General features: G+C 39.8%; 7 protein-coding genes across 7 annotated transcripts in view; 4 read left to right on the plus strand and 3 right to left on the minus strand.

The window, feature by feature from the left end:
* prickle3 (prickle homolog 3) overlaps positions 1–2502 on the plus strand; it is a 22234-nt gene extending 19732 nt beyond the window's left edge. Inside the window, exons 9-11 of the mRNA XM_079239422.1 lie at positions 81–386; positions 473–868; positions 942–2502. Of these exons, the coding sequence (XP_079095548.1) occupies positions 81–386; positions 473–868; positions 942–1402 (1163 nt within the window). The 3' untranslated portion in view covers positions 1403–2502. The remainder of the gene's footprint in view (positions 1–80; positions 387–472; positions 869–941) is intronic.
* A 3751-nt stretch (positions 2503–6253) lies between these two features.
* fam110a (family with sequence similarity 110 member A) lies at positions 6254–7510 on the plus strand (the record flags this gene model as incomplete). The annotated part of the gene is made up of 1 exon (XM_079239584.1): positions 6254–7510. One exon carries the CDS (start codon positions 6254–6256, stop codon positions 7508–7510), a length of 1257 nt encoding a protein of 418 aa, XP_079095710.1.
* Positions 7511–7607: 97 nt separating this feature from the next.
* Positions 7608–16755, plus strand: mfsd2al2 (major facilitator superfamily domain containing 2a-like 2; the record flags this gene model as incomplete). Its single annotated transcript, XM_079238568.1, has 14 exons — positions 7608–7616; positions 10509–10628; positions 10730–10854; positions 10935–11064; positions 12840–12918; positions 13015–13160; positions 13870–13960; positions 14925–15046; positions 15368–15451; positions 15579–15662; positions 15766–15878; positions 16044–16187; positions 16278–16448; positions 16719–16755. 14 exons carry the CDS (start codon positions 7608–7610, stop codon positions 16753–16755), a joined length of 1455 nt encoding a protein of 484 aa, XP_079094694.1.
* Positions 16756–19891: 3136 nt separating this feature from the next.
* On the plus strand, positions 19892–26441 carry fkbp1aa (FKBP prolyl isomerase 1Aa). Its single transcript, XM_079239413.1, has 5 exons — positions 19892–19968; positions 20073–20120; positions 21512–21624; positions 24398–24569; positions 24877–26441. Exons 1-4 carry the CDS (start codon positions 19932–19934, stop codon positions 24527–24529), a joined length of 330 nt encoding a protein of 109 aa, XP_079095539.1. The 5' UTR covers positions 19892–19931; the 3' UTR covers positions 24530–24569; positions 24877–26441.
* A 686-nt stretch (positions 26442–27127) lies between these two features.
* On the minus strand, positions 27128–32885 carry snpha (syntaphilin a; the record flags this gene model as incomplete). The annotated part of the gene is made up of 4 exons (XM_079239880.1): positions 27128–28382; positions 28484–28633; positions 29105–29236; positions 32773–32885. The coding sequence occupies 4 exons, from the start codon at positions 32883–32885 to the stop codon at positions 27128–27130; spliced, it is 1650 nt and encodes a 549-aa protein (XP_079096006.1).
* Positions 32886–36652: 3767 nt separating this feature from the next.
* rad21l1 (RAD21 cohesin complex component like 1) lies at positions 36653–42219 on the minus strand (the record flags this gene model as incomplete). Its single annotated transcript, XM_079238569.1, has 13 exons — positions 36653–36835; positions 37107–37181; positions 37377–37487; positions 37576–37715; positions 37808–37886; positions 37981–38210; positions 39163–39270; positions 39368–39466; positions 40615–40719; positions 40887–40990; positions 41277–41376; positions 41866–41995; positions 42073–42219. The coding sequence occupies 13 exons, from the start codon at positions 42217–42219 to the stop codon at positions 36653–36655; spliced, it is 1611 nt and encodes a 536-aa protein (XP_079094695.1).
* Positions 42220–48495: 6276 nt separating this feature from the next.
* opn7d (opsin 7, group member d) lies at positions 48496–50352 on the minus strand (the record flags this gene model as incomplete). The annotated part of the gene is made up of 5 exons (XM_079238570.1): positions 48496–48969; positions 49202–49536; positions 49663–49790; positions 50008–50170; positions 50262–50352. The coding sequence occupies 5 exons, from the start codon at positions 50350–50352 to the stop codon at positions 48496–48498; spliced, it is 1191 nt and encodes a 396-aa protein (XP_079094696.1).
* Between the last annotated feature and the right edge of the window lie 21409 nt (positions 50353–71761).

The following is a 71761-nucleotide window of genomic DNA, read 5'->3' on the forward strand; positions in this document are numbered from 1 at the left end:
TGTGTTGCCTGGGTCCCAGTGAGTTTGTATTCATAGTATTTAATTCACTCCATTGCATTTTGTTAACTTGCTTCTCTTAGGTGTCCACTGCACTGCTCCAGTTCAGAATGGAGTCCCTTTTCCCAGTGGGCTTCCTCACCCAAGAGGCTCCTATTCACCTCTGCCCCACATTCATCTAGGAAATGGCTTCGGTCCGTCTTGGCCCAATGACGTTCCACATTACAGTTTACTGCCAAGGGACTGTGGTGTCAAACCTCCAGGCAGTGGTTTTCAGTTACAAGGAGTGCTAAATGGAAATACTGGACTAACTGGTTGGAACTCAAGAGGAACGTCGACTGATAAAGACTGTAGGAACTGGGTTGAAAAGACAAATCAGGCCATGCAAGGTAGAAGAACTAAACTGCATTAATGTCACTGTAAAGGTTAAATATTGTCTTCTAACTACAGTTTTATCTAATTGTTCTCTACTTAGTGTTTGCCCCTCAAAAAAACTGCCATGGCAACCAGTTCACTTCATCTGACTCGCCTCCCCGCTCATCAAGCCACTCCCCCGTCCTGCCTCCTCCTCTGCCAGTCAAGTCTCGTGACTTGATGCCCCGAGATTCTCCCCCTCCGTCCGTTCCCGAAGCGGAAGACCGGCCGTGTGATTCTCCATCGCCGCTGACTCGCAGTGGCACAGCGAGAGTCAGCTTCAGAGAACCAATTAGTTGCAGCTACTCCGTTGAGGAGGATGAGGATGAGAATGAGGACGGGCCGCCCCAAGAGAGTGAGGAAAACCAGCGGGAGGAAGACGAGGAGGATGACGAGGGAGGTTTTGGAAGCAGGTTGCGTCTGCAGAAAGGCATCCCACCACAGATGGATCTGCTGGGTAAGACACGGATGTTGAACGTTAATCTGACTCATTGGTTCTGGATTTCTCACAGCTTCTTCTATCCAATCAGATGGCTCCTCTTACCAGCAGCGCAACCTGAGGCGAGGATGGGGTCGCTGCCGCATCCCATCGGACGCCGTTCTTCACTCAAGTTCAGAGCGGCGCTCCCGGAGCTCACGACCTGACCGGCCCCAGCTGGATACTCTGGACTGGAGAAGCGAGAAAGAACGAGACGGCCGCGGCTCCTCCAACAGTTCCTCGTTGACTCTGCAGCCAGGAAAGTACAAACACGAAGACCCCTGCTCTACCTGCTCGTCGTCCTCAGACTCGGAGGAGGAAGGCTTCTTCCTGGGGGAACGCATTCCTCTTCCACCGCAGCTCCGAAAGCAGCAAGGCGAGAAAAGCCAAGCCAGAGAGGCAGAGGAGGGGAAGGAAATGGAGAGAGACTTTGGACTGAGAGGCAGCATAAGGCGGAGACGAGCTCTCAGTCAGAGTGCAAGAGACAAAGATAAAAACTGCTCTGTATCTTAACAACAAAAACATGTTTCTTCTCAGTTGTGTTGCAAAAGAACAAATAATAACCATTATTATACTGGTGTTTATCAGGCTTATAATGGCTTCGATCCAACGTGTGCAGACTTTTCCAAAGGTGAACCACAGCTGTAGTTCCCAAAACACAAAGGGAAGCAGAGTAGCCTCCGAGAAGTCATTACCTCATGTTGATGGTATTGGCTGTTTGACTTTGAGATATTACAGAGTAGAAAATGATGAGTCATGCAGTTCGGCGTGAATGAGGGGTGATTATCTGTTATGAAATCCTGTGTGGATTCAAACTGGTTTTAATGCTGCAGTGAAAAATGAATGCTCTTAAGTCTGCAGCCACACATTCTAGATGGGACCATCACGAAGACGTGTTTTCACTATAATATATGACTTTAGTTGTTTCAGTTTGGCAGACTGCAGTCCAAGAGGCTGCAAAGCTGTTGAATGTGTTGTTGATTTTATATTTTGATCAACTAAAGAAACTTTAGAAAGAATCAGACCAAACACTCATCTAAAAACTTTTCGCCTTTCTTTAGAAAGTTTTGACTGGAAAAACAATTATTTCACTGGAAAACTACAAGCATGGTTGTACAGAAAATGTCCTCAAAGTGAAACCAGTCTACCTGCTGTTATAAACACCAGTATGTTCATGCACTTTAGAACAAAACATCCCCTGCTTCTTGTTACTTTCTGTGAAGAACCAAAAGTGTCCAAGTTGCCATTTTAAAGATTTGATTCGGCAACACTACTGCGTGGCTTAACGGCGCAGGTTACTGAACTGCTGTTTAAATGGCTGGTTCTCACTGACAAACATAATCTCTAAAAGCTCTAAATTATCATTAAAATGTTGTGACACTTTCAAGATGAAGAGACCACAACAGGAAATGTTCATTTTTAGATGATCAAGAACAAATTTACATCCTGCAGTGTTCCATTTTTCTGTGCTCTTAAGTGCAATCTTCAAGTGATTGTTATATTTGACTTTTATGGATATTGAATGTGCAGAAAATATGGATTTTATATCTTAACACACAATGATTTGTGTTTATTTCTGATGTTGATAGACAAACAAAATACTGTAGTTTGGAGCCTGTGATCACATGACTTTAAGGTTACCTGTTATGTACATTGTGTGGGTTACTGTACTTTGTTTTTTATTTGGGGTGAGCGAAAGAAGTTATGTGTCTTTGATTGCATGTTATATATATTATATATATATATATATATATGAGTAAATTTATCTAACATTCATCTAATTATGTGCATTTTTCACACATTTTTCGATTCATTTTTAATTGCAAAAACAGGCATCATGGTGTGTAATTTCAGCGGTAGTGGGATGTACCACCAGGCCTTGGCTTTGCAGGAAAACTAATGGAAAGAAGTGAATAAAATCGTTATTACAAGAGTAATAATCGTAATTGCATAGACTGCATAATTATGCTCAGGCTGAATAGAAAACAAACAAAACATTTAGATCTGAATCAACATCAGCAGTCCATCCTTTACAAGTTGGGCACATACATTAACATTTAAATAAACAACCTGAACAAATAAACTGAACCATCCACATGACCTCGTTGTCAGTAATGAAAAGCCATGTAAGTCAGAGTCCATTATAGGTAATAATCAGTTCTTTGTCCAAATAAAACTCCAAATTATCCTCCTGAAATGTTTTCAGAGCCACGTTTTTAGTATAACATTCATAAATGTGTTACTTTCGCTTTGGTGAAAGTTAGAAATACTTTCTCCACTTATCGTTCTGTAGGCGTCATAACATCTCAGGGTCACGTGATCAAAGCTCCTGCTTCCTGCTTCGGACTGACTGGTCCAATCAGGAGGAGGGGGCGGGGCCAGGAGCCTCACACATGAGTTGTCAAACAGGTTTGTCTTGTGCTGCTAAGAGGTTTCAAACACGTTCATGTGGAAGAGAGCCGTCGTGTTGTCGCTTTTTCTTCAACAAGAACTCCAGCAGGGAGTCAGGAGTTAATTTTAATCAAATCCAGGTGAGTTTCCTAAAGGAAAAGAAAAACCAAGAAAGAAAGCTGTTTAAACTGAATGAACTCCTAATTAAAGGCTTGTCAAGGCAAGACTTACTGCGTAGGCCTCAGCTGAACCTCTGAGCACAGTTGTTTACCTGGCCTTTGTCTTCGTGTTTTCACTTCCTGCTTGACTCCATGATTGTAATTTACTCCCAGCATGCCAGCACTTGACTTGGAAACAATATATTAGTGGCTCTATTTCTGTTTGTCTGATCCACCTCCTGACATTCCTCTTTGACGTGCAAGCCGTCAGCTTGCTTGTCTTTTATACGCTTCTTATGCTTCTGGATGGTCTTGCAGGCAGGTGAGTTTCATATCCCTGTCAGCAGGAGTTTGGCCCAGCTCAGACTGGAATGGCAAATATTTAGAGAATTTGACTGGCAGATGCAGACTGTTCAAGCGGCACACATTACTGGATTTTTATCAGACGCAGGAGCTTAGAAAAAGTGCTTAATCTTCACTACTTAGAGGTTTGTAAATGACAAAGAATAGTGCTTTTTGTTTTGCTTTAATTTGTCCCACAGAGACTTTAGATTCTTCTAAACCTTGGTAAGTTGCTGCTGTATTTAAAGATGAAGAGTCATTGTTCACATAGCAGCTGTTGGTGTGTGTGATCTGCTCTGTATTACCTCCAGACAATGGGTTGATGACAGCTGTCCTGATTGCAGCTCCCCATCACCCCTCTCTTTCTCTCACACACACACACACACACACGCACGCACACACACATTTCCACCACTCTTTTCTCAGGCCTCCCACCAACTGAAAATGAAGTGTCAGTTTTATTGTGTGTTTGTCTGCAGAAAGATTGATGACTGCTGGTAATTATTTAAATCCGACTTGTGCCGGCAGCCAATGAACTTGGTAGTCTGATTAGGCTGCTGGAAAGTGATTGGTTGGAGTTGTTAGGAAGTGGGTTTGTGGGTGAGGAGGCTTTATGGGGTTTGGAAAGGGCTGAGTGTCTGGAGAAGAGATTTGTCTGTCTTTTGGGGTGGATGTTTTTTTTGTCTCCCCCTTTAAAGACGGACGCCCCCTAACAACAGCTAATCCAGCATCCATTTTGCATCCTTTATCTTCTCTGAGTTCTCTTCAGTCAGTAAAAGTCAGTCTATTATTGCTCTGCCTTTCTCTTTTTTTTCCCTGACATCTTCCAATAATAATATCCTCCTGCATTTCATTAACAAGTCAGCTATGCTGCAAGTTCAAAATGGCCAGCGTACTGGGATCCAGTTGCTAGCATGTTAGCTTTAAAACAGGTATGTTACAAAAGCAAAGGTTTTGAATTGCGGCTTCTCTGCTTCAGGACCCTGCAGAACAACGTCGGCAGCTCCAAAAATGTAAATAATATATGGTATTTTACCATCAGAGTAAGTCGGTGATGAAATGGCGCTACTTTAAATGTACAGTTTGTAAAAAAAAATACACTGGCATCTTGTGGTAAATATTTGCATAAAAATACACACAATTGTGAAATTCTTACAGACATAAACATTTTTTCATCTGCATGTGGACTGGTGTGGTTTGGTTCCTGATCTTTGTTGCATTCCCACTACCAACCGTATCGACTGGATAGCAATAGATGCTTCAGCTATGTAATGGCGTGAAGTAATAACTTGAGGTCATAGTGGGGAAATGCGACACAGAAACAAAGAACATTAACAGTAAACATCCAGCAGACTGTTCTTTCTTCCTGCATGTGGCTTTAAAACAGGTATATTTAGACTTGTTGCCAAAGGAAGTGATGATTCCAGTGATCAGTCATGGGATTGAATTGTGTAAAGCTACTTCATTTAATAAGATTGAGACCCCAACAGAAGGATCCCAAGAAAGTGGGGCTGTTCAAATCAAATATTCTGGTAGTCTTTCCCAGGTTTTGCCTGTAAAAATGCTAAAAAAAAAAAAAAAAACTAAAAAGAAAATTGCCTTGATCTGTACGGTACCAAAGTAGAAACGGGAATATAGAGTTGTTTGCTCTTTCAGAGATGCTGTAATTAAAGAAAGGTTGAACAAATATAGCAGCTGCCATGCATGTAGACTTATGGTAAGTTGATTTAAATGGCTCATTCCAAGTGAATTAAAAAATGTATTATTCAGTCGGGCTGTGACAACATGCTTTTGTCCCGTTTTGATTCAGATTTTTTTGGGTGCCTATTTGATTTAAATTGTGATTCTCACAATTCTTTGATATTGCTAATTTTTGTAGATTAAAAACAAAAATAAATGATCAAACCTTTTTTTTAACGTCATTTTTCTTGATTTCAATTAGAAATAAACAACACAAAAAGCCAGACCATCATTCTGCTGCTATCATTCCCAAGAAGACAAGTAAAAAGATCAATAAAAACAACAAAAATGACAAATTTATAATGGACTATATTCATTTATTTGAAAAAAACTGATTAAAAAAAAAAAAAAAAAAATTCATTTTAAAAGTGTGAAGCAAAAAAATCCAGATTTTTGATTTTCCCACCCCTGTTATTCAGGAAAGTGATTAAATACCAAATAGAAACACAGTTTTTAATAACATACAGAATACGTCTGTGACCATCTTTTGGTTTTGTGAAATGCTGCACTTCAAGTGCGTTTAGTGATCCATCGTCTTCTGCTCTGCTGACTGATGTGTCTGTTGTCCACAGGGAGTCAAAAGGCCTGATTTCAATTGAGATGCCGTGGTTACATCTGTTGAAAATGTCCTGAAGACGATCACAAGGCAGCCCCACAAAGGCACAAATAAACTGTGGAGAAAAACACGGTGAAGAAGACGTGGGCGACTACGGGAGTTACATTAAGTGACACCATGCCGGTGGGGATGCTCCAACACCCAGTGAAGCAACCGACCAGGGCTGCTGCAATAGTTTCACCTCCACGCTTGCGGCCGAAGGGCCCGGTGGGTCCAGATTTTTACCAGAGAAGACCAACAGAAGCAGCCCGGCCAAAGCAGAGTGCCGTGGAGAGACTGGAGGCAGACAAAGCTAAATATGTCAAGAGTCAGGTGGCTCTTACCAAACAGCAGCCAGTCAGGCCCCCCGAGGTGCGCAGGCCTCTACTCAACCCCAGCACGCCTCTGCGTCCCACCAGAAAAGCCCCCACTCAAACAAAGGTGAAGCAGGAGGAGTTCCAGCTCGACTTGGAGCATTTGAGCAACCTCATTAGTGACGTCCCGGATGGACCGCAGTCCAGCACGTCTGCAGAGTCACAGGACAGTAAAGTGCACACCTCCCCCGACAAAACTCCTGCAGCTGCACAGCAGGTAAAGGAGAAACCACGTCCACCTCCACGTCCTGACAGGTCCATCTTAGCCAAAGTGAGATTAAAAGCATCTGGACCTGCTAAGGCGGAGAGTCCCGGTACTCCAGGAGCTCCAGCTGCAGGGACCGTACGCCGAGTTGACGTCATGCCCCAGGCTGGTCCTGTGAGGACCGCCTGCAGACCACCTCAGTACATACGGCAACCCCTGCAGCCGGTGCCTTTACACGCCCAGTTTCTGGTCCCCTCAGGTGCTTCAAATCTGCGTCTTTTCCACCCCAGAACCACGCCACGTTCCTCTCCTCTGAAACCAGTTGTAGTTCCATCAAAACCTGACAGCGCGCCCTCCCCTCATGCCCAGACCCCGGCTCCTGCTCCACCTGCTCCCCCCAATCTCCCTCTTAACCCTCCTCCTTCACCAGCAATCACGCGTTTGTCCTCCTCCAGCTCGAGGAAGCGTCCCTCTTTGACCCGCTCCAAATCTGACATGAGCGACCGGTACTCCCGAGCCGGGACTGAGCTGGAGCGGTTCTTTAACCTGTGCGGCTTGGACCCTTCAGACCTGCAGGAGCTGACCGCGTCCAGCTCCGACATCGTGTCACTCGCTCGGTTTCGCAGCGTCAGCGCTCCGGGGTCCGAGTGTGGAGGCTCCGGCAGAGTGGATGGAGACGATGAGGAGGATGAAGACGCTGGCAAAGTTTCAGATCGTGTTCCTTACGGTATTTCAGTCATAGAGAGAAATGCGAGAGTGATTAAATGGCTTTATGGTCTGCGGCAGGACAACCAAACTAAGAGCACCAACTTGTAGAAACTACTTCAAAAGTGAAACTTTTTGATTTCTTTTCATTTTCAGCGTGAACTTGAATAATGTCTGAATTTATGGGATCCGTTTATTAAACCGAGCTATGGAGCAGGTATATATTTTCCAAGTAATTTACTCTGTTTTTCTCATTTTTTCTGGTTTCACAAAGTTACTGGAAATCACATACTTACATTCTTTTTGCCAGTCTGAGGGTTTGTTGCAGCTTTCTGACATAGAAGTGACTTCAGTGGACGACACATTCTGATGTAAACGAGTGGCATTAAAAGTAAACGCAGAGCAAGCATCTTGTTCGGTCCTTTGTGTGATCTAACTCGACAATCTCACCAAATGTTATTTTGTACATACAGATAACCTCACAAAGAAACTGCTTTTTTTTTTTTTTTTTTTTTTTTTAAAAATAAACCAGTGCATTTAAAGTAATGAGAAAAAATCATATTGCTCTGTGGAGATGACACACTCTTGTCTTTTAGAAGAAACGACTTATTTTTGGTCCTTTTGACACGCAGACACCAACTTAAACCACTTGTTAAACTTTCACTCTCGCACATTTTAATGCTTATATTCACACTTTGTTTTGGTCTCTTTATGAAGTTCCTTTTGGTCTTTCTGAGTCAATACTTTGTGGATGTTGTAGCGTTAAGAATCACAATCCAGTTCAGGTTTTATTTAAACGTTTAGGCAAAGTTCACATTCAGATCAGTGACTGCAAGCTGTCCACAGCCTGAAACGACAAAACTATTCTGCACAGTAAAATTTACACCACATCAAATCTTAGTGGGGAGAGAATTCAGTCTTTTAATTCATCAGTTCAGAGCATATAAAACTAAAAGCCTGCTCTTTGCCCTCCCGGCGCTGCTGAGCTGCAAGTTTCCTCGTGCTCTTTTTGGAAAGCTGTTTTTACTGAATCCCCTCCTTTGCAGATCAAGTATGTGGTTGTTGGAGAATTTTTGTTTGTTTTTACTCAGTTTCTCTGAAAACTTCATGATTGGGTAAATTTATCTTGGTGTAGATGATTTTCCTGACAGTAAAATTATTTTTAGCAGCTGCTTTCTAAAGGTCCTATGCAACCACCGAAGAGCTTTTTCAGGCTCTGCAAGGTGTTGTAGGAACAGGAAACAGTTTCTAATCTTTGGTTTCTAACCTGGACCTGATAATTCAAATATTATGCATGTGGAAAAAGTGATAAATATAAAGGTGTGCTTCTGCATTTACAGCTTTCATGTCAGCAATGAGGTTTTTATCTATTTAGATGATGAAAATGATAAATGATGAAAATGACTAAATTTGTACAAAACCTTTTTAAAAGCTCGTTTTTTGTCCTGCTTAACTATGAAAAAGAAAAACAATGGAGGATAGTTTCACATGTTTTCCACAAGAGGTCAGAGCAGGCTGTAACTGATGCACTTTCTCCTGCAGCATGTGCACATCTGCAGCTTCCTCTTAATAAAAGCTCTGCTTTATTCAAGGCTTTATAAAGAACGCCTGCTGCAGAGAAACAACTCAGCCAGAAGTCTGGGGGAAAATTAACTCCTTTAAATTTACACTTCAAACATTTATTAGTTCTATTTTACATCTTAAGAAATGGGTTCTTTATAAATGAGCAGAGTGATTCTAATACTCTGCATCCTGTTACGTTCATATCTGATCATTTTGTTTTCTAAAACAAACAACCAGTCACACAAAGTGTGTAAAGTGAGCAGGTGGATTGCATCACGATACTTCACTCTCAAATACAAAAGAGTTGTTCAACCACACTCAGACAAGGTTTAAGCAACACTCGGAGCTGCTGGTGTCCACATGGTGATTCGCTTCAGATGTTAGTTTTTCTGCCCTGAAACGATGAGTTGTTTTCAGAACTTTGCAAATCAACTTCAAACATTAAGAAATCGTCTCTCAAATCAGACTGATGAGTCCTGCACCGCTGATCAGCTGACGGTAAGAAATGAGCTGATTTTGTGTTCTTGATTAAGAGATTTTAGCATTATTAGTAAAACTAATATTATACTAATATATAATCTTTAATTCTACTCCACAGCTATTTTATTGTGAGTTTCTTTGATGCAGTGATAGAAACAAAAATAGTTTATACATATACTAGCGTGTAAAACTACAGTATTTATCAATTTACGCTTCAAAATGAGAAGCAACACTACAAGTGTTCGCTTTTTACAGTCATTTAGGCAAACTGCAAAATTAATCAAAACATTTTCTGCTCTTTTTATAAAGTTTCTACAGATAATGAACTACATTTCTGAACAATATTTAGACAATGGAAGGTAGTAGATGTTTTTGCTCCAGCTTTTCTGTTTCAAGAAAACAAAGAAGGAAAAAAAAACAAAAAAAAAAACACCTTTTGTATTTTTATTTTCTTTGCAAACATTTTTCCTTACACAGGAATTTATATTGGACATGCAATCCACAGTTTCATGCCCCACTGTGTGAAAGAACTAAAATAAGAGATTTTTCCTGTGTAGGAAATGGAGCTGATAGAAATCCTAAAATTCACACTGGTGTTTAATCACATCCAATCAAATCATATTTTATTCATAAAGCACTTTTCATACCAAACAGCAACACAAAGTGCTTTATAAATATATATATACACACACACACACACACAGACATATATATATATATATATATATATATATATATATATATATATATATATATATATATACACACACATACCCCACATTCCACACATTTATCCCTCTCTTTCTATTCTACCTATGAAAGAACTTCAACTCATTTTTTCTGTCTCTGATTCCAATTCTAAAATGACTAATAATGAAATTAGACATAATAAACAACTGAGTTGTCCTGCTTATATCCACACTTGGCTTGGTCTCCTACTTCTTCCAGTTTCTATTTTAGTCGTAAATCCAAAATAATTAGAAGTTACATCTCAGCTGTTGGAGTGAGAACTAATCCATGGAGAAAAAAAAACCAAACTGAATCAGCTGTTGTCTTGCCTCTGTAGAGGTCAAAGGGGATTCCTTTGGCCAGAAAGGTGTGTTATGCCGTGGGTGGGGTCCCATGTCAGATGACCACAGCAGCTATCAGTATTTCCTTGCAGATTTTCCTTCTGGATGTTGTGCAGGTAAAAAAAAGTGCAAAATGTGTTTTTGCATTTGCAAAACTGGACTTTATGCTTTGAAGATGAAGCCCATCAGCCTGAATGTGGATGGAATATCTTCACAGATGGAGGCTTCCTACGTGTCCATGATTTTATTTGTGAGTCGGGCCTGGGATGCCGTGACGGACCCTGTGGTTGGATACCTGGTGAGCTGCAGTAACTGGACACCCATTGGCAAACTCACCCCATGGTCAGTTCATTTAGCTGCATGATTAACCCCATCCATCCATCCATTGCTCGCTGTATTTAGCCATCACTTCTGTCTGTCAGGCTGCTTATTTCCACGCCGTTCTGCATGCTGTCCTATGTGCTGCTGTGGTTTGTGCCAACCACAGGGTCGACCCCAGAGGCTGTGCTGTGGTTCCTCGTGGCAGCCTGCCTCTTTGAGACACTCATGAGTGTAAGTGTCTCAATGTCCAGTTTTAACCGTTTTGGATAGTAATCAAGTATATGTAATTGGGCCCTTGTTCAGTATTAGGAGTTACATGCAAACCCTGGTTGGGACTATTTGTTGTCTCAAACTGATGAATGCAGTTTCATGTTTCTAGATCCTTGAATGATTTCTGCACAAACACTTTTAGGAATTAAGAGTGAAGATGTTTGTTGAGGAATTTCTCTTTTAGTTAATGTCTGATGACAAACTAAGAAAATAATGACAAAGCTGACCGAATCAAAGTGTCCGTGTCTCTGTGTAGGCGTTAACTCAAGCTTTCTATCCTTGTCTGACGCTCCTTGTTGAGCGCGTTGGAAATGCAGAACAATGGCAGCCTGTTCTCCGCTCAGAGCTGTTCATCCTTGAATGCAGGTGTTTTATTTTCTCTGAGCAGTTTGGCCGTCTGCATCACGCGTAGCTCACAGTCTGATAATGAGCTTGTTCTTGGTTTGGTTTAGACTTAAACACATTTTTCACACAACAATGAAAGAGACATGCCTTTTATAAAAGTAAAATAATAATTTAAACTTGTCATCAGACCTGCTGCTTTGCCACATGGACCCCTGGTAAGATGAGTCAGATTTAGTAAAGCTTTTATTTTATAAATACTTTGTTACAAATGTTGATGTATTTAAACTTTTGTATAGTTTTTAATGTAGTGTAGTGTTGTATTTCTTTTTTTAGAGACTGGTATTGAACAGAATCGGATCAGACCCTTATATCCTTACTGAGCTCCCTTTTTATGTGACTTTATACAATTTTTCAGGAAAAAAAGCAGCTTTTTGTTGTTTAATTGCTTAATATTTACAATCCCAGAAAATATAACTAGTCAAGTTTGTTACTATTAAAGATTCTTGTTATCAAAGGAAAATTTTCCCCTTTTAATCGATGGTTTTAAGGGTAAAACTTTTTTTTTTTTTTTTTTTTTTTTTTTTTTACAGTGCATCGTCATATAAAAAAGGTACAGTGGGAGGACATTTCTTTCCCCAGGGAACAATCTGGATTCATGCACCCTAGAGTTCACACAACTGGACCTCAAGGTTATTATTTGTATCCATTTTTCACTCATAGCTTTATAGTTTCTGCATAAATACAGGCCCAATACAATAAATGGCTTTATAGTTGTGCCAAACCTTTATATTACATTAATATTTTTGTATTTATATATTTTTTTAACTTCCTGGTTTCACACAGGCTTAACTAAGATTTTAACTTCTTTCACATTATGTTCATTTTTATTGTCTCTCTGGCTGTTCAGTAACTTTGAGCGTACCATCCCAGTGACAAGCTTTTGTATCAGTAAAGGTATAATTAGGTTCTTTTTTTGTCTGAGAGTGTAATATTTGTACTATAAATCATCTCACAAGCCGTCAGACTGACGTAACCCATAAAGAGGGGATAGACTCCTTTCTGGAAACATCTGGCTGCTAAAAAGTGACTGTAGTCATATATGCATAAAAGTATTTTTAATGTTAAAAGTACATTTTTGTGTACAAATTCTCTTGAGAAAGGTAGAGAAAGTGATTGGAAGTACAACGTTTTTTTGTTTCTTACACTGCCTGCCATCTACCCTCAAGCTTTTCTTTACATTTCTTCATTTTCTTTTGAGTTGCCATGGTGACCTCACTTTATTGTAAATGTTTGTGCATCTGCTGCCATCCTCCTCCAAGCTGCGTCACCATGGCTACTCAGTTTCACACATCCCATATCCTCTGAATTGTTCTTGTGCCGTCTGTGAACAGTGCTATAACGTCCCCTACTTATCACTGAACATGTTCCTGGGGGGGCATCCGCGGGACAGAGACTCCGCCACCGCCTACAGTAAGATCAACAAGCCTCACCTGCCGCTTCGCATCTCAGAGCCGTCAATCGCCAAACAAAATGCAGGCTTGTCTTCTCCTTCTCCTCTGTCGGTAGGAATGAGTGTGGAGATGGTGGCGATGCTGCTGGCTTCAGTGATTCAGGGACAAGTTGTGTCTGTGTACAACACAGAGAAGCAGGAGGCCTGTGATCAGCTGGACCAGACCCATGAGACACCTCAAACTGCCTCCCTACAGGAAACGGTACCTTCTGCAGGAAAGGGAAAAAGAAAGCCCAACTCAGATGAGGCTCATGTTTCTCATGCAGCCAAGCAGCTTTGTGTTGGCATTGTGCTGGGGGAGATCTGTTCACCCTATAATTTACTGTTCTTGGCCTCATGCAGGCATTGTTGCCTGTAAGTGTATGCTTGTCCTTTCGCTCACATTGTAAGGACAAAAACCAGTTTAATAATCACATTGTGGATTTATAGGTGTTTATCACAAATTACAGAAACTACAAAGCCATCAGATTCAAAATAAGTCAATATTTCCCATCAAATAGTAAATAGTCTTGGTTTTACTGTCTGTTATTTCTATATGTATTAGGAATAAAATATGAGTTTATTATATTTGTCAATCATTGCATTCTGTTATTATTTATATGAACACAGAGCCTTTACTTTGTGGGGTTGCAATCTACTTATTGATTATCCTGTATTTTTCAAAGGACTATATATGCTGTCATGGAAAGCAATGCTGCTCATTTAAAACCACCAGAAGTATAAAATAACGCGTGTTTGTCATAATACCACAAGTTATACTGTAAAAATGAAACAACTTGATGTAGTTTAAGAACACGGTAACAAAGGTTTCACCTTTTGACTTGTGTTTTTTATGCATCTTGAGTTTGTAGACAGTTTAACATGCTTTATTTAGTAGTTACAACGTCATGTCTGCATTTCAACCCCCCCAGAAAAAAGCTTTCCTGACCTCAGCTCTGGTCATGGCTGCCTTGTTTTTCCTCTGCAGCCTGGTTCTCTTCTTTGGAGTGAGGGAGCAGCAGGGTGAGTCACTCAGACACAGCAGCTTTCAAACACTTTTAAGTAAAACATTCAGTCATGGGAAAGAAAATACACCCTCAGGTTCTCGCAACGTTGGGAAATACTAATGACATCTTCCAGAAAACAATTACGCCCAAGTCATTGCTGCTAAAGCTGCTTCGACAAACCACTGAGTCATGCTCAGAGTTTTTGTTATTGTGAAATAAAAGTGTAATATGTCATGTGTTGTTATTTATCTGAGGTGACATCATTTTAATAGTTGGTTAAGATCTTTGGATTTTTATGCATTGTATCTTCAATTTTAAAAGGAAAAGAATTTATTTCTTTTAAGTTACACTGCTGTTCAGCAGCTTAGATTGTGATGTGATTTAGTTAATCTAATTTAGTTAATTTAGTTTTTATTTTATATATGATTTTATTTTATTTTTCCATTTATATGAAACTGGATTCTGTGTCCTTAATAAAGCTTGAATTGAATTGAATTGAATTGAATTGAATTGAATTGAATTGAATTGAATTGAATTGAATCAGCATAAATCCCATAACGTTTCATCTAAAACAAGCTGAGTATTGGTAATTTTCTTATTCATTTAAGTATTTATTATTATTTATGTATCGTATGTATAGACAGATGTATATACCTTATATATAAATATATATTATATTTTATATATATATTGTATATCACATCTTTAATGTGCATTGTATATAATATTTTGCTCGTCTGCTTGTTTTTTAGATTTTTTAACTCGTAGTGAATTTTAGTTATATTTTTATTTTTATTATTATTATTATTATTATTATTTACTACCTATTTGCACTATCTACTTTGTTTGCACCTTTCATATTCGCACCCTCCTTGTTGTTTCTGAGAGCCTATGTAACAGTGAATTTCTCCACTGTGAGATAAATAAAGTCTTATCTTATCTCATCTTATCTCGTATCTTATTTGTATTCCCCTCCCAAGTTCCTCTCTGTTCTGATGAGAAAGTACGACCACCCTATCTGAGCTCCCTAAAGATGCTGATGTGCCACGTACCTTACCGGCGGCTTGTGCTTGGCTTTGTGTTCAGCGTACTTGCATTTCAGGTATGTATATATCATTGTATAATATATTATTACAGCTGTGTTCTGATACACTCATTATATAAATATGACAACTGTTTTTTTTTATAAGTATTTTTTATAAAAGTAGACATGTATACTTTACTTAAAAGTAAAAAAAAAAAAAAAAAAAAAAAGATTAAATATTAAAAAGGCAAAACTGTTACTGTTTGTAGGAATAAAATGTGTGGAAAATTTGTTTCTTTATGATTCATCCATCAGAAGGTGAATATGTGTCATTTCCAAACTCCTGCATACATACATTAATACTTGTTACCCTTTTCTTCCCCGTCTGTTTGATCCCAGATGTCTTTGGGGAACTTTGCACTGTTTTGCAGTCATGCAGCTGGACTAGGAGCCCAGTTCCAGCTTCTCCTACTGGTCCTACTGGTAAAATGCAACTAAAACCTACAGACACCAGTCACTCAAAAGTTAACTCAAGCAATTTGTCCGATTTTTTAAAATATTTTTGTTTTAATGGGTGTTTCAAATGAAATAGATGTTAATATTTCTGCAGGTTTCTGCTTCGATCGCAGTTCCTTTTTGGCAAATTGTTCTTCTGAGAATCGGAAAGAAGATCACAGTTTTCATCGGACTATCGGTGAGAAATGAGGAATTTGTGTGTTTTTAAAAAATAAAAGCATTTTTTCCCTCATATTTTGAATATTTCTGTGAGCCGTGAGACCTCTTCATGTCTCTGTCAGCTCTTCATCCCTGCAGTGATGGTAGTTGCCTGTGTCCCCAGTAAGCTGCCAGTCTTCATGACCATGTGCGTTCTGATAGGATTCAGCGTGGCTACCGTGTTTTTGCTGCCCTGGTAAGTCTGTCTGGACATAACGCCTCCATGTGGAGCACATGAATCATTCATCAGCTCTATCTGAACCTGAGCCCAAGATGAACATTAGAAAAAGAAAAGAATTTTCTGGACTGTTCAGAACTTTTCATTAAACCAGATGTAATATGTCATCTTATACTGTTACAGGTCAATGCTCCCAGATGTAATGGATGACTTTGCTGTGAAACACTCCTCCTGTAAAGACCTGGAGCCTCTTTTTTTCTCTGGTTATGCCTTCTGTAGTAAGCTGGCTGGAGGGCTTTCTGTTGGACTCTCAACCATGACATTGCAGTGAGTAAGACCTCCATCCATGTGCTTCATCAGTGTGTTTTATGTGGATATCACTCAGTATTTCATGTTCTCTTCACTGCTTGTCTGCAGGATTGTGGGCTACAAGGCAAGTGCATGTAACCATGGTGATGAAGTGGTGACGGCTCTGATTGTGCTGTTCTCACCAGTTCCCATCGCACTTCTGCTGGCAGGGATGGTGTTTTTTTACACATATCCAATCAATGAAAGGCAACGCTTAGAGCTCCAGGATCAGCAACTCCAGTAAGAGGCTATTTTTAATTTCCTTTAACAGATCAAGATGTTAAACTTTAACAAATACTTTCATTTTGAAGCAGTCTGATGCTTTTTAAAAAAATATTTAACCACATTTTAATTGGAAAATTACAGCATAAAAAGGGTTTCCTGTAGGGAATATTCATCAGAATCCAAAGCTTTCTTTGACTTTCTCATGGGTTTTTGGGTAGCGTTAGGACCCATAAGTACTGTTTTGGTTAACTTTTACTGTCCTGATACCGTCACCATTGTTTTCAGATACAGCAAGCTCATTGTGGTCAGTAAAAAGCCTTGACTTCACAGCATCTGACAGACTTGGGGACAGATTTACTAAACTAGGCTACAGACTAACAGTGCTGACATGTCGATGAGAGTCTTAAGACATAACTCTTTATCAGTTTGCTCTTTGTAAATCTAATTTTTCACAAACTTGCCTGTGCACTATCCTTGTAACCAGAGGACTTCACTCGGGGGGTGCATTAGAGAACTAAAAAAAAAACAGAGTTGTCAAATTTGTATAAACAAGATTGATACACATGGTGACAATAAAGAAATTAAGTATTTGGTTCATTCTGAGGCATGTTTATTTTGGGAGATTCCATAATAATATATTTTATTTAAAACTGTCTTTCAAAATATTTATTTGCACTTTATAATGAGACAAATCATTGGATGAAATCAGCATAAAATAAGAAGAAAATACATATTGATAATGTCCTCTGTCCCCTGGTGGACACTTTTCACTTTACAATAATTCTGAATGACATAAAGTCACTTTTGCTTGTTTATTTATTTATTAACTGTGATGGACTGGCGGTTCGGAAAAATGAATTTATTTATTTTTTTATTTATCTATATATTTATTTATTTATTTATTTTATTGATGGCCCACATAAAGACTTTAGATGAAAGAAATAAGACATTTCTGCCAATTTTTTGTGTCAGGCTTTAAAGGTTTAGGTGAGGTTATATTAATGATCCTCTTCTAGTTACTGAGAAATCAAACTAATTCCAACTAAACCAAAATAACGCAAGATATTCTTTTGGACATTTACATACTTTCTTCTGAGTTAGACAATAAGACTGACAATAATCGTCTTAACTATAATCAGACAACGAGAAATCTGTAGAAGCATCTGATAAGCTAAGCTAACCACTTTTATTTCTTTCTTTCTATAAAGGCCCTTTTTACACTTTACATGTTAAAAAATATTATAGACGCATTTTTAGTTTGATGTTAAAGAAAAACAGGACAAGAAAATAATTCTTTAGTATAATTTGAGCCAAATTTTTTATCATGTACATGTCTAAAAGGAGAATATCAACGGTGAATCTTATCCTTATTTTTCATCTAGCCCAGAAGCATCATCATCATCACCATCATCACCTGACTCAAGCAACAACAAAGAGCAACAAACAGTCTTACAGAAGCCTCGTGTTGGTGGGACATCAACATCACATCCAGACCTACACAACAAGACATTGTGCAAGTCTGATTTCTCTCCACGTTGTCACTGGCATGATGAAAAGTTATCCACCTGCTCAAATATAATAAACAGCCCTTTTGGAAAACATATGTCTACATCACATCTTCAGATACTCAGGCCTAAAAAGCACAAAGAAGAGGATGAACTGGGTAGAAATTTGCCCAGAAGTAAGCCTGATGCTTTCTCCAGCAGGTCATATGTGCGATCCAAGGTGACATGGGTGTAGCTGAACTTACCTCATGAAATACTGCAAAGTTAGAGACAGAGAGTTAAGAAAATTATCTAGTAAATAGTATATGAATGTATATATTTATAAAAACAGATCAATATGACTCTTTTGTAAACATATTCTCATTCTGATTTAAAAAATTGATGGCATGTATGCACACAATATGTTAATAAATCTTACTTGTTACTTTTATTCATTGTTGTTCCTTTATTTTTTTTAGTCTTTTCTTAGATTACAGCTTTTTGGATGATGATGAGTTGCACAATATATTACGGTAATAGGAACTTTAGCTCCAATCAGTCTCCAGATCCAAATTTCCTTATGGCATAAGGGTCCTACACAGTGTCCTACACCAGTCTTCTGGACTGAGATGTCTGACGTTTCTCCAGGTATCTGTTGGAGCCACATCTCCGGTGTGGCGGTCACAGCTCCCAGGGCTCTGATGAGCATGTGTGCCACTGTCGCCTTCAGCTTCCAGGCTTTCTCCAATTCTTCCTCAAGTCTTTGATACTTCTCGTGTTCTCATTTGCAGATATTGCTATTGTCAGGGATGGCTGGTCACAGCGGCTTTCCTCTGCAGCTTATTGAGGGTCACATTTTCTGGTTGGTTGGCCATAACCATGGATCTTGGCTCTCTAATACGCCACCTCCCCTGAAGGTGTTTCCCAATTTGCTCTAATGGTCTCCAGTTCACATTTTGCACAGATGTTTCTGTACATGATGCCAGCCACTTAGTTTAGTGTTTTCCAGCCATTCCTGCCAGTTTCTTACACTTTGCTGTTAAACTAATGCTGGATTGTTCAACACACCTCATCACAGCCTGCACCTGGGATTCTGCTTTGTATTGGAGATCTGAGCTCTGTTGTTCTGGTGCTCAAGACTTGCTCCTGTGTAGCGTTGGATTGTGTCCCTGTGCTGTCCATTAGTCCAGCACAATTCAGCCAATTCAGCGGTCATTGATGTGACAATGCAGGGATTTTTCCTCCTATAATGGTCACTTCGACTACTTTTCCTCACTTTGTATTTCATATGTGTCTGTGCATGTGTGTATATCAGTGTGTATATATGTATATATACACTTTCAGTTACATCTCCCCCATAAAACTTACTATTCTATACTCTTCCTTAACCACCATGAGGTTAAAAGGTTTTTTTTTTTTTGTGGTTTTTTTTGTTTTTTTTAACAGTAGCCCATTCCCTTTTAGTTAATGGACTAGAAAGAGACTTACTGGGTATTGCTGTTTTTATGTTTTTAGATTTTTACTTCCTTAAATTTTCATCTTATTTGTAGACCTTGAGTGTCCGGTAAGGCTGCTATGAATAAAATAAAATGTATTATTATTATTATTATTATTACTATTATTATTATTATTATTATTATTATTATTATTATCGTCATCATCATTATTATTAATTTAAAAAAAATATATAATTACTATTATGCTAGAAGATTGTGTCTCTGTCAATCAATCCTCTGAGTTGAAAACAAGCTTGTTTTCCTGATTTCACCCTTAGATATGATTTTTTTTTTTTTTTAAATTAGATTTAATTTTATTTATTTTTCAAGCAGTATTGTTTACTTGGAAGGAAATGTTTTGTTTTATTTTATTTTATTTTATTTTATGTGATCATTCTCCTCCACCCCCCCCCCCCCCCCCCCCCCCCCCCCCCCCCCCGCCAGCAGGCCGCCCCTTCCTCTTCCTTCCGCTCAGAGCATCGTGGGGTGGTCGACGGGAAGGATACTGTCGAGCGAAAATGGGAGTTGAAATTGAGACAATAACTCCGGGAGACGGTGAGAATAATATGTAATTACTATTACCTTGTATAATTTTATTACAGCACTAAATAGTTGAGCATTAAATCCTTTATTTTTTCCTCTCCCTCTCTGTTTTTTAGGACGGACATTCCCGAAGAAGGGGCAGCGCGTCGTGGTGCACTATGTCGGTGAGCAAAAGGACGCAGCTCAGAAGGACGCAAAACCTTTTATTTTAGGCGCAAATGCATTATATATGTCTATGTAGTGCATTAAAGCTAATTCTCCACAGGGAAAGAGATGCATGTTAGAAATGACCAGCTACGCCTTAAAAACAGCTGGTTGCCGACGGCTGGCTGTCTGGCTAGCATAGCAGCTAGCAGATACTCCGTGTAACAAACTGCTCGCTTTGGATCTGGACTAACATAAGCCAAGATGATGGCCGCTTGTTTGCTTGCTTCTGTCGGGTGCTAACTTACTTTGGTGGACACTGCTTATCATCAGTGGAAAGACAGATAAACACTTAAGCTAATGGTGTTGTAGCTGCAGGGCCGGAATAAAAGCGCACAGGCCCCTGGGCCCAGAATGTTCCGTGGGCCCCCTTCCCCACTGCAACATTGTGAATGTGAAACGACATTTCTAACATCTCTCAGCCAATGGTACCAATAGCAAGACACTAGACACTGTGGTGTAACTATCTGGCTTTTATGTACATTTTGTTTCATGTCAAAACTGCTGGTGTTTGCCCGACGTGGGCCCAAGCGGCAACCTCCGGTGGTTAAAAGTGAAGCCTATGCGGAAGTGCATAAAACTGCAGTTCCCCCTTCATCCGCTAGGGGCTGGCCCCAAAACAGAGCAAATCCCCATAGACTCCCATGTTAAAAAGACGAACTTCTTGGCAGAAATAAACATGTTTACAGCCTGGTTCAAAACTCCATTTTAGGTTTAATAGGTCAGGTTTACCTTCATGACAACTGGGGGGGGGGAGTGAATTTTTATAGGGGCGTGTCCTTTTGATTGACAGGTACCCGTCCTCACTCTTTAAGTAAGAAGAACGTAAAACAACTGCGGTTTTTAGCCAGTTAACTTAGCTTTAGCCCATTTACCTACGTTAGCTGGTTAGCTCCCGTTATCTCCGGGTTAGCTCTTTGCTACAGAAAGCTCGGAGTTCGCTCGATGGCAATCATCCACCATGACGCTCACAACCCCCCTCTCAGCTCCACCTCTTTGCCCATATTTGTATTTTCCGGGTGAGGCGATGCGCATGACGCTGCCAAGATGGCGATGGTAGGAACCGCCGACAGAGCTTCAATTCAGCTCTTCAGAAACCTACAGGTGACGTCATGGAGGCTCTGTCCATTACTTTACATACAGTCTATGCATTGGCCCCTGGGCCTGTGCCCATAATGCCCATTGGATAATCCAGCCTTGTGTAGCTGCTGAGGTCCCACGATGCTAGCAGGCTAATGCTAGCTGTTAGTGCGTAGTCTGGCCTAAAACTCAACTTATCTCCAGACTTTAGATTTACATGTAAAAAGGCACAAACCAGCTCATTTTTTGATACATGTTTTTTGTGTTTTAGGAACACTTGCAGATGGGAAAGTCTTTGACTCTTCCAGGTCCCGGGAGAAGCCATTTAAATTCAAGATTGGACACTCGGAGGTGATCCGTGGTTGGGAGGAAGGTGTAGCTCAGGTGAGGAAGAAGGGCTTTCTTCAATAAATACAACAGATCAGGTTGTCTGTAATTTATTTACATTTAGCTTAACATGTAGTATAACCATCTATAATATGGCTTTTTCTGAGTGTGATACTGACAATTTACTTCATCATGGTGAATATTCTCCATTACATCCATCATATAGTACGACTGTACACAGCAGTCATAATTTAATTAAAGAATTTTGTATTTCATCCCAGTAATTTTAACCTGATGAACATGGTAAATTAACTGGGACTCCAGCAGCTTAAACAAAAAGTATTAAAACATACCTCTTAGTGTCATCTCAGCTGAAGGTTTGTGGAAACTGAGTGGAAGCGGTGATGTGAAAACCCGACTAACCACTGATGCTCACAGTTTACATGCGTGTGCATGAGTCAGAAATATAAGACACTGTTTTCCCATTTGTGTACACGGGTTGCATGGCCAGGTACATGAATTATAAATGCAATGGCACACTTATGAATTGTCTGTGTGGAGTTACATGTGGCTCTCCTGAGCAGGTAGAACATCTGTTTTGATGTTATTCAGGTCTCTCTGTGAGGAAAAAAAGGTCCAAAGCTTTTGTACTGCAAGTGTTTGCACTAAGGCTACAACGATTTGTCGACGTTGACTGAAATTTCATAGACGCGAAATTTCATAGATGCGAAATTTCATTGTCGACGTGTCGCGTTATAAATTGCGTAACGGCTTTGCTTATAAAACGCTGCGCCAACCAACTCAACGCCATTTACCAACCACGGCTTTTCAGACAGTATAACGGTGTGTTCAGACCAAACGCATTTTGATCTTCGAAAACGCTTGACGCTGGTCAGTAAACTGCCACTTTTGTGTCCAACGCCCAAAACGCTCCGAACGCTCCTGCTGCGTCTGGAGCGAGCGGCAATCGCGGCGGAAAAGAGAGGAGGGAGGCTGAGCTTTTCTTCCGGTCAGTCTGAATGATGGCGGATTCAGTAGAGCGATGACATGGTTTTATTTAATAAATAAAGCTAGAGCAAAGCGTTTCCAGTAACATTCAGCTGGTTATCCTAAGTATTGCACGGAGTAATGGCATCTCAGCCCTGTGTCTGGGTTCACCACAGGAATCCTTCAGGAGCTGCGAGCTGATCGCTCTGATTGGTTGACGCCCCGCGTCAAGTGGCCAAAGTTCAGCTTTGCTCGGAACGCGTGTTGAGCTTAAAAAACTTATTAAATTTTTGCCACGTTCCGCGTGGAACGCCGACGCCCAAAACGCGACGCGAGAAAGCTCGACGCCCCCTTGCCGCTCCTCCACATAGACTTTACATGGAAACTTGCCGCACTTGAAGCTCAAAACGCGTTTGGTCTGAACACACCGTAAGAACTATAAACACCAAGCAAATGACGCAAAGCACCACAGGAAGTGCTGGGGACAGTATTGTTATTTTGTGCAGCGTCTTTGTTTAAACAAAGAAGAAGAAACTTAGGGCGGCGCAACCTATTTCCAAAGTTTGGGGATATTTCAAGCTAAACAAAGTGTCAAACAGCTTAAATGTGTCGTCTGCCATTCAGAGCTGGTGTACCACGGCAGCACGACAGTCATGCATGAGCATCTGAAACGAAAACACCCTGGAGTCATGGTTACCAACATCCCGGGTGGCTAAGTTAGCATTAGCGAGTAGTGATGTGCTGCTGTTACCTCTGCCAAAGAGGTCATATTTTTAATGGCGTTTATCTGTTATCTGTTCAAGATAACTCAAAAAGTTACATATAGATTTTCATGAAATGTTCAGGAGTTGTTGGAAATGTGAAAAGGAAGAAGTAATTTAATTTTGGTGATGATCCAGATCACCATTTGGATTCAGGAATGTTTTAAAGGATTTTGGCCATTATTTACCTACAAAACAGACTTTTTCAAGATGTAAATAATCATTTCAATGCAATTCTACAAAACTTAAAATGTTAAAAAAAAAAAAATTCCTTTTGAGGCAAATTCTGTACAGCTTGGATAAAACACTGTAGATAAATTTGAATGTTTCAAAATGAATTAGTAGGAAGCTGTTAAGCTTAAATTTAATATTCAACTGGTTCAGGAGTCGTTCTTTTAACTTACTAAAGGACTTTATGTTGTGACTGACTGGAAATCAGGGGGACGTTCATATGATGCAAATGAAGAGAGTGGGGTAAAACATACTGGAAGCCTGAGTTGCGTCAACTGAAAACAGATGGTGGGCGGGACAGAAATAATCGTGAATAATGAAAAAAATTATTTACAGATTAGTCGATTTATTAAAATAATCGTTAGTTGCAGCCCTAGTTTGCACACATGCGTACTGCACTGAACTTTGCATGAAAAAGCTCTCTATGCTGGTATTGTGTTGACACAGCGGATACTAATTACTTCAAGAGGAGACTGACTGTAGTAGGAAGTAAAGGAGAGTGGCGTTGAGCTTTACCATATTATGATAAAGATGCTGAAAACCTGCATGGGCAAATAATTGAGTACTTTATGAATTGTGCATCGTAGCATAAATTTTTTAACAGTTGGGGTTGCATCTTTTACAGTAGACGGTATTAAAGTCAGAAGTCCTGTGTGTATGTAGTGGAAAAGCAAACAGACAAGACTGTCCATCACCTTCTCTGAGTCTGAGCTGCACTAAAATCATCCAGGATCTTCCAAAAACAAAATTAGAAATGCTCTTTGTAAATCTCGAATGGCTTGTTAGATTATAATATTTAGTTCATTTCAGTTCCAGAAGTTGTGTATGAACCGTGTCCCTCTCATCCACAGATGAGCGTAGGCCAGCGAGCAAAGCTTATATGCTCACCAGACTATGCCTATGGCAGCAAAGGTCACCCAGGGATTATCCCACCAAATGCCACTCTCACCTTTGATGTGGAGCTGCTTGGTTTGGAAGCCTGAAACTTGTGCACTCAACTTTATTTCCACTCAGATTTTCAGGGTAAGTAGTTAAACAACCTGATCATGTGTGTCGTTTAGAATGTGCAAAAGGAAATATGAATATTTGGGAGGAACTGCATCCAGCTGCTCAGAAGGTGCAAGAAATCATTAAAGATTCACTTCATCACACACACAAGATTTTATTCTGAACATTCAGATGCATTCTCTTAAGGTTCCTTATAAAGTAGCCTCTCCTTTTCACACAAATACAGTGAGTTAAATGTAGCTTCACCATCTGTCTTCCTCCTCAAACAAAACAATGGTTGGTTTGTGTTTTTTTTTTTCCTATTCTTTTGCTCTCGTTACAGGTCAACTTCTATCTCGGGAGCACGGAGGAAAAATGTTCAGATGATTCCTGCTCCTGGTTCCTGCATAGGACCTGCGTTTATAGCAACATTAGTTCATTTTTCTGGTCCATATAAGCTGAATTGCATCACTTGCTTTAAAACTGTTATAGTATACCTAAGTTTTGTGTCATAGATCACCCCATCGTGTATTTTTTTTTCATATTCTGCTCTGTATTTTTATGATTTCTTTTATTTTCTTTTGACTTATGAATTGGTTGATCTCAAATGAATCTGCTAACAGGACCTCGTTTCTTAGTGAAGTGTCATTAATACTGTGTCAGTCTCATTCCTGTGGCTCTGAGGCTTTTACGCTTACATTGTATTGCTTGTGGGTGATGAATTGTATGGAGTGAAAATAAGAATAAATCAACACAATATATTTGTATGAAAAACCTTTGTGATACTTGCTAGCGGAGTAAATTAGAAAAAAGTGGGCATGTGCAGAAAGTAATGTACCCAGGGATAAACAAGTCAAGCACATAAATGCCACGAATAGCCTACAGCATTTTGTCTTTTAACTGCAGCATTAGTTTAAAGCATAATGAGTATTGTTTTTTTTTTGTTTTTTTTATTTAAAGCTTAAAAGTTTCAGAAGAGAAAAAACATTTGGTCTCGGCCGGTTGTGCCCCCTTAAAACTCATACTTAACCCCCCCACCATGCTCACTTGTATTTTCCTGTTAAGTATTTCCTGATATGTTAAGTATTATTTAATGGTATCACAACACACTTACAATAAAAGGAAGGAAAGAAACAAGCATCTTTTATTATCCATTAGGAAACAGAGTTTTTGCTATTTTAAGTTCCTGCTGACATTACAGGTAACAGGTGCTTAAAGTGACATTGAGCTATTAAAAATTTAGAAGTGCATTTGTTAATGTTTAAGAGCAAAAGTTCAAGACTACAATATGTTGCTTTAATTATATATAAACTATGTTTTACAGTCACGTCTGCCTCATTGATTTTACTTCTTTATTGAAAGATTCCTGAGAGCTAAAACATTTCTTTAAACTTAAAATTGCTGCAAATGAAACGTCTCTGGTGACGCTGGCGGTCCGCCTGTGTTCGTCCAGTCTGCTGAAAGCAGCTCACACTGACACAGATCACGGTGTGGATCTCTACTAGCAGCTTTGCACACATTTAGACCTTTATATAAAAGAAAAAATATCAGATCTCTTTATTAAATTGCTCCTTCTCCCTATTTCATTCTTGTGCAACACAAACTTGTATGTTTTTAATCTTAAAAACTCAAATTTCTGCATATTTCGCAGAGAGATTGTTGGAAATATTTATGTATTGTATACATGACAGAACTGTATTTCAGTACTTTGCAGCAAAAGTCACTTAAATGCTCACATCCTTCATCATATTTTCAGATCCAAAAAAAAAAGCAGTTTTCTTCCTCTTAATGATCCCAGTCTTGTTTTCCTGTTGGCATGATTTATGTTTTTTTTTTATTTTTTATTTTTTATTTTCATGATGTGAATAAACCTTTGTCATGACTCAAACTGCACATTTTTGTTCTTTTTTCCCCCCTCTTTTTGCACATTTTGCTCTTTTTTTATTTCTTAGGATACATTCTTGTCTGTTTAGAGGAAATGACCAATAAAAACAACCAATTTATTGGGAAATAATATCAACATCAATGGTCTGTTATGCTCCTGAGTACTAGATAATGTACGCATGCTCTGCTTTGCAGAAACATATGCAGGATTTTTGTGGGTGGTCATGAAGGAAATGCACACCCACTGTGCTTTGTATTACCAAACAAACCAGATAAGTGCTCTTTTAATTAGTTGTTCTCTGCAGGGTGTCATAATGAAGCAGATTCTTGTGAATGCAGTCATACAAAAGAATATTCAACCTCAGATTGCTGCTCTTTTTCTTTTAAACGCGTATAAACTGTAACTTTGCCCTGGAAGTTGCTGATTCATGCTTTTTTTTGGGGGGGGGGGTCTTTTAATGCAAGACAACCCAACAAACTCACATGCAAACTGCAATAAAGAGAAAACTAACCTGCAAGAAGCAGCAGAATGTGCATTTAGGAAATGAGTCCTACAACTAATCATTTGTATCCTAAGGCAATGCATGATCACAGAATCACAAGGACGTTTAAAGAAAAGAACTCCAGCTGAGCAGGGCGGACTTGGATGGGATGCCTGGTCAGCATTGCCCCTGCAGAGGCCTGGGGTTGTCAAAAGGAGGCTGAAAATGTCAGATTGGAGTTGTTCCGTTCATGCTGGTGGGTCTGCGCCCCCTGTCTGCGCCCTGCCGTCGAAGCGAGTGGAGGGCCACGGCGCAGCAGCCTCTCAGCAGGGACCCGATGTGGTACACGGGCAGGACTTCCTGTGGCGCCCCTCTGCACAGCCATGCCATAGTTGGGACCACTGGCATTGCCAGAGCCAGAAGATCCACCAGGAAGTATCGGCTCCAGTGGCACAGTTCAGGGGGATGCCTGTCCTCATTTGCTGCTTCGCTTTCCTCCACGTTCTCCTTCCTCAGCAGTGATGCTCCCTGTCTTGCAGGAAGTGGATGTATGGACTGTGGTTGGCAGGTGAGGGGCTCTACTGGCGCGTTTGCTGTTACCCCAAGTCTGTCCGGCAGTAGCGGCTCTCCACTGTAAGCCTCCTCCAGAGGGGACGGAAGGGGTAGGGGTCCTGGAACCAGCTGTGGCTCCGAGCGGATGACTTCCGCTGTGGATAAAGAAATGACACTCAGCTCCTCATCACCACCCTCCTCACACAGCCAGGTCATGGTGGGGCTGCAGGCCTGGGAGCGGACCTCTGGTTTCTTCTCTGCTGCAGGAACAGGGACGGGGTTAGTGTGGGGGGGGGGCACGGCAGCCGGTGCGGATGTTACAGGGGGCTCCTCTTGAGGTAAGTGTAGGAACAGGTGATGATGGGGGAGGTATGCGTGTCCGCCGCACCTGCAGCTGCTATTAAGAGTATGACATGAGTGGGAGACTGGCAGCACGGCCCCCCCGCTGCACAACCTCTCATAGGTGGAGGAGCGTGGAACGGCCGTGGGGGCTCGGAGGTGATGGCCCTGCTGCTGCGGCAACTGCTCCGACAGGAGAGCTGCCTCCAGGAGGAGGTGGGTTTGAGCAGCCGGGCGAGATGCTCCGCTGGGATCAGGGGGGTTCGGGCTGCGCTCCAGCTGCAGAGCCTCGCTGCTCCGCCGGGTGTAGGCCGCCCCACGACTTAAGGTGCTGGCTGGGGAACATCCACAGGAGCGAGACTTACCCCCTGGCCTCGCTCCCTGCAGCTCCCTGTATGGCTTGTGGTCATGGGGGTCTTGTTCCCGGACGCCCATGTTGCACCTTACAGACTCAACCACCTCCTGGAGATGCTGGATCTCCTTACGAGCCTCCTTTAAGGCGAGCTGGGCCTCCACGCGGTGGCACTCCTCCTCTATCCAGTCTTCCTGCATCTTGTACAGCTGCGTCCTCAACTCATCTATTTCACAGTCCCTACAGGAAGTATAAAAAAAAAATAGGCAAATAAACTGATTCTGCCGAGTCTCTGACTAAAGTTATCAGAGCAGAGAGGGAATTAGTGAAAGGAGAGTCACCTGTGTTGTAGCCGCTCCACATTTTCCCTCAGCCGGGCTCGCAGGTGGCGAATACACACCTCCTTCTGCTGCAGGGGCGTAAGGTACTGCTCCGGGGCAGGGGGCTTGATCCCATGGTTGTCGCTGCAGGCTGTGTGCTTTGCTTGACGCCTGAATCAGCATAAGTAAAAGTAAAGAACATTTACATAAAAGGCTTTGTGTCTTCTTTGATATCACCAAATTGCCATTCTTAGGATCAATAAAGTTGCTTTGAATCTGGACCAGCTATAAGCTGTGCAAAGTCTCAGTTTGCTGATGCCTGTGCACCAAATGAAGCTGTCAGCTTGTGTTGATGTTGTAGCACGGTGTTAGTTCAACCCTCCTGCTACCTCGCAGGATTTCTTGTGGTTTTAAAAGCAGAGCATCTCGGCTGAGGCTTTTTTTTTTTTTTTTTTTTTCATCATCTGGATCAGGAATGAGAAGCTTTGACGCAGGTAGTCAGACAGTTTTATGTATAGCTGCCGGCATTTCATCCAGCTTTCCAAGTCTTACTCAGTAAAAAATGAGCTGAGGTCGGCATTTTTTCATGAGAAGTGCTTTAAAATATTTGGTACCTTATTTTCATACTACAGTATATCTTACCTGGGGGTGCTCGGATATGTCCGGGCTGTGGGGCTGCCCTCTGGAGCCCTCACACGACCAGGGTAGGTGTGGGTGCTGGATGCGTCACTGTGGGAATATCGTCCACTTCCGCCGCTAGTTCCCACAGAGCGCCTTGTAAGGAGATAATTAAACGCATATATGAGACTGTCTTTGGTTTGATAAATAAAAAAAGAAGAAAAAGAAGAAGTACCTGCGATGATTCGAACAGGGCTTCCGACTTGGAGTGAGTGACATTGACATGAAAAGCGATGTCCAAGCTCTCCCCTGCTGTTTCTAAAGCGGCACACCAGGAGCCCTGATGTCTAGGCTGGAATGATCGTTACACACAACAAAAACATCAGCGTGAAACATCACTATTACAATCAGCTCTACGTGAAACTGTGCTTCTCAGAAAGTGCAGGGAGAGAAACTCGTTTTCCTCCGAGATGATCCCTTGTGCATGCATCCTCACTGGAGACCAGTGGCAAAAGTCTGGCATCCCTCATGAGAAATTGTCTCGGCTAGAAACAAATAAAGCCTCCTTTCTGTGCTGACACAAAGAGGACAAGTGAGTTCACTGTTAATGCAGCTGCTCTGTCTGAGCTGTGTTCTCCCTTTCTGCAGAGCAGCACATACGCATGACTCAACCTAACATTGACTGCTGAAACAAAGAAACAGAGGCAACCTGACATTTGGGAGTTGGAACATTTTACCTGCCTGTCAGGTCTGCTCATTAGTACAGAAGTGAAATGTGGGTTGCATACAGCACATAAATAACTAATGTTCGCTTTTATCTTGATCTTAAATGTAAAATTATACACTTTGGCATGCAAAACTAGTTTGAATTAATCCAAAATGTTTGTGTGTTTCATACACAATGGCATTATAAACAAACTATCAGTCTGAAGATACAAAAAATCAGCTGAAAATACAGCAAATTCTGATCATTAAAAGCCCATTCGAACTGAAAGAGCCAAACAAAAAACTGTTGATCTATTGATATATACTATAAACAATTATCTATACCTAAAAGCATCTTTTACTTTTACAATAATTAACAAAAACACTTATGAGGCATTTTAAATTATCCAGTATGTTATACTTATTTCAAATCAATCAAATGAAATCAAAGATACTTTATTCATCCCAGAGGGGAAATTCTAATTTATGTAGTTAAACATTTTAGTGTGCAACTCTGGCTGTCTTGTGTATACAGAAAGGTGGGAATGAGACCTTCAGTCGGCTCTGAGGAGGATTCTACTCTCTGACCCTGAATTCCTAAAGTGGAATCTGCAAAAATAGCATTCCACAGTGAGAAATATCCACTCTCCAGCTACTTTATTAGGTCCACATTGATAGTTAGAAACCATTTGGCTTCAGAACTGGATTAATATTAGGAGGTATAGACTCAACATAGTGCTGGATACAATCTTTGGGGATTTTGCTGCATATTTGACATGAAGCATCACACTGTTGCTGCAGATTTATCAGCCTGACATCCATGATGAGAATCTCCCGTTCCACCACATTCCCTTTATTCCTAGATGCTCAAAGTCAGAACTAAAAGAGTTGTTTTGATCATGTCTATATGACTAAATGCACTAAACTGCAGGCATGTGATTAAACATCATTTTAACAGGAAATTGAACAGGTGTACTGAAAAAAACAGCCAAACGATGAAGGAATTATTTTGTCTCAGGCTGCCTATGAACACACCTTAGGTGTAGAACTCCAGTCCTCGATGAGCGGTATCTAGCAGGTTTTAGTTTGTGTCCCTGCACCAATACAACAGATTCACATCAGATGGATCCTACAGCTTCTTGTCAACCTGTTTGTTCATTTGGTTTCTGTCAGATTATTTTCATTCTCCAAACCTTTTAATTGGACATAGATTGGCCAGATCAGTTGTAACCTCTTCTTCCTCAGTCATGGCTTCATAATGTGTGCAGTGTGTGGTTCTGCACCGTCTCGTTAAAAATGCATGGACAGTCTCTGGAGCAGATGACATAGAAGGCAGAATATACTGCTCTAAAATCTTGTGCATGTCTCTGCATTAATGCTGCAATTACAGAAGAGAAATTGAGATTTGCTACGGGCACAGGTACAGCATAAAAACCCCAATTTCTTCCAAAAAAGGTCTAAAATAGTGATTGCCTGACTGCAGTACACATCACAACTGTGCCATAGCTCACACCAAATACTTCAGAGTCCAGAGAAGTTCACACGACAGTTTAAACTAGGGTTCTAGTTAAGGTGCTCTGTGTCTACGTGACATTTGTGAATAAAGCAGTGAGTTGAAAAAGTTTTTCCCCACAGTAATCCATTGTTCTCCTGTTGTTCTATATCAGTTATTAATGAACGATGGATCTTGATACAGAGCCGTGAAGAGATCGGAGATGGCAGGTGTCAAATTCAGAATTGGACTTGGATACTTTTTTATAGATCATCATGCAATCTCCAGATCATATGAACTGTGATATGAAGACACAATAGAGCAGGAAATGTGCAAACTCCTTCCAATCTTTACTTGAGACATTGTTTCCATCCACATATTTATCTTTAACCCTCATTTGATATTGCCTGGTCTGTGTTGCAGGCCTTACACAGAGTAAAATGATGAGGAAAAAAATTAAACATGCAGAGAAAAAACAGACAAAGGAAATGTCAACCTCTCTAAAGTTTTTGCCTTTTTTTATCCCACCAACAGAACCAAATATGTCTTTGTCTCTATTTGCATACAAATACCAAGAATTCCCACTTCTAATTGGCTTGCAAAGATCCAAAAGATACCGAGCAAAGCCTTTCTCAGCTTGTGTCTGTGATGTGAAGTCATAAACTTTTCACTCAGTTCCTCACAGTGAAGTCTGAATGCTGTGATGGATCTATATATGTTCATATTTGAGTAAAGGGTGAAGTTAAGAGTTAAAACCCTCAAATTCACTGAAAAGGACTTGATGACATCATCACCTAAAAGACTATTAGTCTTATCTAACAGCAAAAACCCAATCTAAGGACAAAATGTTCTCATCACGCCTCACAAGTCCCTGCTGCTCCGTGGAGCCTCGTTAACCTGCTGATAATTAGAGATTTGTGCCTTCAGACACAACAAACCTGTAGCTCTGCTTTCACTGATGAAACGCTTCCCAAACCAACCGGAAGCGTCTCGTTTCGTCCTACATTTCATTTCTAGGACGCAGGACAAGCTTTGGAAAATCTCACCTCGCTCTCTCTCCCCTGCCTGCCTGCCTGCGCAACAAGTGGCACGGTGCTGGTGAGAAATACGCAATCATGTTACGTAAGTGTGAGAATCAGAGGATGCTGTGGAGGCGAACATCTTCACCACTCAGTAGGCGGATGAAACTGAACCCAAGAGCTGCAGATGACGCCAGAACGTTTCAAAATAAACATCATTGTTCCTGATTTATCGTCAGCATTAAAATCGCGCAGTTTCCATTCCAGCATCACCGCGCTGCGAGCGGTTTTGCGCCTCACGGGACAGCTAGCACCTCTTAACATACAAGACGATTAGAAAACAGCACGAAAGCCAGTCCCAGCTGTGTCCCACATACAGTTAAAAACAACCAGAGCTCTGACTCTCAGCGCAAACTCGAGCATATATCCGCGACAGGCGCGCGTAACGCGGGCACAACCCGCACGTGAAGCCGTACCGTTTCCTCAGCTGGAAACTGTGCATCGTGGAGGAGCCTGGGTTTCTGCCTGACTTGATGGTCCCCGGTGGCAGCAGGAAGAAAAGATGCTGGCGGTGCTGATGAGAGTCCATCCTGCAGCCGTGAAGCCCCCAGATGAAATGAGGCAACTGCGTCTGCTGCATCGCTGCTTCTTAAAGTGACAGCAGGGAATCAGAATGCTTCATTTGCAGGAATCAGCAGTGATGTTACTGTCTTACAAGACAACTGTAGTTTTTGAAACAGCCCCTCCTACTCCAACACCTCCAGCCTCACTGGAACAAAGACAGGCAGGACAATGCATGTCCAGCTCGATGTCCTCTTCTAATCCAGGCCAGTTATGGTCTTCTTGTTTCTCAACCTCCAAAAAGTTTGGACACTGTTTGTAATGCACAAAACATGATGCAAGGATTCACAAACCACACAAATCCACATTTTATTCCCAATAATGTATAAACAACATATTAGATGTTGAAACGGAGAGTGAGTTTCCACTTCATGGTGGCAGCAACAGACCCAGAACATGTTGGAACAGGAGGGTGCTGACCATCATGTTGCATCCTCTCTCTCTCTAACAGCTCTCCCCATCTGGGAAGTGAGACCAGTCTCTGAGACTTTTTCCTGTCTGATGCAGGATTCTAGCTGCTCAACAGTCCTGGATCTTAGTTGCTGGATTTTTTTGTTTTGTGGAAAAAATGCAAAATGTTTCCTGTTCTGTACAGCAGGTAGACCAGCTCAGCAGGTGGACCTTTCTCCTTGTGATGGATGCAGCGTGTGGTTTAGCACTATCCTGCTGAATTTTGCAAGGCTTGTTTTCCTTTCCACATTTAAATCCTGTACTTTTGTCTCTTTATCCTTCTCATTTTAACCTTGTTTCACTCATTTTCCCCTGTTACTTCTGACATTAAGATATCAGTTAATAGCAGAGCAATTAAATAAGAATGTAAATAATAATAAAAAGGGATCTAGTGTAGGAAGAGCAGTCATTATGCGACATGTTTCCCTTTGTAGAGCAAATCTATCGGGCATATTCTATTCTATTCTATTCTATTCTATTCTATTCTATTCTATTCTATTGTCATTTAGCAGACGCTTTTATCCGAAGCGACTTACAAATGAGTGAGAACAACACAAGCACGAAATCAAACAGTAGAGGACATGGTGGGAAGGTGCTGGTGGACTGTCCAGTTGGACGCAGGTCTTTACATGAAGTGCTACCGGTTTTTTTTTTCTCCCTTTCCACCCCATAATTTTACCTATGTTAAAATACAAAGAATAGTTTAATATAAAGACCATCGTTCTATATGTCAAGATGCTGGACAGGACAGGGTAAAAGAAAAAAAACAAGTTTTTAAGGCTTTTCATTAAAAAATATATGGATGGGGGAAGATGTTGCTCTAAAACTCTTATATTTTTGTTTATTTTAGCATTAATGTAGCCTTCACATATCTATAAGCCATCGACACGAAGCACTAATTTAACCCTGTACCATCAGAGATGGAGGAATTTGATAGTAATCTGGGTGATCCGTCTCTTTAGTCTACTGGACATGAAATCCATGGTTTCCAAAATTATCATTAAATTATTTCAAATTTTGATCTTTTTTTCTCATTTTTATCAGAACAATTTCCCACTTTGCCTCAAATCATTTTCAATGAACTTCAGTCCAGAGAAAACTGCAGGATGTCTGGGTTGATTGTTCATCATCATCATCTTCTTCTCTGCGCGACAGAGCTTCAACCTCCGTTTATGGATTTCACAATGAACCAAATTTATATATATATATATATATATATATATATATATATATATATATATATATATATATATATATATAGCACTACTTCGCAACAACGTCATCTCAGGACACTTTATAGACACATCAATTCAAACCACTTCATAACAAAAAACATGGATGAGGAAAACTAACAGACTGGATCGAATCTTGACTTGGACCCAATCCCCCATCCTGAGCTGCATGAGGCGACTGTGGGAAGGAAAAAACTCCTTTTTAACAGGAAGGCAAGACCTCCAGCAGGACCCGGCTCAGGGAGACAAGTCTGGACTGGTCGGGGTGGAGAAGACAGGAAAGACAGACCAACACGCACTGCAACTTTTATCCAGGATGACCTGCAGAAAGATGAGATATACGGTGATGATTCCGTTACTGTCATGTTTTTCTACATGGAAGAAAAGGTGCAGAGAGGAAAAGGAATTGCTCGGTGCATCATGGGAAAGTCCCTCAGCTGTAAAAGCCTGTGGCAGCACAACGAAGGAAATCCTAGAACCCATAAGTAAGATTTATTAGACAAGAAGGTCTTAAGTTAGAGAGGGTGTTTGCCTCCCAAACCCAAACTGGGAGCTGGTTCCATTAGAGAGGAGCCTGATCGTCGATCTCTCTTCCTCCCTTTGCACTCTGGAGGGACTCTGGAACCACAAGTAGACCTGCAGTCTGGGAGCGACATGCTCTGTTTGGAATAGAGGCTGGTCATGGAGCGTATTAGCTCACTAGATGGTGTGATCTTCAAAGTTAATTTTATGATGAGAAACCTTTTTCTGAAATCGCACCATCATCCGAGGGGCTCTGCAGTTAACACCCGGTCATGTTACTCGTCACCAGTTAACCTAATTAGCTGTCAAGCGCTCCTTCAGTCAGTTTTGATTTATGCCACTGGCCTTTCCAGACCAAACTTGTTCCAACTTTCCAGAGCTGTGTTGCTGCATCAAGTTTAAAATGAGCATTTTTCCCCCCATGAAATAGTTTCAACCTCAGATATGTTGTTTATGCTCTGATGGGGAAAAATATGGGTTTATATGCACAACTACAGATTTGCAAATTACTTTTTGGGAACTGAGGTTGTCTATAAAATAATCCATCCATCCATTTTCTGAACCACTTGGTCCGATTACCAGTTGCAGGGAAGCCGGGGCCTACCCCAACAATCCCTGGGAGAGAGACAGGGTACACGCTGGACAGGCCACCACACACATCACTATATAAAATAAATATTCCAAAACTCATCTATTATTGCGTTTTATTTTGATAAAATCCACATTTGTCCTACATCATAACAAATTATGTAAAATCCCAGACAAAGCACACATCCAGCTTAACCACTAAAGTAAACCTCCAAACATAAGTGTTAAATAAAAATGCTAGATTTGCTATAATTTGTAATAATTTCTGTGCATTTAAAGGAAAAATGGTCATCTCTCAAAACAATCCAAAGTTTTTTGTTTTTTTTTATCTGTGCCTGATGTGACCAGCAAAACCCACATTTAATTCTGCACAAGTCAACATCAGGCATCAGATTTCTTAAGGTAGTGGTGTGGCTGCAGATGCAACTGGTTCTGCGGTTTATGCAGGGGACAAAACTTCTTTCACATCTGAAAAGATTTCCAGGATGTATTATTTAAACAGTGTGTCTCAAACATAAATACCAGATATACAACCCTTTTAAAAACGTGCCTAAAATAAAAAGGTAATTTAGTGTTACTTGGAAAAACAAATTCAAGTGACACCTGGAGTGGAACTGGTGACTTTCAGGGCTTGGAACATACAGAAAAGAAATGGGTGTAAAACACAAGCTGAACATGCAGGAATGTGAAGTCTAAACAGAACCTGATACATGAAACTAGATGCTGCAAATATAAAATGACAATTAAAAGAATAAATAAATAGAAAAGATTATTCAGATTAAAATATTTAGTTGTTAAATATCTGCTGCAAAGGACGTAAAGCAAAAAGGGGCTTAGAACGTGCAAAGTTTTGTTCTGAGGCACAAAAACCAATTTGTGCAGGACGAACAAGGACTGCAAACCTAAAAGGGAACTTTTTTTTTTACAAAGCTAGCATCTTTTATTAGTCGTAGAATTTGGGTCCAGGTGTGAGGATGACATCCTCGTAGGGAGCGCTCTGGTGGACATCTACGGCCTGCTGTTTTTTCAGGACCAGAAGACAGATGAAGGTGGTTGCGGCCTTGGCACGACTGATTCCTTCGCAGAGATCCCCCAGGCTAAACGTGGCGTCCCTGCTGCTCTGGCTCTGCAGTGAATGTGGACACACACACATGTAAGATTTATCATTTATTTTAATCTTCCCCCTTCCCTGTCATATTTACACCCCTGGCTATAGATGCTACAGGATACACACGGTCCTAACCAATATACACCCCTGGCTATAGATGCTACAGGATACACACGGTCCTAACCAATATACACCCCTGGCTATAGATGCTACAGGATACACACGGTCCTAACCAATACACTGTTCTGACTTCACATAAATGAAGACACTTTTATTTCTGGATCCTTACTTTGAGCACGTTCAGAAGCTTCTGTGCTTGCCTGCTTATCCTCCTCTCTTCAAAGTCCTGGCTGTCCAGCATAGACTGCAGGTTGGAAAAGCAACATATTTCAGTCAGTGACGCTGGGCCCACAGCCAAGGCAACACAAGAAATTATCACCTGCCATCTGTTAAGCGCTGACAGACTAAAGCTTGTCGGCTTTACCAGCCATTTTCAGACAAACCCCCCATCATTTCACTTTCACTCCTCAGAAAGCTGGCAGAGAGAGCTCACGAACACCTGCGTGTGAAGGGAAGTGGACTGCGTGTCCTGCACCAGGTGAGACGGATGGACAAACATGGAGTCCTCTGATGGAAGATCTGGATGCGTGAACTCTGACCTGTTTTCATCCTGACAGACACGCAGCAGAAACATGAAGCGAAAACTAATTAATAAGATGATTTCCTTTTAAACGTGAACGGGACGCGACTATACGTACTTGTGCAAACTCTGTGTTAGTCTCACAGTTGTTGTTCATGTGATCAAAGGCTGTCAGCTCCGTGTTGTGTGTTGTTTCAGAATTAAATGATGACTGAATGTCGTTGATGCCTGAGGAGAGGGCGCTCAGGTCCCTCTGTGCTGTGGCATCATGACAGGCAGAACAAAACCCATGTGATAAAAAAAAAAGCAATCACCAACATAACTTTCTCACTTCTTGACTAACTTCTTACCGTCTTGGCTCTCTTGACGCATTGCCTCGACCTCCCCATGTAGGTTATATTTCACCTGGAAGACTGTTTTAGCCAAGATCTGCAAAAGCAGCATTTAAAGATTCAGCTCAAATTCAGTGGTTTACTTTAAGTTGTGAAAGTGAAGAGGAACAGACAACTAAGCAGGCTTTTACCTCTTTTATCTGTGGGTTTACTACAGAGGAACACGGCTGTGAAAAGAGTTTGTCAACGCCTCCGCTCTCCTTCCACTGCATGAGCTGCACGGTCGGTGGGGCCATGTCCAACGGAGCAACCAGATCTGAATAATCTGAAAGCTGCTCTTTGATCAAACTGTTGCTCAGCTCTTTGGTCCGGTCCACCACCAGCTTGCGTCGCCGCTTCCCGATCTTCTTTTCGGAGTTTGCTAAAAAAAACATAAAACAGCAGAAGCTCAAATCGAAGATGGTTTTCTTTAAGTTTCTATTCATGTTCCAAACTTCCTCTGGACTAAATGCTGGGATTTCTTTTCACAATAGAGATTAGCGATCACCTCTTCTTCTCCTCTTCCGCCAGACTTCCTACTCTTTAGTTGGCTCTAAGGTAAAGATAATCTTTGGGATCTAGTGCACATATTCTGGTCATCTTCTAAATTATCTATATTTCCATCTTTTTTCTAAAGTTATGTCTGAAATTCTAGGTATATCTTTAGGTTTTTCTCTACAGATAGCTTTGGAGTGTCTCCAGATGAATTTGTAACTACATACACACAGGATAGTGTCCTAGCTTCTGCATCTTTGAAAGCACGTAGAGAAATCCTTCTCCTTCAGAGATCCACTCACTCACCCTTTAAATCCTGGTTATACGACTTAATATTTTTAAGAAGCTGGAGAAAAGCTACTTCAGCCTTACACTTTGAGCCCAGAGAAGACAAACAAATGTGTTGTGTTATTGCATGGTGTTGCCTTGTCAATGGTCCTCCCTGGTATTAATCTCATCATTCAGGCTGAGTTAGAGTCTCATCGGTCTGATAACTAGCCTGTTGAATCTACAGACAGCAAACAACCTACTTCTTCTGATCATAATCCTTTATTATTATTGATAAAGTTGCAAAAACTACGTACAACCTTTCTGTTTTTTATTCAACCATTTCAGTGTGTAACTAACTATCATCTACTCTTTTAGGATGAATTATTCCCAAATGGCAGGCTCTGAAATGTCCGCAGGATGTGTGTATGTGTGTGATGGGGTTAGGATGACGTGGAAATAAAATAAATAAAATTGTGACTCCCTTCAGATGTATTTCATACTGAAGTTACTTTCGAGAGAAAATGTAGCAGTTTGGTAGTTATAGAAGCAAAGTTTGGGTTTGTGCATACGAGTGATGGCCACAGGCTCCAGGGCAAAGGCAACCGCCCCATCAGGGAGCGGAGTGGTCTCATTTAGGGAAGGGGTCTCAGCCTGGATAGGTTCTATATTGTCCGCATCTGGAAAACAAGAGGAGTAGAGTAAAAGAGAACCATCACCACGAAGCAGATCTACCAGTGAAGGCAAACATAAGATGACACTGACAAACAGTGTTACTTATGTGATGATCCTTTAGTGCAGAACTCTCTTCATTTCGAGGCTCTTCTAGGACGAAATCCATCAGCTCAGAATGATCGGTGGGGTTTGCCAGAAAATCTAGTAAAACAATACAAAACAGGAAGCTTTAGTTACTTAGATGTTTAGGGACATATGGACAAAATGATCAACTGCTGCCAAGATTAAAGAAAAGGATTATTAAATTGTATTTTCATGTTTAATAGTAATACGATTTTCTACTGCTGATATTTCAGTGCAGGTATTATTAGGACTTAATTTATTGTTATTAACAATACATAGGCAAGCTGTCCTCAGAGGTTATTTATTTATTTAAGTCACATTTCAAAAGAGGAGTCCCTAAAAGGATGCAGTCTCTCCCAAAGGAGCGTGGTTCACACATGAACACATCTCTCAGAAGAAAAGAGGACCTAAATGCAGTCTCGTGTCTGTATTTGGCAGGAGTTCCTCTTGTCTACAGAAACAACCCTGATCATATTTCCAGAGGTAAATAAAGTAGAAGTCCTGTCATGTTTTTGGATCTACTTGTGCATTTAGAGCAGGGTTTCTTTACTAACAGGCTCATCTACCTCACAGTGGAGCTGAGCGGACTACATCCACCTGGTTTAGTGACTGGTTGGAAAGACCGTCGTACAGGACTTTTACTTTCTACATCTCTGTATATATCTGAGAAATTCCAGTAAGCTTGAGATGACCGGGACATCTACCTTAAACTGCAGCGTGTACACACCCCTGGAGGGTGGGGCAACTCCAGGGTTAACGGGTGAAAACTTGCATGAACAGCTTAATCTTGGCTTGTATGAAGTAAACCTTACAGACATAAATCACTGCTGCTTGATGACCAGCTGAATGAAGCTATTTTGGAAAACATGAAAGCATCTTTCCACATTTGTTGAGAGCACTGAACCTCCTGGCTCATTCGAAACCTTAATAATCCTTTTCAGCACCTTATGAAAGAGTTTGTGTACAAAAGCTTCTTTTGGTAAACCTTCCTTGTCTGTAAATTAGAGGAAAGAAATGGCCTTTTAATTATAGGCAACTGAACCAGTTTTCAGTTTTAATATATAAAAATACTGCTATCTCTGAGCTTTTATTGGCTTTAACTAAACATGTGAACCAACTGGTCTTTAGTTAAACCTGACCTTCATCCAACATTTTTGTGTACATAGTCCTCAATATCATACAAATTTAGAAGAAAAAACAGGCTCCTGATGGATTCTACAGTCTACCCAGAAGGTCATATTCTCTGTCCTCATCTCCAAAGGTGTCTCCATTTTCTGCAAAGCTCTTGAAGCTCCTGTCCAGCAGAGCATCTGGTTGTCCGAGTGACTCATCTGCGAGTCAACACGAGAGATAAAAGAGAGGGATGGGGGAGGGATGAAAAAAAAAAAAGTCATTTCAGATATCAGGTGTCTGTTTAAAAACAATCAAATATAAGGTATATTGTCATTCACCACATCAGATTAGGGAACAAAACACATGAAAACAACTGGTCTCTCACCAATATCTGTGAAGCCCAGAAAGCCATTTCCAAAATCCTCTCTCAGAGTGATTTCCTCTAAACGACCCTGGTTTAGGGAAAAGTGGTCCACAACATCTATTTCACTGGTATCCCAACACGAGGACAACCCAGCATGGGGAAAACAGAGTGCCTATTACTTAGATTTTCATAAATAACTGGTTAAATCAGGAATCCAAAACACAACATTCAGGTTCAAAGTATGAAAAAAAAAAATCCATATTGTAAATGTTTAAAGCTAAAAAAAAATCTGTCTTTTTTCAATTATGGTTAATTTTAAAACTTGATTTTTCCCAGATTTATCATCTAACTGTGTCATTAAGAATATAAATAGCAGACCGGGATGCGTTGGGAAGGAGAAGGAAATGGCACCTGGTGTGTGGCAGCTGAGTATCAAAGGTAGTGAAATCTTCAATCAAAGTAATAGCTTTAATTGTGGCCTCGAGCCCATCTTCTGGCATATCTGTCTGACCTGGTAAAATAAGAAGCAACAGTGCAAATAACACAAACTTATAGTTTATTAAGAACAAAATGAGAAGAGAAACCAGTATATTTAAGAGGGCATATTCTGTAATGATTAAAAAAACAAGAGGCAAAGACAAAAATTTCAAGCTTTGTGCTGTATTTTAGCTATCACAAGTAATCCGTCTGTTTGCTAATATACTCCCGCATCTATCACTGGAAATGTCTGCTCCCTGTGGTAGTCTTCTTTAAGAGCAATTGCTATCTGCCTTAAAAGCTGTCTATTAGATGCTAGTTTCAGAAAAAATATAATAGTCTTTTCTTTATACAATTATAGACTTGTTTCTTTATTGTTTCTGCATTAAAAAAAAATACTGCCTCCAAAATGACAACAGACATAAATAAGCAGTTTAAAGAAAACCTAAATAAATCTGCCAAAAGATTCTAGTTTAGGTGTGTGGGTGTAAAAACTGCTGACAGAGCTAACAGATGGATTTACCTGGCCTGAATGCTATTTTAATTCTGATCAGGGCATCATTACAGTCTGCAAGGAGATACTTTGCTTTTCTGGAGTAGATCCTGACCACACCAAGGAGTAGATGACTAGAAGTCCGCAAACCAATCTTTATCTGCAGAGACCACACAGTCACATCTCAAACAGCACTCACAATGTGTGGTTTTAGAAATGCGTTTAGAAAAGGTTTACCTTTGGGGAAAGTATGTCTCTGACTGTTGTTTCCAAATTGCATTCAAATATGTGGGCTTTAGTGAGTTTCTTCTCCCAGTGCGCTGCCAGCCAGATTCTGGCTAAAGAGCCGCGATTGGAGGTAAAAAGTTGGGCATAGAACACCATGTTGGTAAGGTACGTTTCACCTATGGCAAAAAAAACAAAAAAAACAAAAACAAAAAACAAACAAACAACAACCAAAAAAACAATAGCGTTTTTAATAATGTTAATTAGACTAACATTAAACTGCTCAAGTTTTTTCCAGTGTAGCAGAATGCTAATATTAATATCTACGTGTTTAGGTCGGTCAATGTTAGCGGTAGCTGCTTAGCTAGTTGCCTCAGTTCACGTGCGAAAACATCTTTTTTAGAAACATTTTTTAAATAGTTAAAAAAAAGTTTCATTAAAGCATAAATAGCTGTTTTAATTCCATAGAAGAAAAGAGCTGATCAGACACCATCAGAATAACATACCTTATCTTCTTTAAATTCACCGCGTTTTGACAACAGTGACGCAAACATTAGCACGAGACGTATCCAGTAACCAAGCAACGACTCCCGCCCCCCCAGAGGAGACATATGTACGTTTAAACTATTATTATTGCAAAAAATATAATTTAGTAATATAAGACACAGTTTTTTCATTTATTTAAGTTGATAAAAGAAAAAAGAACCAATCAAAAAATTGGTCCTGGACAAATTAGAGTATTTTTCTGTTAACATGTGGGACAAAATACCTGTCAACAGGTGCAGAAGTCTGACTGAGAGGAACAGAAAATACCTGACTGTAGCGGAAACATTAAATGATTGTTCAACAAAATATTAGTTAATGAGTTATGTAGTATGTAATAAATTATCTTATTTTTTTGCTTTTTTTGAATAAATATTTCTATTGAACCATAATTAGAAAATAATGTCATGATTTTCATAAATTTTTATTTATTTTTATTTTAGTCAATTTCAGCTTAATTTACATGCAGCTGTTTTTCCCTTCTTTAATTAAAGGGTATGAATAAATATGAGCACAACTGTATATATATATATATATATATATATATATATATATATATATATATATATATATATATATATATATATATATATATATATATATATATATATCATCTATATATATAGATGATATATATATATATATATGTATATATATATATATATATACATATATATACATATATATATATATATATATATATATATATATATATATATATATATATATATATATATGTATGTATGTATGTATACACACAGAGTGTATATAGAGTTGTAGCTGTAGTTATTAGGCACTTTTAATACAGTTCTTTAAGGGGTCATACAGTTCGGTCAGCTTTGGCTTCTGTCCCAAAACTGTCTTGTCACTTGGTGTTTTTATTTTTTGTTTAAGATTGTAATAGTTTTTCAGTAGGATTATGAACCGTATTTAAGATATTTTTTTGATTATACTGAATTTAACTTCTCTTTCACAATTAAAATATGTGAAAGGGAATATGTATGGTGGGCAAATCCACAGACTTATTGGTGGACTTGAACTTATTTGAGCTGATATCTTCCTGAAAAACTACAATAGTCACGTTTCAAATCTGGGCAGAAATATTCCACACTGAATGTAAATGTCTGTAAATACAGTTTATGATTTGTAAATCTTTTTCTCTGTTTGCAAAAATGCTGATAAGGTTCATTCTAAGGTCTTTATTATTATTATTATTATTATTATTATTATTATTTTATTTGGGTGGCTTAAAGTGGTCTGGGTGCCAACAAACCCACAGAATGAGTTTTATGTGCATTTTTTTTTTTTACAAAAAGAGTAAAGGATTTCCAAATCTGACAGTGTATTAAAATGAGTCTACATGCTGTGTAAAATAATCTGTCCACATTTATTATTATACCTTCAGTTGTTCTGTGTGTTTATGTGAATAACCACTGGAGGGCATCATAACATTAGTATGAAACAGCTTGTGTCATGGCCTCACTGTGTGACAAAGATCTTGTTAGAAATTATAGAAAAACAGTGAAAACTTGTTAGTTATGGACAATAAACTCTTGCACAGTAAAGCAATAACTTTGTAAGAGTTAAATATCATGTTTGGATTAGCAGCTTTACTTTCGGTGCTGAGCGAACTGTTTATTTTTTATTTTCTTTTGGCCTACTTATAGAAATATGTAAAATGTACATATATATTATACTATGGAGTTACTATAGAACAGAAATTCTGGTTTATATTTTAAACTCTGTAGAAATACTTGTGACCCTTTTATTTTAGAAAACCATTAAAAAAAGAAAAATTAAAGCCCTTCTTTTCCTTTAAAAATGTATGTTGTGTAATTTTATCTCAGAAAAAGACTTTGAAAGACAGTATTTCAATGACACTATTGTATATGTGATTTAGATCTGACCACAGCAATTTAACCATCATGTCGAAAGATCAATATTTACTGACATATATGCGTCATGCTTATTCCACAAAACAATGTATTGCCCTGTGTGTTGATACTGTTTGAAAAACAGCACAATGAAAGACACATAATACAAAAACATTCATATATAATGATCTTATTGACTGAAAAATGTCTGTAATCTAAAGATATTTACTGGTAATGGTGAAACTAAAGATGTTTTTGGAGTTGAGAAGCTGAAATTGATTTTTTACAAGCAATTAATTGCTGTCATAAATGCTATTCAAGTATTTATAGTATACAAACCCCTATATGTCAGATTTATAATTCTAAGTGTAATTACATAATTGTTTTTTGGAGAATCGTTTTATTCTTTTTAATGCATGCAGGATGGCAAGATGAACGTCTTAGAGATGACAATGGACTTTGCAGCTTTGAGGCGAAGTAAAGAGGCCACTATCCCAAAGGTATTTCCTAATTTCTCTTCTCTCTTTCTCTCCTCTGTTCTCTTCTGTTATGATATTTTTGCACACACACACACACGGGAATTACTACAGTCCTTAGAGGCAGTGATCTCAGGCCGAGAAACAAACATGCCAAAATGTATTTGTGTTTTGTGCTGAGCGGACGCCCGGAGTTGTGCAGCTGCACTAGAACACTTGGAATGTCAAGTCACGGTCTGGATTTCAACAGACACACTGTTATAGAAAGCTTTAGGGAAACCGAGGGGAAGAGAGCTACTGTAGTATGGAAGAATGGGATTTAAAGAAGAGCACATGAGCATAGGAACATTTTCACTGCAATGATTTTGTGTCTGAAGTGAATCTTGAATCTGGCTCTGCACAGTAAACTCCATCTGCAGTGGATTTAATGATGCGAACTACTTCAGATTTTCATCAATTTCTAACAAATTCCATGAAAGAAATCCACTTTGATGTTTGCTGTAATAAAAAAAAGTCAAATTTATATGTTTTGTTGTAAAGTTCTAACAAATCCAGCCTCCCTGTGCAGCCACATAAAACCACTGAAAGTTTCTCTAAATGTGCCATATCAGTTATTTTCTTGTAATTCCTCTCAGGCTAAATCTCACTGCTTCTCTATTTAGGTTGCCAGTGAAAAGCTTATCCTCCATCCTTTTTTTTTCTGCTTCTTCTTTTAACTTTGGGGGAAATAAATTGCTTTGCATCTGACTTGATCCTTTATGAATATATGCTCATACTCCCTGCTGGCATCGGAGTTTACATTTTCATTTCATTCCCGCTCAGCTCAAGTCCAACAGAAGATCTCTTCAGGAGATAAACTGCATAGCCATACATGCTAATATCTTATATTGCTGAGATTCTAAATGTGATGGGCTGGCCTATATGATATTAAACTGGTGGTTTTTCAGCCTCCTGAAATATTTCTTACCTAAAGATATTCATGCAAATTATTAATGGAATGTTTTTCTGTGAATCGCCAGGGAGTTGAGAAAATCACAGATGTTTCAAGGTGTATTTTGGTGGATAAAGTTAGATCATTTGACAGATTGTTTATTTAAATGAAGGAAAATTTGCACTGCAATGCATAAATGTTTCAAATTAAAAGAGATTTATGGTTTAGTCTTTGAAGACAAACTGAAGTTACCGGTATTTGTAATTTTTCTGCACCAGTTTCTTTTAAACAATTTTTGACAAAAAAAACCCCAAAAAAACAAAAAACAAAACTAAATTGAAAGCAGATTTGTTTTCCGCCTCAAGACTTGGAGCACACTTTTTAGGAATTTTAAACAGAGACCACAAAGTGCCTCCTGTAATGTTGATACTCTCCTTTGTAGAAAATGAGATTGGAAGTGAACTGGAACCTGCTGGGCTCTCAACTTAATGAACAGTTTCCAAAGCAACACTTAGCATTAGTCACAAGGGTCTCAAATATTGGCTTATTTCCACAGGAAATAACAAACTGCCCCCAACAGTTTTACCAGTACCGCTTCCCTAATCGCATCAAGAATCACAGCACCTGCTAATTTTCCTTCAAATGTCAATTTATTTTCTCCTTAGTTGCTATTCCTGAAGAAAAAAAATTAAACAAATGTCCTCATTTTCAATCTGAATCAACTTTTTATACTCATACTGTATATACACACAGGATCAAAACCATTCCTGTAAGTTTTCATGTCTTTATTAAATAAGGCTTACAGCAACTCTGCATGATAATATTAAATACATTAAACTGTTATGGCATGCACATGAAGCTGTACAGCACAGGACCACTTTAAAAACAGAGAGAACAGAATCAGATATGTATCATATATCAAAGCGCTGTGTGTGTTTTGTGAAAATACATTTTCTGTACCAACATGCAAGAGCAGATATGGTCGTTGACGTAAATCCTGCGAATCGTTTCTTTCTGTTGACGGCTACTTGCATTACTAAGCAGAAAAATAGATGACACTGATGTGTGAGCCAGCTTATGCTAAAATAAAGCATCAGTATTCAACATTTAAAGCATCAATATGGGAAATCAGTCTTTGTAAGTAAAGATTTTCTGTCATTATCTGAACTTCTTTGGAAGTATTGTGCCTCACACAGAAACTGCAGAACATCTCATGGTTCCTTGTCTGGAACTGCAGCTGTCACTCACATCAGGAAGTGATATGTTTTCTTTTAAAGTCGTAACTTTGAAAGTAATGATCATTCAACCAGTGAGGATTGAACACAGCAGCTCTGCAGGACTACTTTTCAACCACTGTGCCTTGACATCATCAGGTGAATCATGGGAAATGATCCAATTTCACTTAAAAGCGCAGAAGATATAGACGATCATTCCTGCCAGCAGCCATCAACCTCCTCAAGTTAATTATTATTTACTACTATTCTGAATTTCCCTTTGGGGATTAATAAAGTATTTTTCCTTTCATTTCATTTTATTTCAATAACTGGACTTAAAAACAGCTCTGTGTTCATCCAAACTGGTCCGGGTTTCATACTGGGTAGAAATATTAAAGAGCATAAAATACCTTTTCCTTTGTGTTTGTGTCTTTTTCAAGACACTTTGACAAGAATGACATTATATTGGAAACACAGGCGACAGAGTTTCATTTTTTTTAAAAAAAAACATTCTTTGTCATTTCCTTGTGATCTTTTCCATGAAAAAAAAGTACCTTGCAGGTTGAAAAGCAGGACTGTAGAGGAATGAGACCAAGCAACCATTAACCATCATAAAAGATAAGGAATCTTCTCTACATGTAGAGTTGAGACTCATCGAGTTCTGACCTCTTCACTAAATCTGCCTTTCTACGCTCGGATATTCAACCCCTGCTTGAAGTTGCTTCTGTGAGTTTGTTGCTTCCCTCTTACCAGAAAACAGCGGCTGTCAGATTGATTTTATGTCTCTGTTACGATCCCTCCCAGTGGTGACACAAACAGCATACATACAGATGTTCAGTCCTACAGAGGATGATCGGTTTGGTTGAACATACAGCGACTACACGCGTCCACATGTACATTTTGCTTGCAAGCCTTTCCAGTACATGCATCTGCTTTATTGTTTCTGTTCATTTTTTTTTATATTCAGTACAGATAAAAATGAAAAATAGTTTATTCCTTCTTTGCACACTGAGGTATGCATTTTCTGGATTAAGCCTGACCCAGCAGGAGCTCTCCTGTCTCATTTTCTGTTCCTTCAGAATCCTTTAAATGTCTGTAGATTAATATAAAACAGGCAGCAAGCTCGCGCAGAAGTAGGCATGTAGACAAATCCTCTCAGGGGAAGTGAGAGGATTTTAGCTATTTTCCTTTTTACAGTTAAAGTCATTTAAATCTTTTAGCATTTCCATCAAAAGTCCGGGCAAGCCTGTCTTCTAAGTTGTCAAGCTGTTGAGTTTTTATTCTGGAACGCACTGCTTACTGCAGCTTTTCTGTTGTTGTTGTTGTCCGGTTGTTTCTCCGTCTTTCTGTGCATGTGTCACCTCTCGTTTACGTCATGACCAAGTGAGGTCGAACCATTAGATGAAATCTGGTTTCATTTTGGACGTGAGCTGGCTTACTGTCACCTCCGTGTAGGCAGATCCCGTCAGGATGCAGGCAGTCTTTTGAGGGCCGGTCATGTGACACAGCCCTGTGCTCTCGGTGCAGTTCAGGCATGCCCCGTAACTCTCCTGCTGTCCATTTGAGAATCTTGTGGAGGCGCTCACGTCCTTGTTGCGCTGCGAGGTGGATCCAAACCGTTCCTGTGGCTGCGGACTTCCTCTGATCATCTGTCGTAACGTAGACGTGTCTCTGTACAAGCACTCCCGAAAGTTGGGCTTGCACAGCAAGTAGACCATAGGGTTGTAGACGGTGGAAGATTTGGCAAACACTGCGGCGAGGGCGAACACAGCAGGTGGGACCTGTGTGGCATCTCCAAAGGCGGCCCACATGGCCACCACAGCATAAGGAGTCCAGGCACCCAGGAAGCCTATACACACTGCAACTGACAACTGTGGAGAAGAAGGATTCACACACACACACACACACACACACACAAACTTATAAATGGGTACACAAACAGCAAAAACATGCAGAAAACTCACTAAGTGTCATGCAAGTGACAAGTATCAAAAGTAAATGGTTTAAGTGGAATCAGGTCTCTGAAATATTTATCGTATCGTATCAAACTACTGCAAAAGCTAAAGTCAGTGTTGCTGAGGTGGCGCTGTCATATGCTCTGACCTTCACAATGAGAGCGTGTGCATTGGTGGTCTTGGTCTGTGGTGACACATGCTGCTGGACGGCCTGCCGTGACCCCCGCACGGTCAGCAGAATGAAAGCGTAGGAAAGAAAGATGATGGTGCAGGGCAGTGCATAGCAGAAGACAAAAAGGCAGATAATGTAAGACAAAGCTAAAAGCTCATGGTTGGGTGCATGCCAGTCAATGCAGCAGGCTGTGCCGTAAGGTTCAGCACGGTAATGCCCCCACTGTGCTAAGGGCCCCACGGCAAACACAGATGCGTAGCACCACACTCCAGCCACCAGGAGGCGAGCATGTGACGAGGAGAACTTGTTACCTGAGAGGGGAGATATAAAAAGACGCTTCGCAGTTAATTCGGCTCACTCTTTTTCTGCTTCTGGTCAGCTTTGTGATAAAATCTGAGGATAACACGACTGTGCTCATCGTGTTATCAGCCCCTCACCATAGTTTGGGAAGCAGACTTTAAGGCAGCACACTAAGGAGAGGGCTGTGAGGTTTGTCAAGCTGCAGAGACCGAACAAGACTCCACACATGGCATAGAGCTGGCAGGTGATTTCTCCAAAGAGCCACCTGCACACACAGACAAGGAGGGGGAAATGACCTGCAGCAACTGTTTTCCAGTCTGATGGTTATATCCCAGATTAATCAAATTTATTGGGCATAACAGGGATCTAAATGAGAAATTAGTCATAAAATTGTTGCCCGTTACTGTCAGAGATTGCCAGTTCAAGCCAGCTTGCACTTCAGGAAGACATAAATTTGATGCAAAAGTGGCATAAAAGGATACCTGTGCAAAAACGCTGAAGGTATCGCCAATGGAAATAAAGCGAGCGTCATCCCAAGGTCACTGATGGAGAGATTGATGATGAAGAACTCTGCTGGTTTCAATGTTGATCTCTTGTGATGGGCAACAAGTAGCAGAACGCAGTTGCCAATGAGGGACAGTACACCTGTGGAAGATACATAAAAAAAAAGATTTGAGTCGGGCAGGAGGTGTTGAACGTCAGCAGAAGCAGAGAGCGGCTTGTTGTGTGAACTCACAGAACACACTGTAGAATGAACCCATGAGGATGTCCTGGTCCTTGGAGATGGTGGAGGCAAACAAAGAGGATGCATCTGAAGCATTTCCCATCTGAAACATGTCCACAAGCACATCAGCCAGTTGAGAATAATGCTGGAAAGAAACTGAAAGCACCCAAAGCTACATAACGAATATTCAAAGTAGAAATCTGTATTTGTTGCACAATAGCTCAAAAACAAAAGTCAAACTGTTCTTTGAATAATAATAAAAAGAATTATCTCCTTGACAGATGAGGAGCCATTTGTATGAACCCATCTGTAGAAGAAAAGAGTTTCAGATGGAAAGAATAACAATCGCTGTGTCCTTCCGCATTTACAGCTGGATCACGTGTCTTCACATCGCATAGAGCAAATTCATTGATCAAATCCTAAACAAAGGAACAAAAATGTTCATTTTGTCAAACATAAATATCAAAAGCATTTGACAGAGTTAATAAATTAAGCTAATACATTGTTAGTGAAATCTAAATAGCATCAGTTGAAGCATGTCTGAGGCACTCAGGCTCTTTGTTATGAGCCAGACTCCAATTCCAGGCAATCAGCATCCCCCTGCCAGGCTGTTTTCAAAGTTGATGATGTTTTCTCTTCAGAGCATCCTTTTGCTTGATAGGAGAATGAAACGTAAAATGGAAACCGATAAGGAAAGTGCAGGGCAGCGGCAAGTGTGGATAGATTTGGTTTGAGGTCTTTTAGAAATGATGCGGAGGCATCATTGGCTCTCAAGGACTTTGGTAATCATACAGGATAATGAAGCAGACTTCATTATTATGTAAGTCAGCAGAGCAGTCAGTGACGCCATGTCCAGTCGGTCTGTGAGGAGAAGACTCAGCCGGGCAGGCAGCTTTCTGCCACAGATCTCCACTTTTATGTCAGCAAAGCCAGCGTGTTTACTGGAGAAGTGAGAATCTTTATTTCCTTTTAACTGACTCAGAGACTAGAGAGAGACAGCTGTTTATTTCAGTTACTTGTTTCTTTTTGAGTCCATCCAGTCGGACTCGTCTTGCAAGTCCATGGACTGGACTTAAAAACTTCTTTTCCCTGATCTGTACACCCTGATTTAAAATGAACAACATCCCATATGCCACTTAAATAACCCAGCAAGGCCAGGTAGCTAGCAAGTTCAGTCTAACTTTTATAACTTCAATATTTTGTGCCACGAGGAGGGTCATGGAGGTGTGGACCCAGAATGTGGAGACAGGAGCCAGAGATCCAGAAACTAGACTTTTAATAAACTGAAGGCAACTAACAGAAAACAGCACCAGGAGACTCATGTACTGATCCAGCAACATTAAACTTAAACAGAGGCTATAAATACAAAGTAAAATGAATCAGCTAATTGAGTCCAGGTGAAAACTATGAACAGGAACAGAGGAAACAAGACTACAACACTACAAAATAAAAACAGAAAACTAGAACTAAAGACCTAAGATAAACACAAAGCATGACAATTTTGCATGAATGTTAAACGTGAAAGAAAATATGAGTTTAAACAATGTTCTCCGCTGAGGAGTCAGTTTATTATTCCTGGGTTTTTATCTGAAATCTGGAATTTATGATGGAAATAAAGTCTTCTGTCTTTATCACAGAAAAATGTACCTTCAGCACCTCAGTGTCATAATTACCAGAACTTTTACAGGACTATTGGGATAAAGAACATTTAGATTAATTTGGCAAAAGACAAAAGATGATGATTATGTAAGAGTCAGCTCATGATTATTTTTTTAAGCCTGTTTCAGCTATTTATTATCCATTTTAATTTTATTGAGGATAAATCAAATTATTGCTATTACATTCTAACAATTATTTTCTTAATTCCTATTTTTCTCTGTTCTTTAATTTTTTTTTTTTTTTTATTATAGTTTTTTTTGTGAGAGGCTTTCAGGTCTGTTGGAGGAGAGAAAAGCAGGAGGTCATCCCCACCAACAGCCAAACCATAAGAAGAAGATCATAAATGAACCATTTAGGGATGATTTGAAAATAAAAAAGACCTTATTACAACATTATTTCCCTTGGATGAACAAAACATGTAATTTAATTAGGGATGTTCAATGTTTTTTTTTTTTTTTTTTTTTTTTTTTACTGTTATAGTAGACTGATTTTGTCCGACTTGTCATGATTTGGGTTTTTCTGTGCTTTGTTTTTGGGCTTCCTGTTTTATTTTGTAGTTTTTCCTGTCTTGGTTCTTGGTTAGCTTCTTAGATTTCGTGTTCATTGATTTGGTTCACCTGGGTTCATTTAGTTCATTTGTTTCACCTGTTTCTCGTTCGGTTTTTCCTGTGTATTTATACCACTCATGTTCACTCATTGTTTGCTGGATCATTTTGTACCTCAGTTAGTTTGTCTGTTCTTAGTTTCCTGGGTTAAAAATAAATCGTTCTGAGTTCTGCATACTGGCCTCCCTCATCTCTGCAATTGGGTCCACATCTCCACTGCTTTCGTGACAGAATGATCCAGCAAACAATGAGTGAACATGAGTGGTATAAATACACAGGAAAAACTGAACGAGAAACAGGTGAAACAAATGAACTAAATGAAACCAGGTGAACCAAATCAATGAACAGGAAATCTAAGAAGCTAACCAAGAACCAAGACAGGAAAAACTACAAAATAAAACAGGAAGCCCAAAAACAAAGCACAGAAAAACCCAAATCATGACACGACTCTCAGTTTCCAATACCAGTATCAACCAATATTGATATTTCTGAGTGAGTTGTGCCAAACAAATGAAAACATGTTGAAAACTATACATGAAATGTCTTATATTTTGTCATTTTGAGTTATAGGACACATAGATGAAGAGTTTGATGTATAAATGTGCATATTATGTAAAATTTACGTCATTAATAAAGTAAAAACTGATACAGATAATTTCCGATATTGCATTTTAATGTTGACATCAGCCAGTAATATTGGCATGCCAATAATATTGGAAATCTCTGATTCATTTATTTATTTTACAAACCGACGCAAGGAAGCTCGAGCCTATCCCAACAATCATTGGGTGAGAGGCAGGTACACCCTGGACACGTCATCAGTCCATCACAGGGCCAACACAGAAACACAAACAAACCATTCACACTCACTTCTAGGGCCAATTTAGAGTAACCAATTAACCAGTGACCATCCTGCTGTAGGACCACAGTGATAACCATTATGCCACCATGCAGCCAAATATTAAGATATCCTTAATTTAATTTAATTTTTTCTTTTCTTTTTCTTTTTCTTTTTTTTAATTTAATTGAATTCAATTATTTTCTTTTTTCTTTTTTGATCTAATTTAATATAAATTAATTGATTTTTTTCTTTTTTAATTTAATTTAATTTAATTTAATTTAATTTAATTTAATTTAATTTAATTTAATTTAATTTAATTTAGCTTAAAGTGGAACCATTGGGAACCAGCAATGTTGTAACATCCCAGTCAAACTAAGTAATTGGGAATGAAGGGCCTTGTTGAAAAGGCCAGTGGTTGCTGTGGATCAGATCTGGAGTGTTTTTGTAAAGATTGAAGGACGTTATAGAAGGAAAACCATTTTAGTGAATGGTAAAAAGCCCAATAATAGTCTGATAAGCAGGATACCTAAGCAAGCCAAGAACTGAGGACAGACACTTTCACAACACTAGTAACTACTCAGCCAATCACATGGCAGCAGCTCAACACATTCAGTCTTGTAGACATGGTGAAAACGACTTGCTGAAGGTGAAGCTTAACACCAGAATGAGGAAAAAAAGGGGATTTATATGACTCTGAAAGTGACATGGTGGTTTGTTTCAGACAGTCTGAGTGTTATAAAAACTGCTGATGTTGTGAGATTTTCAACCATCTCTGGGTTTTACAGACAATGATCTGAAAAAGAAAAATATTCAGCGAGGAGCAGCTGTGTGGAACAAAATGGCGTTAGAGGTTGGTTCTAAATGGACAGACTGGTTGAAGATGATAGAAAGTTAACAGTAACTTAAACAACTAGGCGTTCCAAAAAAAATGTGCAGAACAGCACCCAAAACGTCCAGCCGTAATGCAGAGGGGCTAAAACAGCAGAAAAACACACTTAGTGTCACTTCTGTTTGATAAGGACTGGAAACTGAGGCTACAATTCACATACTCTCTAAATCTGAACAATAGAAGATGGAAAATTTTGCAGGTCTGATGAGTCTCCATGTTGGCTGCAACACTGAGATGGTAGGATTTGCTCAGAATTAGGAATAAACAACAAGAAAACACCCAACCTGCCTTGACTCAACAGCTCTGACTGCTGGATGTTTACTTTGCACAGCTTGAACCACTTTGTACCAATTTAAGGTCGAATTAATTTATTTAACTAATTTCTCACAACTGATGGTGCCCAAAGTACTTTATATTCTAAAATACAACTAAATAGACTTAACAGTCATGCAATAAAATAATTAAACAACAGAATAAGAGCAATATTATAAACAATAAAACAAAATCTTTATCTGCTTGTGCTTGTTGTATATAATATATTAATCAATCAATCTTTATTTATAAATCACCTTTCATACGATTGTAAGCACAAATGTAGCACAAAGTACTTTACATCAAAAGCAAAATCCCCCTAAGTTAAATTAATTATCTGTTCAACGGGCAAATACACAACATAGCAAACACACGTCTCAAGAGGCGCTGTCCCAACCCCATAACTGTGTCAGGAAGGTAAAACACTGGAATAATTAAAAAAAAAAAAAAAAAAAAAAAAAAAAAAAAAAAAAAAAAAAAAAGATATTGAGACTAAATAAAAAGCAACAAAAAAAAAAAAAAAAAAAAAAATCAACATAAAAATAAAGATATAGTAAGAAGCAATAAAAACATTGAAAAATTAAAAAAATAATAATGAAAAAAACATCATAGATAAGAGTTAATGTGTAGTAAATTATAAATAATACTTAAAGAAAGGATGAAAACAGTTGTGACTATGAAGCTTTAATAAAAAGGTCAGTTTTAAGCTGCTTCTTATAGATTTCATCACTCCCAGCCGCCCTCAGGTCCTCAGCTGTTCCACAGGCGAGGACCATGGACACTAAAACATGCTTCTCCATACGGCACAGCAATGTAACGCTGTGTATCATCGGCATAACTATGGAAGTATCAGGGCTGGCCCCTGACATGGATATTTTTAAAAGTACTTTTTATTCTTTAGCCTTTTGTGATGTGCAATAGTTTCAACATTGTGTTTATGCTTTAATTTCTCTAAATGCTCACCGTATGTTGGGGTCACCTTTGTGTGTTTTAAAGCAAACAGCTCCTTGTCTTTAGATGTGCGTTATAAATAAAGTTACCTTGCACAACAGTCGGTCCATGAAAGTAGAGATCCGGTGTTTGAGCCGATATTTAGCGACCGGCTGTTCCAGAGTCTGGGAACCGCTTCAGGAAAGGCTCTGTTCCCTGACATTTTAGTTTCATTCTTGGAGAACATATTATCAACTGAAAACTGGACTTCACGGCTCTTGCCGGAGCATTAATAGGCAGCAGCTTAGTGAGATAAGACGGCACGGGGCCTTAAGTGAGTTTAAAATGAAAAAGTAACATTTTAAATTGGATCCTGTGAGTAACAAGCCAGTGGCTCATACTGGTTTCATGCTCCTTCCATTTCCCACAAGTCAGCAGTCAAGTGGCTGCATTAGTTTAAACACCACAGCCCATGTGGATGTTGTTGCTGGCTATGTTCATCCCTTTTTGACCACAGTGTCCCATCTTCTTATGGCTACTTCTATGCAGCTCAAATCAACAACTGGTTTTCTGATCATGAGGTCGAGCTACCTGCCTCCACAGTCACCAGATCTCAGTCCAGCAGAGCAGCTTTGGGATGTGGTGGAACGGGAGATTCTCATCATGGATGTGTAGCAACTGTGTGATGCTTCATGTCAACATGGAGCAAAATCTCCGAGGAATGTTTTTAATACCTTATTGTATCTCTGCCACCAAGAATGAATTCAGTTCTGAAGCCAATGTGACTTCTAACCTGGTAATATAGAGAAGTGTGCCTCATAAATTGGCCGATGGGGATTTGCCGCCACTAGATGAGCTGATAATGTATTCAAGATGCTGGGAAATATGGAGAGGGTAAATATCCCGAGGGAAAAATCTTCTTCTAAGTGTTCAGGATGCTTTGTCTGGCTGAGATAAAGATTTACATTTCAACATGACAATGACCCGAAGCAATGCTGAGAAATCGCAGTGGGAAAACTGCAGACATCCTGAAGAAACTCCTTTCTCTGGTGGCATGAAAATTGTGCCATGGCTGTGTTCTCATGTTCTTGATCCCAGCTGGTTGAACCTGAATGTTTAAAAGAATCTTCCAAAGGGAAGTTTTTATTTGTTTGAAAGTTCACAGGATCATTTCCAAGAATGCACAAGGTTGCCATTGCTGCCATAGATGCTTTAACCATGTACTGACTGAATACTTTGTTTGTAAGGATGTTTGAGGTCTTGCTTGACAGGAAAGAGAGTCGTAGAGAGATGGGAACTGCATGCAGCAAAGAGTCCGAAGCCTGGTCTCAAACCTGGGCCGGCTGCACAGAGGAGAACACCAATAACAATACCAATAGAAATAAATAGGAAATACCAATAAAAATAATACATTTCAGTCTTTTGTAATAAAGAAATTGTGTTTAACGAAACTTGGTGTTAGTTGTTGTTAAAGTTTCTTTTTATGTCATTAGCCGTACCGCTTAGTCTGATTAAGGGTCGCGGGGGAGCCGGAGCCTATCTGTTGGGATTATGTTTATGCTATTTATGTTTGTTTTTTTCTTCCGTTCAAAGATCCAACTGGCAAAGTGGTGCGCTGATTGGAGATTGTGCTCACCTGGGGTTAATGGGGGAAGCCACTCACCTGCGACTTCTCAGCTCAGCCTACTTAAGAGCAAGGCCGCATTCACTTGTTTCAGGCTCGTTTTGGGTTTTTCCAAGTGAATGATTGCTGGCCCAGTCAGTTTTGACTATCTGATGTTTCTTTTTGTGCTCTTTTCTGCCACCCCCTTTGTTCTTAGATGGTTTTCTAAAGACTTTGGACTCCTTAAATAAAGCTGTTATTGCTTTCCTCCCACCCCCCCACCCCCCCCCCCCCCCCCCCCCCTACCTGCTGTCTGCTCCGTTCCTGGATCCAGCCTGCTACCAGCAAATCATAACCCTATCCCAGCAATCTTTGGGCAAGAGGCGGGGTACACCCTGGACAGGTCGCCAGTCCATCACAGCACCAACACAAAGAGACAAACAACCATTCACACCTTGTTGAAGTTTAAATATACAAAAAGTAATCTGAAGAAAGATATACTGTCTGACTATCGGCTTAAGTAAGAAATAACTCCTGGTTTCAGTGGTCTTTTCCCTGCTATGACAGCACACCACTGCTAAATGAATGCTTGGCAAACGCCACATTCAGGTTGGTAAACAAGACGTTTGGGCGCTTCTGAAGAGAAACTGTGATGCTTGAATGATTTAACCTCACATTAAATTAATCCAAATATTCGTTCAGATCTGACTGCAGAGGCTTGTCTCTCATGTGAGCTGATCTGAACGCCAGCACCTCCACCACGCCTGAGTGAGCAGCTTTCATTTGGTTTTTAGAATCCCTGTAATGTTATTTCAATCATTACTCGATCATGATTAGAGCGAGAACACAGACTGGCAGTGTGTTTGACACCACTGCCATTAACACCACTGTCACTGGAACACTTTCTGTTAGAATGGGACAATTTGAAACCAGTAAAAACCAGACAAACCTCAGCTATTTTAGTCTGAAAGTGAGAGGAAGCTTAACCAGCTGAACCAGCTTTATTTGTATAGCGCCACTTCACAACAATGTTGTCACAGGGCTCTTTACATACACATCATTTCAAGCCAATTCATAGATGTGCCTTCGGTCTGTGGGGTCAGATTTTGTGAATGACTGAGCTTTGACGGTGCCGCTGTGATGTCTTTAAGTGCGTCTGCAACCACTCCTCTGCTCACATCCGATTAATTGCACTCCTTTGAAAGAGGTACAGGAAGTATAACCACCAGATGGCATCTTCGGACATAAACCATGTATCGTCTGCTGACCTAGCTTGTGTACCCATCGTTTTGTTTTTGATTAACATTTGCATCTTACCCTTCCAGCCCTCCCAACCCTGAAGAAACATGTAATTTACTGAGGAAAAGATTTAGAATGGTCCATCTGGAGTTTACTGCTGTTGCCAGCGTGACAAGTAATCTACCGTACAAGTTTGCGACAAGTTTCTCTGCTACATGCCATCAAAACTACGACATTTGGGATGGCACTGGAAATAGGACTGTCACTCATAACTATTAAATGCCTGTAGTCAGCGGAGATGAGCAGCCATTTAAAGGCTGACAGGCATGTCAGAGAGTGCAAATGCAACAGCAAGAAGCCACATGCATGAGAAGCAATGTCACTGTGTCTGCATGGTTTTTTAGAGACTGGAAGCCAGTTTCAGTCTATGACTTGTGTTTAAATCTGTTGCTCAGTTTGATTCTTTAATATAAAACTCCATGTTCCACTTAATTATGACCAGATGAGTATCTCATTCCCCTCATGGCTGTAAAATAGTTGTGGCAACAGCATCAAAGGGGAAAAAAGCACTAGTCATTGCATAAAGCCTTTCTTTTTTGAGCATTTCTGCCTTTGACATGTAGAATGTTGTTGATTTGGGATGCACCATGTCACATTGGTTCTTGTATGCTTGGCTTGATTAGCCTGCCGTGTCCTTTGAGCATTTACATTCGTGAATTCACAGCTGCGTAACATGTTGGGTTTTTTTTTTTTCTAATTCATGATTTCCATTTAAAAATCATGCCACAGAAAGGTTGTGCGACTGCCATGCTTTAATGCATTCAACATGGTGATGCATCTGTCACTTCTAATAACACTTATTTTCTGTTCGTCATTTCAGTTTATGCAAAGCTTGAACAAATCTCAATTTAGATACAGATTTCTATATTGAAAGAAAAAAAGTGGCATTTTTGGCTTGAAAAATGACTAAAACATTCAACAGAATAGCTGCTGATTGGTATCTCTTTGATCAGCAAAGCACTGCAACCCCCGTCCATATTACTGTGTGCCAACAGTTTGTATCATTAATAATCCATTAAGCATGTGGTTTGCTACATTGTGCAATATTTAAAGGCAAACCATCAGAGCAACATATATGTCATAGTGAGCAAAGTCCCCATGGGATGAGAGGCTGCCAAGACCTTTGAGAGATGGAAGCTGACTGGATTCACCCTGGCTGCTCTCTCACTTGAGAGTGACTGACAGTGACAAGTGGATGCTGTTGCAGGACAATATTTACACAAAGTTTAATCCAAACAACACAGTTGATGAAAGTTACTCCTTTTAACATCAGAAAGCATGCAGGGATACGAGTTATATAATGACTGGAGGGTGATGTGTGAGTAGTTTAGGGTGATGAGCCCTAACTGGGTTTAGATTACTTGATTTTTAACGTGTTACGAAACGGTTGGAAGGAGCTAAATCTCCAGTAAGGATTCTCTGATATGCACCTTAAGTTTGTGAATAAATAGTATGAATTTAACAGCTAACAGATTTGTAAATGATGTGAAGTCAGTTAAAAATGCACAATGACAAATTAAAGCAAAGATTTTCTGCAGACATCAGCATAGCTCCAGGACTGTCCTTCTCTTTCAGTAATTATAAGCAAACACTCTTCTGTTTTCCTTCATAACACAAACACATAGAATTACATAACCTCAGTACGACAATGACAAATCAAACATATCTTCATCCAGACACCTGTGTTCATTTGTTTCCCTTCTGATTCCTTGATCTTTGCTTGTTAAAATGAAGTTACATCCAACAGAAACACATAATCTGTCACCGTACCCATTCTTTGTGCCCACATATTGATTTTCTGTTGTGAAGCTGGAGTAAGAGCTCACAAACAAAAAGATCATACAAAGGTTCGTGCAGGCGACAGCAACCTGCAGCTCGTCTTCGCAGCCAAACCTCCTAAAAGTGAAACATTCATGCCTCGGAAACATTCACCACTGAGACGGCTTCCACTTGGACCAAGCGATAAAGAAAAGCAGTCGTTTATCGCACACAGAGATAATCAGAGGATCTCATCAATAATCCTGCTAGAGATCCCACAAGTCTGCTGCGAGGTCTCAGCCTTCATCTAATCATCAGAATTACAGGCAGAATAATCTGTTTCCACTTCCTTAATATATGTGGACCACGACTGAATGCCCTTCAGGAAATATTCCTAACAAAGCCAGATGTTATCACAGTAGAAGCAGAAATAACAGAAAATTAGTCAAATAATCAGTATATATCACTATTATTTGTCAGCAACCATTGAGATCAGCATGAGTAAAATTTGGGGAGCTCAAATGCCTCATCATCAGTGGTATTAAATGTCTTTGTATTAGTCTGGAAAGAGACACCCCACGACTGTGCTGCTTACCTTCCAGGGAGGAAAGACTTGTCCTCATTTAAACTCATGGAGACCAGGTGGAGATCCAGACACAGAGGAGAGGAGCTTGGTCAGCCACTGAGAGGGGGACAGAGAGGAGGGAGAGAAAGAAAGGGGGGAGGAAATCACTGGACCTGTTTCAGGCTCACTCTGAAGAGTCCGTGTGAGGTATCCTCCTCCCCGTGCGCAGACACACACACACGCTCATGCAGGCAGCCAGGTGGACGAGCGCTCGCTCCGTTAGACGGCATGTGCACTCATCATCCTAGTGGACATGCACTGAGTCGCAGTGATGCTCAATGAAAAGCGCACAGTGACGGCAGGCCAGAGAGGGAGGATGAGGGGGAGGGTGAGGGAGAGAGATCAGCATAATACTGGAAAGATCTGAGTGTCACTGATGACTCAAAGCACCACTGCCCCCCCCCCCACCCACATACACCTCCCACCCAATCTCCTCTTCATACTCTTACCACCACGACCGGGTGTGGTGGACTTTTATTTCTTTGCTTTTTTTCTGGGTCATTCTGCTTCATTAAGTGTGAACAAAGTGTGCCTGTGAAATATGTGTTTAAAGTGGGTTTTATCAAACACATCTCCACAACAAACACATCTGCATCGGCGTGCCACAGTTATATAATAATTGTGTGATTGTGATTACTTGAGCTGACCACAATCTTCTTTCCTAATTGTACAAATCATTTGTTCTCAGCTGAATAAGAACTGTTGGATGAAGTGAATTATCTCCATCACAGCTCTTTTCATTATTGTTCTAAAGCTGAGGTTAAGCTGATGCTCGTCTTATCATGTCTTCTCATTACTGCTCTTTGGTTTGATTACATCTGTGTGGAGAAGTGGTGCCACTGAGGTTTTTAACATCTAATATCTGACTAACCACATTTCAAAAGCATCTATTGAATTGATCGACTTTGACTGAGCTGGAAAAGCCAAACGCTCCAGCTTTTATTGGTGGCGCCGTTTGGTTTGGAGCCGAATGGAAAATCAGAGCCAAATAACTTGGAGCGGGCAATTTGTCAGATTTACAACAGTAAGATGACGATCAAAAACATGAATTCCCATTCGATAAAAGAGTTTGGCAACGTATCCTTAGCAAAAGCTGCAGTATTTATGCAATAATTCCTCAGTGTAATTGTTGTTTACAAGAATTGTGAGCCAAAGGGAAACTGAATTTCTTCCCGTGTTCAGTGGCTACAAATGTCTTTTCTTCTGAAGGGCTTAGTATGTATAACATTGTGTGTGTTCAGTATTAACGTCAGAAGATAGACAGAAAGTAGCACTTATATGCTTAATAGGGCTGGGACAATGTGATTTTCTCACAATTCGATTTTTAACGATTTATTTGGTGCCGATGTGATTTAAATTGGGATTCCTAAGTTATGCCTATTTTTACTTTGTTTTTTAAACAACAGACCATGTGAAAAAGCTGCATTGTGATCAAGTTTACAGACTGTATCACAGCCAGATTTCACAAATAATAAAAAAAAATCAACTGTGTGTCAATTTTTCAGATTTATTCAGCAGCAATATATCTGTACCAGCTGTTTGAAGTCATACACTGCAAAAACCGAAGTCTAAGGCTACATTCACACTACAGGCTGAAGTGACTTAAATCCGATGTTTTTGCCCCGATGCGACCTGTAACCGATCTTTTCTTAAAAGTCTGAACAACACAGATCTGATATTTTCTAATGCGACCCAGGCCGCTTGGATATGTGGTCCTAAATCCGACATGTATCTGATCTTTTGCCATGCGACTTCAGTCTGAATGGTCTGGTCGCATTAATCCGACCGATGAGTCATTGACAGACAACAAACATCATTATTCTACGTTTGTTGTTTATGAACTCTTTATCGGTAAATGCGCTCACGTCACTCTCCCACCAAACCCATGACTGCGACTCCGTACCCAAACGTTTCTCTCTACAGTTGTTGCTGCCACAGCTCCACACAAGTCCTTGACCAAAACGTTTACTTTCCTCTTCTGTAAACGTCTCCTTAAAATAAACCCATTAACAATGTTGTTGCTACGGTTGGACAAAACTTTTAAAATAGCAAGTGCTCTGCTGCCGTCCATATTTACTTCCACAAACACAAAGACGTCACACGCACGCTCACTGCATGTCGCCGTGTCTTCTACGCATGCGGGACGCTTCTGGTGCGCATGAGCTTCATACAGGAGATCACATACAAGTCACATTTGATCGGAAATGTGAACGGACTTTCAAAAAATTTGGATTTCACAAAAACATCCAATATGAGCAGCAAGCCCCGCAGTCTGAACGTAGCCTAAGTAAGATTAAAAATCTTAAATTGAGTACACATATGCTTTTTTTTTTTTTTTTTTAAAGGTAAGATAATTCTTACGTTTTATGCTATAGAATTCCTCTTAAAATACTTATTAAACATAAGTATTTTTACTTGTTTTGGAAAGTCTTGACAAGCCCAATTTTCTTGTTCTGTTGGCAGATAATTTATCTTATTTTAAGCGACATTTACCTCATTTTTGTATTTTTTTCCATGTTTTTTAAGGCTGAGTTTTTGCAGTGTACTCTTGTTTAAAAAGCTTGAACTGCATGTAAAAGTGCTGGTTTGAGTGTCTGTTGGCTTGTTGCTGCGCTACGTTTGGCTGTTAGCTCTGCATTCACCTCAGGATGGCGTCTTGCTAGGTGGGCAGTAACGTTAGTCGTGCTACGAGACAGTGGAAGAGAAACATTTCGCCGTATCGCTTCGGAGAAAAGCGATAACATCTTCTCCATCTAGCATCAAAACATTTAAACATAAAAAGTTAAAAAAAAAAAAAAAAAGTATTTTTGATTAAAAAAAAATGTATTTCAAAATTGTGAAACAAAAAAAAAAAAAAAAAATCCAGATTTTTATGTGAAACATTTTTTTCTCCCACCAATGCTTAATCTTAGTTAATTTGTTTTATAGATATATTATGACATGATAAAGGCAGCCTAACATGCAGTATGAGCAGATACAAATCAGATCAATGACTGTAAAACAGGTTGGAGGAAGAGAAAACTGGCTGTCAAAGATACATTTTCCCGTTTCTGATTGTTCGCAGAAATGGGCAACTGTGTCTCGGTAAACAGATGATCAGCTGCTAATTGTAAGGCAACGTACTTAGTCCTTTTTGTCCGTGGGAAAGACACACTAAATGCTGTCCCTACTGTTTATAGCACTGGTGTTTGCATGCTAGAAAATGAGCTTGATGCTGCATGAATTCTTGTTAACAGGACTCAGGTCGCCATACAGTGCTGATCCAGTCCATTTGTCAAATAAAACTTTACCAACAATTGATCAATAAATGCTTGTTGCTGCTCTGCATTTGGCATCTGATGCGTAACCTGTGATTAGAACAAGATTTCCCAAATGTTTTAATGCTAATTCAAGGTTGTAAAATGAATGTGACAACAGCTTGAGAAATAAAGTGCCATCTCCAGTGACACAGTAAATCAGAGGGACCGTTCCAGCTGCACCTACGGCACTGCGCCATCCTGCTTTATCATCCTCATACATAGAGTTTACTTGGAGCGGCACAGCTCTCAGACTCATGAAAAGCTCCTTAAGGGAGCGTGGGCTCACTCGCTGAGCTGTGCCGAGGCTGCAGGGCTGTCAAAGCTGCAAAGAGCAGTGCTGTCATATTAGTACCTCAGCACTGGGTCCTGCTCCTTCTCAGGCCACTAGCTCAGGCATATTTAGATGAATTTAATGTCACAGCCAGTGGTTCGCCATACTACGGAGTCCACTACAGTGACTTATTGGAGATGGCAGTAGGCAGGAAATGATCAGAACAAGAGGAAATGATTGGAAATCATGTCAAACATGAGTGCAGTCACTTTCCCTCTGGGCATTAACACAGCATGGATGTCAGTTCAGTAAATTTTACTTAATGCAAAAGCTTGCTTTTTGTGCAATGTAGCAATCTGTATCAGCCCCTTTGGTCCAGGCTGAAATGTCAGCAAGACTGCAAAAAATTAAATTAGATGAAAGAATATTGGGTGGATTATCATAAAGTTGTGCTTAGGTATTTGTGGTGCCAAGATGTTGAATCTTACCCACTAATAATCTAATTTGTTTTTTGTTTTTTGTTACAACAAACACAATAATCTGATCGGGCTTGGGGAATGGAGAAAAACAAGTCATTATTATTTTGATGGATCTCCAATTCAATCTTTCCTTATCTGAATGAATGACAGCCTTCACCAGACTGGTGTTAACCAATCACTGTTTATTTACTTTTCATACAAAAGTAGCACAAAGAGCTTTACAGAATAAAAAGCAAAGCTAAAACAAGGTTAAAAACATGTCATCACATTCAAAAACATATAAATCGCCCAAAGTCGAACACATATACTCAAGTTTTCACACACACTCACATAGGTAAAACATGAAACACTCTCATCCAACCCCTCAGCAAACATTAGACCCAACACCAGGCTCAGTGGACTATGAGTATGGTATGGCACTAGTTCAATGTTACCAAACTATTTTTAAAACTAGATTTATCATTTGTTTCTGATTTAAGGCACGACAGGGAGTAATGTTGATATTCACATCAATTTCACGTTTTGGAAATATGTTTTTCTTTTTAAATATGAGCACATTAACAGGTCCACCACTGACTGATTGTGTCCACCTAAATCGTCACAAGGAATACAGCCGAGTGAATAAGAAATGTTAAACTTATTCTATTGAGATTAAGACACCATGTAGCAGCCAGGTGATGATCAATAGCACTTGGTGAACTGATCATTAATAAGTTATGGTATTGTTATGGAATAAAAGGTTGTACATCCCACTAAGTTCTCCCCAAGGTCAGTCTACATCAGTTAGATCTACATCTCAGACTCTCCAGTGTACCCTCTGGGCTGCCGTCTCCAAGGAGACCCTGATATGTCATTGGTAGCGATTACTTTACCCACTCTCCATGAGTAATGGAGTCACCAGACTGTTTCATCTAGTTGTAGCTTCCAGTAAAGGTTGTTGTTGCAACATCACGAGTCATTGGTTTGTGAACAACTGGCTTGATGTACGGAAATCATGTTATTCTCAAGTTGCTCCTTTTTTTACACAAACAAACACAAAAATATCTGTATTATATAATCTCTGTTTTACCAGGCTCTCTTATTTAAATAATATGCAAATCGGTGTATTATCCTATATTGACATCTTGCATGGTGTCCCAACTGGTCTGGGGGCAGAAGTCATCTCTTAACATCTTCAAAGAATGGATTACATGGCTTCAAGTTATAGAAAATTAATCTGATAAGCCACTGCAACATGATCAAGTAATTTTAGTCTGTTTCTTTACGATGAATAATTTGATTGCAGAGTAGTAAACGTCATTTACAGATCAAAGCAATTTTCTTCTATATAGCAGCTGCCAATCTAATAAATAACATTTCTGTTCCGCTTTAAAAACAAGTGGAAAATGGAAGCAAGAAAAAAAAGTAATTTCGTATTGGACGTCTTACCTTAAACAGATTATATCATTGCATAAATTAACTTGTTTTTTTTTTTGTTTTTTTTTAACAATGTCTTTCCTTGTAGCTGCTATAAAACTAGTCAGCATTCATCACAGCAGCGTGGCTTTGCAGGAGAAGAGTGCAGGTGCTGAACTAGCTGCACTGAGAAGTGCAGTGCGAGGTGTCTTGCAGAAATATGAAAGGCCTTCCTTCGATGCCACTTTAAATGGAGCCATCAGAAATGTGTAAGCCGCACACGCCATGGGCACCAATGCAATTATATATCTTCAAAGTTGGAGGCTTGAACACTGTTCGCTGATAAACTGGACGGTCTTTCTAGAGGGTGCCATCAAAACCCCAATTAGCTAACAAGGGTAATTTCATATGATTTTCACTGTGAAATGAACACAATATAAAACCATTAACTGAATATTTTAACACCACCGTTTTGGAACCAGTTAAACTGGTTCCAAAACGGAGCAAATCCCCATAGACTCCCGTGTGAAAAAGACCAACTTCACGGCAGAAATAAACATGTTTACAGCCTGGTTCAAAAATCCATTTTCGGTTTATAGGTCAGGTTTACCTTCATGACAACTGTGGTGGGAGTGAATTTTTTTTTTCTAACTCGCCGTTTAAAAGTAATTTAATCTTGAAGTTTGGCATATTTATGGGCGTGTCCTTTTGATTGACAGGTACCAATCTCCTGCTTCAAGTAAGAACGTAGAACCGCAGTTTGTAGCCGGTTAATAATGTGACTTAGCTTTAGCCCGCTTACCGCCCTTACCTGGTTAGCTCCTGCTATCTCCAAGTTAGCTTGGTTAACTTTTAGCTACAGAAAGCTCGGAGTTCGCTAGATGTCAATCATCCACCATGACGCTCACAGCCCCTCCTCTCAGCTCCACCTCTTTGCCCATATTTGTAGTTTCTGGGTGAGACGACATGCATTCCCATGCCAAGATGGCGATGGTAGGAACAGCTCTTCAGAAACCTACGGGTGACGTCACAGAGGCTACGTTCATCTCTTTATATACAGTCTATGTTCCCACTCCAGTAAATGTATGTGGCATGGAGAGCTAGAGAGTAGCCAACAGTTACTTGCAAGTAGTCTCTCAATTAACCCATTAAGACCATTAATAATGCTAAGACATGTCCAGTTTCTAAATATGAGCTCTATTTTCCCTGTGTGACCGACCTTCAAGTCCAAATTTAGGATCACGTGTGATCAAGGATAGGCACAACAAACTGTTTCCCTCAGGATCACAAGTTTATTAAAACAGAAGACAAAGAATTAAAAAAAAAAACAAAAAAAAAAACAAGCCAATGAAACCAGTTTAAAAAGGTCCACAACAGTGGCCACAGCTAAAAATACTACGGGGGAGAAAGCATGGGTGGAGGCGGATCCCACCTAAAAGTCCTCTGAAAAAAAAAAAACTCATATGCACATAATAAATTATATAAAATAAAGATAAAGGGACATGAACGTTTAAGCACTCAAAAACCTTTGAGGACAGGGTGACCACCTACTCCAACCCGAGCTCGACCCGGACAGCTGCTGCCACCGTGAGGGCCCCTGTACATTTACTGGTCTGGCAGCATAAAGATCCTGAGGGAACAACAAGATAAAAATAAATGATCAGTTGATTAAAACAAAATAAAAAAAAACATATGTAAAACAATAAAAACTGAACAAAATGGCAGTGGTCGGAAGGGTTGGCATCTTACAATTGCAGTTCAAGCCCAGCTGCTGGTTTTCGCTGTACATCAGCCTCTGTGATTAAAGGACTGACAATGTCACCATAAACAACAACATAAGCTGAGAAAAAACAGACGCCATACCTTCAACCCTGCGTAGATTCACGCCCAGGTTATGAACAGCCTTGATGCTAAGTCTGCAACTACAAAAGGAAATGATAGCAATTTAGCATGTGCTACCCTAAAACTTGACAGAAACCAAAGTGGAAACCCGCTCACCTACCCTACAGAGCGTCCTGCAGCGAACCGTGCAACCAGCCACCATGCATGCCTAAAGCTGCATTTTCTGGCTTTTATGCTCCCAAATTACTACATAGGCGTGTGTAATTTGCCAACCCAGGAATGCATGGCTCCTTAACTATGGCAACCCTGAAGGGACATTAGACTCCCCTTCTACGTGCCGGTCACACCTGCAACAAAATTAGAAATTAAACAGATTGCACTTTGCATATATAGTGTAATCTGCTTTCTGGTGTCCATTGAGGGGCGGAAGGCAAAAAGGCAGATTGTGTTCCAGAGGACTTTGAGCAAAGTTTGTACCATAAAGTGATGCCATATTCTCAGATTATCATATATCATATGTCATATATCATGTATGCCACGCTGGTTCTGATGGTTTAAGATGAAAACAAAGCTGAGGGAACCACTTTACATTCTTCTTACGTACCTCAGATTTTCTTCCTCTGAATAAACCACATCTGTGGGCCGAGAAGCCTCCCACCACCACAGGGATAACAGTGAGCCAATCCATTCTGGTCCATCTGAGACGGAGAACCTGAGAAGCTACTGAACATTCGTAAGTAAGGTTTCTGTTTTGGTTTCGTAATTCATTCTGGATCAGTATGAATTAGTTCAGACGTGGTCTGGCTGAATTCTTGGTTTGATAAACAGCAAGGTGTCCGTTAATTCCTTATAAAGTACACCTACTAAGTAGTTTGAGCAAAAGTGTATGTTCGATATCCTAAATTAATTAACTGGCTCAGTCTGTGAAATTAGATAAAATTGAAAGAAAAAAATGGTGACTGTACAACACAGCTGCAGGAAACACAGTGCTCCTTTCAATTACAACTTTCACGATCTCACATGCCAGTCTTGTTACTTTTACTTCAGGCTGTATTTGGTTTTGAAGAACTTATAAATAATGACATAGCTAAATAGTTAGCAGGTCTTCTCGCTACAGTTCAGTTATATTCAGTGAGCCTCATGAGGCTAAACTAACTTCTGCTTTGACGGCGCAGACGGCTCCTGTGATAGTGTTTCCTTACTAGTGTATGTATGATGATTAAGATGAATGTTGGAAATGGGTGTTGGGTGTGTGTGCGTGTGTGCATGTACGTATGAATGTGTGGGAAAGTTTACGGATCAGTCTTTGTGGTGCTTTTTATACTGTGTGATGCACTTTGTGTTACATTTCATTGTAGGAAAAGTGCATTATAAATGAAAATGTTTTTAGCGCAGCCATAATCAAATCAAAACAAAGTTCTTTTTGCTGAGCAGACATGAAAATCATGACATCCAAGGGTCCTTGTGTTTGCTACTGAATAAGTCCATGTGAGGGACCGAGCCGAAAAACCAGAGAAGTACAATGCATTTTTTTTTTTTTTAGAAAAATATGTCTTCATTTATTTAACAAAAATAACAAAATAAATCTTTTAGTTCAATAAATTTGGGCCCATAAAAGAGGTCAAAGAAAACAAACGTCAACATAGGCATTAACATAAGGAACTCAAGCACTAACTGACCTACCTAACTGACACACAAGGGACACATATATACTGGCTGATCAGGCCATTGTGACACACGAGGGGGGGGGAGACATTACAATACTCTATACCAACTGTAACATAAACTTAACTTAACAAAAAGTGTTACATGTAATCAGTTAAGACAATAAACTAAACTATCTGAAATTCCTAAATAATGCAAAACAACTGACAAACAATCAATAGAAAAACCTAAACCCCTCCTACACTTCCCTCCTATAAAAAAAGATGGTTCTGCCCAATTAGGCCTCAGCCTGATTTAAGGAGCTCCAGTGCAGCCAGGACTCTTCTTTAGCAGGCTTGGGAACTCCAAGGGACTGGCAACTCAAAAGGAAACTATATTAACTGAAAGCAAAGCAAATTGACAAGGTGACAAAATAAACCAAATTAACAAGGTGACAGTATAAGTTAACTAAGTGTGTGCACCCAGTTAGTCAACCCCCTGTCAACCCAGATAATAAAAATATGAAAAATGATAAAGTATCTTTTATGTGTTTACATAATTGAGGGAAAAAAAAGAAAGTTACCAGATCTTTACTGTGTGGCAGCTCATGCTGCCCTCACAGTCCACATTGCTTTAGAATCTTAAAGGGGCTCTATGATGTTATGTCTAGTTTTCTGAGCTTTCCACAGTGTTATAGTGTTGAATAGTCATCAGACATATGAGCGGTGCTGTTTTTTTATCGCCTAAATGTATGTTTGAGTTTTACATCGCCTCTCTTCGTCCGTTTTCCATGGTGACGAAAACAATTGCTTTTACAGAGTTTTTTCTAGTGACGTCCCAGGGGATGGACTCAGTGTTTGGTCATCTTCTCTAGATTGTGCACGTTAATGAGAAGAAAGCCACACCCACCTCCACTGCTCAGTATAACTACTCCTAGCAGTTAACCAATCAGCGGCTAGGAGTGCAGACAGACCATAGGGCGGAGCTTTCTCAGTTTGCATGTTTTAGGCAGAGGCTGGTCTGAGAGGATCAATACAAAATGAATGGATGTGTTTGTAGAAAATGCTTGATTATTTTCTGCCTTTCTGTACTTTCATGTTAAAATAAATTAGACTGAAATGTGCATCATAGAGCCACTTTAAAGATGCACCACAGAACATTTGCAGATTTTCTCACTGACTGACAGCTAATTCCGCATCCATCTTACATCCTACCTGTACTATGAGCTCATTCCAGCCTGTAAAACACAGTCTTATTTTGTCTCTAGTCTTATCTCTTGCTCTGTCTCTTTCTCTCTGTCTTTCCTCTGATAATAAATTCTTTGCTGAACCAGCCGTGGTGTGTGTTCAAAACTGCCAGTGTCCTTACATCTGCTTGACGATGCAGTGAGCAAAGTGAAACTCGGCTCCAATGTCATGCAACATCCTGGAAGAAAAGGTTGTATAGTAAATTTTCTCAGCCTCGGGATGTTGCTGGGCAATGACAGCTCTATAATTTCACATAATAGATGTCACCGTGCCATCAAACAAGTCTGGAATTTTAAGGTCAGAAAGTTACATGGTGCACCACTTAGGGATGACCACCACTGATCCAGGTATTAGTCAAACATTCAGTTGTTGTATCGGAGAAACGAAGGATCACATAAATCCGCAGTCAGCATGATGGCCAACTTTTTTGTCATTGTCCCTCACTTAGATGAGGACTTACAGTCTCATGTTGCCACATTTTCCTTTTAGTGGCGTCACCGAAGCAGTTTCATGCCCTTATGGTAAAAGTTTACAGCCAGCTCAATGATGAAAAGTCAAACAACTTGATACGGTATATTATCTGGCATAGAAACGTTGAGACCAGGATATCGACGTACAAACTTCTAAAGGGAAACTTCGCGTCACCAGTCATGGCTAAAGGTTCTTTCAACGTAAAACAATTGATTTTTTTTTTTTTTATTCATAAGTAATTTATGTGGAAAGGTAAGCAGAAACAAATAGCAGTCAGGTGATTGTTGCCACTGATAAGTCCAAATAATATCTTGTGCGTAACAAACACTACAAATATATCTTA

Source organism: Telmatherina bonti (genome assembly GCF_933228915.1).
Source record: "Telmatherina bonti genome assembly, chromosome: 4".
Lineage (NCBI taxonomy): Eukaryota > Metazoa > Chordata > Actinopteri > Atheriniformes > Telmatherinidae > Telmatherina > Telmatherina bonti.

What these genes read in the sequence shown, in the direction of transcription:
- fkbp1aa (XM_079239413.1), top strand. Translation starts at nt 19,932, where the DNA reads ATGGGAGTTGAAATTGAGACAATAACTCCGGGAGACG. An exon ending in CGTCGTGGTGCACTATGTCG is followed by an intron (nt 20,121 to 21,511) that starts GTGAGCAAAAGG and finishes TTTGTGTTTTAG; the next exon opens with GAACACTTGCAGATGGGAAA. An exon ending in GGGAGGAAGGTGTAGCTCAG is followed by an intron (nt 21,625 to 24,397) that starts GTGAGGAAGAAG and finishes TCTCATCCACAG; the next exon opens with ATGAGCGTAGGCCAGCGAGC.